General features: G+C 33.3%; 3 protein-coding genes and 1 long non-coding RNA gene across 8 annotated transcripts; 2 read left to right on the plus strand and 2 right to left on the minus strand.

The window, feature by feature from the left end:
- Positions 1-15,101: 15,101 nt before the first annotated feature.
- On the minus strand, positions 15,102-16,494 carry LOC132800221 (uncharacterized). The gene is made up of 3 exons (XR_009635108.1): positions 16,215-16,494; positions 15,732-15,861; positions 15,102-15,515 (listed from the first exon to the last, which is right to left on the minus strand). It is a non-coding gene; the product is annotated as an uncharacterized LOC132800221 (long non-coding RNA).
- Positions 16,495-16,838: 344 nt separating this feature from the next.
- LOC125418142 (uncharacterized) lies at positions 16,839-19,946 on the plus strand. Of its 2 annotated transcripts, none has more exons than XM_048468779.2 (6): positions 16,839-17,003; positions 17,683-17,788; positions 18,136-18,209; positions 18,306-18,409; positions 18,532-18,597; positions 19,532-19,946. In XM_048468779.2, exons 2-6 carry the CDS (start codon positions 17,724-17,726, stop codon positions 19,793-19,795), a joined length of 573 nt encoding a protein of 190 aa, XP_048324736.1. In that variant the 5' UTR covers positions 16,839-17,003; positions 17,683-17,723; the 3' UTR covers positions 19,796-19,946. The 2 variants fall into 2 exon arrangements, with proteins under 2 accessions (XP_048324736.1, XP_048324730.1); XM_048468773.2 differs by having other exon boundaries at positions 16,841-17,003; positions 17,686-17,788.
- Positions 19,947-21,114: 1,168 nt separating this feature from the next.
- Positions 21,115-25,140, plus strand: LOC107426116 (pentatricopeptide repeat-containing protein At4g30825, chloroplastic). The gene is made up of 2 exons (XM_016036219.4): positions 21,115-24,241; positions 24,636-25,140. Exon 1 carries the CDS (start codon positions 21,378-21,380, stop codon positions 24,096-24,098), a length of 2,721 nt encoding a protein of 906 aa, XP_015891705.3. The 5' UTR covers positions 21,115-21,377; the 3' UTR covers positions 24,099-24,241; positions 24,636-25,140.
- A 167-nt stretch (positions 25,141-25,307) lies between these two features.
- Positions 25,308-36,894, minus strand: LOC107426138 (DNA-directed RNA polymerase 3, chloroplastic). Of its 4 annotated transcripts, none has more exons than XM_048467570.2 (19): positions 35,949-36,893; positions 35,285-35,488; positions 35,027-35,160; positions 34,589-34,658; positions 34,015-34,073; positions 33,700-33,817; positions 33,293-33,406; positions 32,910-33,041; positions 32,178-32,594; positions 31,372-31,422; positions 30,051-30,121; positions 29,160-29,244; positions 28,840-28,992; positions 28,274-28,348; positions 28,078-28,167; positions 27,249-27,311; positions 27,043-27,157; positions 26,351-26,454; positions 25,308-26,140 (listed from the first exon to the last, which is right to left on the minus strand). In XM_048467570.2, the coding sequence occupies exons 1-19, from the start codon at positions 36,735-36,737 to the stop codon at positions 26,030-26,032; spliced, it is 2,955 nt and encodes a 984-aa protein (XP_048323527.2). In that variant the 5' UTR covers positions 36,738-36,893; the 3' UTR covers positions 25,308-26,029. The 4 variants fall into 4 exon arrangements, 3 of the variants coding, with proteins under 3 accessions (XP_048323527.2, XP_048323528.2, XP_048323529.2); XM_048467571.2 differs by having other exon boundaries at positions 27,264-27,311; positions 35,949-36,891; XR_007238940.2 differs by lacking the exons at positions 25,308-26,140; positions 26,351-26,454; positions 27,043-27,157 and having other exon boundaries at positions 27,264-27,311; positions 28,818-28,992; positions 35,949-36,894.
- Positions 36,895-72,089: the final 35,195 nt, after the last annotated feature.

Consider the following 72,089-nt stretch of genomic DNA (forward strand, 5'->3'; position numbering starts at 1 on the left):
AAATTGATCTCTTTATCAAAAATTTAAAAGTGATAGTGCATTTTTTTTCAATATTTTTCAAAACGTACTCAAAATGCACTTTTATACACATATATACATATATGTACACATATGACAAGATTTAACTAATATGAAGCAATATAAAATCAATTTTATCTAAAATGTGGATTTCGTATTTAAAACTATAACTGAATGCTTACAATATAATGAAAATTGTACAAGACTAATGACCATTAATTTGATTTGTGATTATGACTGAGTTAATTTTTATGATCTTATTTAATCTCGAATCTTAATTGTTATCCCGTGTTGATTTTACTTTATTAACAAGAATGATAATATTATTAAATAATTATTCTACTATTTAATTATTTTTTATATCTTAAATATAAAAAATGGATAAATTCGATCTGGAATGATAATTATTAAATTTAAATTTAAATTGAAAAATTAATAATTAATATTCAATATTAAATTATCTAATATCTAATATTTAATATAAAATAAAATTGAAGATTTTTCAAAAATATGCTAAGGTATGATTTTTATTAACAATAAATATATATATTTGTACAGGATTTGACTAATATTTACATGATAAAATATTTTATATTTGGTATAAATAATTGTAAATAGAAACAATGAGTTATAAAATTTAATGAAAATAATTATCTTATCAAAAATATTTTAAAATATATATATAAAAGGAAAGATCCCTAAAATTAATGTGTATATATATATATTAAATAATGGAAAAGATATAGAGGATGCTATTATTTTATTTAAATTGAATTATTTATCTAATTAATAGGAAAATTAATTATTTACAAAGAATAAAAAAATATATTTGAATTTTAATTTTAATTCCACAGATGAAAAATATTATATAAACATATTTGAATTTAAATTAAATCATATAAATACATTTGGATGGAATTTGAATTTGAATTCTATAAATAGAAAAACTTAAATAGATAAACATTAGATAAAAATATATTTATAGGATAAATAATAATAATGATAAATAATTACATTACATTATGAGTATTTAATATATATAAATTAATTATTTGTAAAGAACCAAAAAATATATTTGAATTGAAATTTAAATTTTATAGATGAAAAATATTATTTAAATACATTTAAATTAAATTATATAAATGCATTTGAATTTGAATTTAAATTCCATAGATGGAAAAATTATATAGGAAAATTTAATAGATAGAAAAAAAATTATGCAAATAATTTATATAGATAATTTTTGGATATGAATTCCATAATTGAATAGTATTATATATAGCAGTTAATTTTATAATTCTGAACAAACTTTTATAATATAAATTGAAAAAAAAATTCAAATATATTTATTTTAAATAAATTTTCAAATATAATTAGTTATTATAGATTATATTTAATATTATCTATTATAGTTATACATATTATACATTTCACAGAAATGAATGCTAGTTAAAATACAAAGTATATAGACCAAATAAATAGATTTTTAATAATTGGAAAAAAGAAAAAACAGGGTTCCTATTTGAGAATTTTACTTGCACAACTAATAATACTATATTCAATTCCATTATTTTGAAATACCAAATATACCTAGGCCCTGATTCCCATCTTTTTCTTTATCAATCCAATCATTCACCTACGTTCACCATTGCCAATTGCCAGCCAAAATCCACGTTCCCTTTTTTGTTTGTTTTTTTTCCTATCTGATACTACAAATAAATTAGCTTACTATTGTTTATGGTTTTTGCGAAGAATTAAGATTGTTGGCCTTGTAAGGGTCCGTTTGGCAGAGCTTTTTTTTGGTTTAAAAGCTCTACTTGAGAGACAAAAATTCTTTTATCAAAAAATAAAGATGTTTGACAAAAATCAATAAGTACTTATTGATAAAAAAAAAATGAGTTTTTTTAAACTGTTTTAGAGAAGCCTAAATTTTGAGTTTCTCTAAAAAAACTCTTTTTTTTTTACTTTATATAGAAATTTAATAAGCATTTAATACAGCTGAATGAGCACTTAATGCAACTTTTTTACTTACAACCAAACACTTATTAGCTTTTTAATAAAAACTTTTTTTCAAAACGATCTCTTATACAAAGCTCTACAAACTAAAACTTTACTTTCATCAGCTATTCCAAACGGATCCTAAATTCCATTTATAAAGTAAAAGTTATTTTAGATCCTAATCTCGATATTAAAATGGTATTTAAAATTTTTTCCTTTAAATCCTTGAATGAGGAGAATAGTTTTAATGCAACTGTTAGAGGAGAAGCTGTTTGTTATCTTCATAATTGTCTGGTTTGATGGTCTGCACAATGTACGCAATGTTCAAAGGATAGGAATAAGATCTAACATTAAAAAAGAAGAAGAAGGTATTTTTGACATTTCACACTGAATGGGATTGTGAAGAGATAAAGTGAGAGTTTAAAAAGAATTACTCTTTTCATTTACATGGACATTTTCTGTTTGGGTTTTTTCGAAAAATAACCACTGTACAAACCAATTCTTGAAAAATAGCAATTTTTTTTTTTTTTTAAACTAGCCCACTTTTGTCTCATCGTAACGAAAATACCCTTTATTAAGTTTTTTTTCCTTTTCTTTTATTTTTTTGTTTTTTTCTCTATCAAAACACGTTTTTCTCTTTTGTTGTTTTTGGTTTTTTGTCTTCACTTTTGCTTCCACTCGCCCTTTTGAAAAGCTTGGTTTTTCCCTTTTTCTCTAGGGTTTTTTTTTTCTCTACTTTCACTCTCCCTTTTGAAAAGCTTGGTTTTTTCCTTTTTCTCTAGGGTTTTTTTTCTTTACTTTCACTCTCCCTTTCGAAAAGCTTGATAGCTGTCGCCACCCAGAGGCATAGGAGAGACACACCATCATCGTCGTCGCCGCAACCGCAAGTCGCGTCCGTGCTAGCCACCAATTTTGTAGCCCCTTGTTCCTTGGATACAATTCAATCCTTCTACGGCCAAATATAAATTTGTGGAAAGCCTTTGATGTCTTCCTTATGAAAACATGAATGTCCGGAGCTGAGCATCTTCTATTCGCTGGGATAAGTTTTTCCTCTACAGGGGCCTTGTACAGTGAACCCCCTACGGGCAATCGTTCGTTGTCGTAAAGCAGCCCCGCGAAGTAGGAATAAATTATCAACCTCTTTGTCTTCCATTCCCTTTTCTATCTCTTTCGGTAATTTCTCAATTCTAGTTTTTTTTTTTTTTTTGAGATTTCGATCGAAGGGCCTTTTTTTTATTTTTTTATTTTTATGTTATATTACTTTGGAAGTGCTTCATTAGAGATTATGATTTACATTTCAAGATGAAAAAAAAAAGAGTAAATTCTTTTGCTTTCGAAGAACAAAATGGTTAATTAACGCTCTATTTTTTTTTTCCTCATAAAAATAAAAAGCAAAGAAAGTTTCTTTTAGGTAGTTACAATAGTACATATAACTTCCTATGTATTTTTGAGTAATGAGAAAGCATCATATTGATATAAATGTAACGCTTTATTCGTATATTGACTTGGTTGGTTTGCATTTAATTGCTTATTTGCGAAGAACAGACACAGGAATTTTGGCAATTTTGACAGTGGAAGGGTTAGTGAGGTACGGCATATTTAGAACTGATGATGGACTTGCCAACGATAATGGGTTTAGGCTAAGGACTATTGTTCTGCAGTATAGTAAATCATAAAAAATGGTATAATATATATTTTTTCATTCAAGTGAGAAGAACAAGAACAATGTTAGGAAATTTTGATCGCAATTAGCAAAACTAGATTATAGTAGGTTACAATTTTCTTTCGCTGCTTGTTGCATTCTACCGGGGTGTGTAATTGTTTTGCTTTGAAATTGTCATTGTAAATTGTGATACTGATTCAAAGTGTGCTTTTAGTCTGTTATATTGCTTCCTTGAATTAAGGGTGGTGGTTGGATTTTATACCTTCAATGTTTGATAATGTTATTGGTTGTGAAAATGAAAAAAATTTAATTATTAACTCCCTGTCCAGTCAGAGCATTTCATTGGATAAAATAACAACTCAAATAGTTAAAATTTGTATGTTACAATTTTTGTGAGTCCATGAGCTGGTGTGGTTGAAATTCTTATGTAGAAAAAGAATGGAGTTAGGAAAAGTTGCTGGATGATTTGCTTAACAAAAGACAAAAGGCAACAAAGCTTGAACTTAAAGCTTATGCCTCTCCATATTCTTATTGATTTTATTTATTTAAATTTTTTTAGTGTATTGACTTGTATATACAGTAAATTTGAACCTGTATGCTTAAACAATAAGTTTTTTTTAGATTGCATTGACTTGTATATACTTCTTAACATTGAGAATATGCATTCTAGATATTGGACTTGGTACTGGGACATAATGAAGAATTATTTAGGAGAGCTCAGTTGAAAGCCCTTGTCTCCATCCATAGCCAGGAGGTAAAGTGAAGTTCTTCAGAATTTATTTGCATATTTGATAAAACCATCCAGCTACATCTATAAGTTGAAGTATAACCATAATCTATGTTGGTTAGTACTTATTATAACATCCTTTTGTTCTTGTATATAGGTTGGCAAGGGAGGTGAACTTACACATGATAAGACAACAATTATAAGTGGTGCACTTGACTTAACTGAAAAGGTAGGCATGCTTATGCCAATTAATATTTTTTCTGATGCTTATCTCTTGTAGTTTTATTGCTTTTGGATCAGAAGTGGAAGTGGAGCAACTAGTAATATGCTGTTCTAAAATTTGCAAAAATAAAAGGAAAACCTGTTGAATTATTAATTTAAACGTCTGATTCCTACTGCAGAGAATGTTTGTGTATATGTGTTGGCCTTCCAAATGGTTGAGCTTGGCCAAGTTATATTGGATATTTGTATTTGAGTTTCTATCAGTATTTTCTTTCTTCCTTTCTCCTTTTTTTGTTTTTTTGTTTTTTTGTTTTTTAAAAAGATTGTTTTAGTACTTGTTTGTTTGCCATCATATGCATTTCTTAAGAAATTATGTTAGTTTAGGAATTTTTTTTTTTTGAGGGATGCGAGGTTATTAATAAATTATGTTTTTAACAAAGAAACATTTTCGAATAACCTGATATATAATTTGGATCAAGCAACATTGTCTATGATGGTAGTTGTCTGAGTTTACTTTTAACTCATCAACATTTTCAGCATGTTTATTGTTCTTTGAAAGGACTTTGATGCTAAAGACACTTATAGTAGGAGTCATGTTCTTAAGTTTTATGATTAATTAGTATAGTGCTCTGAAACATATCTCTTCTTTTAAGCTTGAATACTTCTATTGATGTTACAATGTTATAACTGAATTAATTAAACTTCCTAGTTAAGCCTTAGTTATTTAGACCAGAAAGAAGACCATGAAAATGGTAAAGCATACTTGATTGGCATTTGAATAATGTTAAGTGATTGTCTTAACCATAACTTATTTGTTCTTGCGGTTTATGACTTGATAAATTGCTATATGTACGGTTTCTGCATAAGATGCAGCTTTAGCATGTATTTCTGATTGTGCCAACATTTACTAAGCTTGTTGTAGCATGATATGCCGTATAGATAGATTGTTAGATGTATGTGACATTTACTTTGTTTTTTCTCTGCATTTTGCTTAAACATATGTTACCTTTAAGTTGTTTACATTTTGGTATAAGCAATTTGTTCCATCTACATGTGTGCATGGGGCTTTTTCTTTCTTCATTTTGTTATTATTTGTATTGGAGGATTTCATAAATGGACATTACTGAAATTAAAACAATATACTCATTGTTATTATTAATTTTGAAACATTGTCAATCTCTTTTTTGTTACTAATATTGATTTTCTATATTATTCAGCATTGGAGGAGCAAGTGATGGACTGAGCAGAAAATTATGAGCAGCGGACGAATCTTGTAGACTCCGTGGATGAGTTTACATGTGAATTGGCATAAAATCTCCTTCAGTAAAGTAATGGGTAAAGCCCTTTAACACTTACATATTTGTTGAATAGATATTAACTATTGAATATGGTTCTAATAATGTTATTGTCTCGTTATAATAATTGTTTTTTTTGTAGTGGTGACTGTGCAATGTTTACACTTAAGATCATGGAGTTTTTACATGCTAGATTATCAGTGACATTCACACAAGATGACATAGAGTTCTTTAGAAGCAAGTATGCATATTAGGCTTACAACAAAGAACTAAGCATATGAGCTAGGTGGTGATGCATTTTTCTTTCATTTTGTCATGTTTATAGATGCATATTATTTATTATATTAGACTTTTAATTGTAAAGATAATGGTGGCTTATAATGTTCATTTAACGAAGATAATGATGTGTTATTGATGTAAGGATAACTAATTGACCTTATAGAAAATGTGCCATGTTTATTTATTAGAATTCCATTATGCACAAACATTTTACGAGCTCAATTGCAGATTCTGAAAAATTTTCCGCTTGTCGAAAAATATTTCCTCCAGGCAGAAAACTTTTCCTCCTGGATGAAAATTGCGGAAATCCCATATGGAGACCAATTGAAGCCTCTGGATAATTTTTTGCTAGGCGAAAAATTTTTCCTTCGGTTGGAAAATTTTTCCTCCAAGCGAAAATCGTTCCTCCTGTTGGAAAAATTTTCCTCCAAGCGGAAATTGTTGAATTATATTTACTCCTATCGGAAACTAATTTCTTCCACTTGGAAAATTAATGTCTAATAGATTATTTAAGTTAATAGTGGGGTAAAAAAATTGAGAGTGAAGACACATATTATATAAGATGAAGATGGATTTAACAAAAAATGTATTTACGTTTAAAATCAATAACCATTTTAAAGAAAAGGAAAAAATGATATATATTTGTTTTTCTTTTCAAAATCATTTGGATATTTCATAAAATGAGATGTAAACTAAAGATTTAAAATCAACTCTAGAAAGCACCTTTTCATTTGGGATTAAATTCTTAAAAAAAAAAAATTGCTAATAAATCTTCCATTGTTAAGTAGAAAATATAATATCCAAGATATGAAATAATTATCAAAATATATTAAACCATAACACTAAATTAAAACTTCATAATTCGAAGCATAAGACAATGGATTTGTACATCTCTGTCTATAATGTCCAACACCACCGCATCAGCTACATCTACGTCCAATAACATCTTCACCTTCGGATGGTATGCGTTGCATCCTCGGCCTACCGACTCACCTACGTGTTCATCTCGGTGGAAGAACAATACGACTTGCCATGTCATCCAGAGCATGCCACTCTTTTTCATCTAACACAGGGTAAATGGACTCATCATAAGCTGCACGATATGCATCCGCGGTGTAGTAATGAGAACACATGCCATAAGGAGCAATTTTACGTTCTCTGCAAGCGGCAATACAATGATCACAAGGATATTGATCAAGATCAAAGACTTTGCACGAGCATGTTTTTGATTGGAGATTAACTATACCCTTAAAACTCTCACCTTCCATAAGAAATTCATGCATATTAACGGCCTTCACACGTAGTCCGACAGCCTCCAAATTTCATAGTTTTAATTGCTCTTCCATATGGTCAGTCACAGGCTCCACCAATTTTGCACCTGCAGTACATCGCTCATAAAACCATCTTTGCAGTAAATCCCATATGTACTCAATTAATGCTACTATTGGCATCTCTCTAGTATCTAGTAAAATACCATTCAAGCTTTCTACAATATTGGTGGTCATGATAATGTACCTTCTACATGGAGAAAGAGAATGTGCCCACCTTGTAAGGTCACATGATCGAATGTATTGGGCAGCCCTGTTGTTTTTGCCTCAATTTGCCCCATATAAAACTCAAAATCTTCAACCAAATATGCACTAGCTGCAAGCATGAAACATTGTATTATTGTTTCATCTTTCGCATGTCTATTTGCTTTAATATTTCTGCTAATATGGTACATGCACAGCGCATGGTATGCATTGAGAAAAACTTTGCATAATACCTTTTCAATAGCGGGGTGTCTATCACTCACATTCAACCAAATCCAGGAAATCTCCAATAGAATCCTTGAGGTTTTGGAAAAACCATGTATATGCTTGCTCGTTCTCTCCATCTCCAATGCCGAAAGCCAAAGGATATATTTGCTTATTGCCATCCATGCCCGATGCAATATACATATACACTTTGTATTTCCCTTTCAATCTAGTCGCATCAACAACCAACATGGGTCTTATGTGGGATATAAATCCCTTAATGCTTGCTCCAATCGCCATAAAGAAATACACAAAATTGTTATTATCATCTGTTTTGATACGTGTAAGAGTCCCAGGGTTCTTCGACACTAACTCATAACAATAGACAGGCAATTTAGCAAAATTCTCCTCTAGAGTTCCCCTAACACTGTTAAGTGCATACTCTTTACCTTTCCATGCTTTGTTGTAGCTTATATTCACCCTATCTTTCTGCAAAAAATCATGTTGAATTTCTTTGGGTTTGTAAACACGTGCAATCCCTTCATATTTAGATTTGATACATTGTCCGATAACCCGGCTACTGGCCTGCTTATGTTCTCAATGCACGATATCTAACGAGCAACTGTGTACATTATCAAAAATTCTCACAACAAATATTTCTCTATTTTTAAATGTGGTTGCACGTAGTTGCCATTTACAAGTATTTTCCAAGCATACAATCTCATACCGTCGTGTAGTTGATCGTGTCACCTTGAACTCCTTATTTTCACACATGCAATAGATACTCAGTTTATTCTGTAAGTCACGTTTGTTGTGAAATAATTATCCAAACTACAATGCTCTCATAGCCAGTGAACTTTGATGAAAATATGGCAATAGAACCACTTCTGTTGCTCGATGATATGTGGTCACTTGTGGCATGATGAACCCTAACATCATCAACTCCTTCATTGTTCATTTCAAGATGTATATCATTATCATTGTCCGGTACTTCATGATTAAAATCTACATCATTATGATCAACATCATCCCCTGCTGCATTGTAATTCTCATCATGATCAATATTATGCAACTGCTCATACTCCTCATCGTTAGGAAACCGTTCAGCATAGTCACCTTGAATATCAACTCCTTCGTGGATGTTAAATGATGTCCAGGCCCCACGAACATCAACTTGATCTCTAAACTGAGTTTCTTGAACCATAATTTCTTGAGATGTAACCTGAACAGGTTCAGTACCAGAAACTTATGGTAGACGAACGCTAATTGGAGGACAAGCAAAAGAATGAAGATTACTCCCACTATCCGAAGCAAATGCTGTTTGATGAACATTTCTAGATACATGTTCAACTTTCAAAATCACCTCAACATACAATGGAGGCTGCATCATTGTCATCCCTCCATTCCTCACTTCTTGAAGAAAACATTTCATATCCCTATCACAGCGTATTTCTGTAGGATCCAACTTTTTTGCACATCGTTTATATATCCATTTTAGCTTTAGCAAATATTCATTTCGATCTATCTCAATAGAATTGAAAATTTCATCCTTTAACTCTGATTTTGTGCATCTCTTACTAACGGAAACCATTATATTTTTACCATTTCGATATTCCCAATTACCACCATCATTTTGTACCAATATTCCATTGTATAAAACCGCAATTACAATATCATCATCTTCCATTTTACTACAAAATTAAATGAAGAACATTAAACCAAATCATAAAAATATATATATATATATATATAAATAATACTAAACAAACATATTAACTGTATTAAAAAAATCGATTTTGTTTTTTTTCGGCCAAATATAGCATTTTTCTACTGGCGGAAAATTGGCGGAAAACTAGCAGAAAACTGATTGAAAATTAGCGAAAAACTTGCGAAGACTGACAAACTGGAGGAAAATGATAGAAGTTCATCTTTTTCGTCAAATTTCCTCCATTTTTACTTTTTTTCATGATTTTTCACTTTTACACAAAATTTTCCCCATTTTCAAACCATATGTCACCTAAGTATCATTAAACTCACATATAACAGCTGATAAATTAATTTCTTACACACCCATATTAAATAAAAATCTTAAAAATTCCAAAATTAACAAAAAATACAAGAAAAAAGAGAAAAAAAAAATACATACCCATATTTCTTCAGTTTTATCTAATAAGAAAAAAGATAAAAATTTTACGTGAGTTTAGTTTCAGAAATAAGAAAATGCAAAAAAATGAGAGTGAGAGTAGATGAGATGCAAAGAGTGTTTATGGCCTGTTAGAGAAACCCTTGCACAAAACATGAATGGGTGTGTAGAGGAAGAAGGAAAGGGTAAGAAAAAACATATTGCGTAATTTTCAATTTGGTCAAGGGTATTTTTATCCCAAGATGGCTAGTTTTAAAAAAAAAAATTTTTTTGCTATTCTTCAAAATACGTATTACGGGGTGACTAGTTTTCGAAAAAATCCTTTTCTATTTACCCAATTACTTCATAATTGAAGGAAGATATTGGGCAAGGGGTTTTTTCGAAAACTAGCCACCGAAAAAATGCAAACTTGAAAAATAGCAAAAATTTTTTTTATAAAATCTAACCAACTGTGGACCGAAATGCCCTTAGATAAACCAAAAATTACAAAATAGTTTTTCTCTTACCTTTTTTCTTTTTCCTCCTTTGTCAAAAAACCCATGCACCCTAAAAAAAAAAATTTTTCTTGCATCTCATCTTCTCTTACTCTTTTTCCTTGTATTTTCTGGAATCTTCTTCCCCAATAGAGCCCAAATAGTCACAGTTGAGAAGACTTCAATACGACAGCAGCTTGCTTGCACTAGCCTATGGACTAAAGGTCTCTCACAAAATTTTGATTTGACCAAAAATTCATTGGGACTGGACATTGTGTACACTAAACTCAGGTAAAAAGTTTCTCTTTTTTGTTATTAGATGAAATATCGATGCTAAATGATGTAAAATAGTGTGAAAATGGGAGAAAAATGATGTAGAAATGAAAAATCGTGAAAACCAGTAAAATGGAGGAAAATTGGCGAAAAAGATGAACTTCCGCCATATTTTGCCAATTTATCAGTTTTCTGCTAATTTTCCGCCAGTAGGAAAATATTATATTTGGTGGAAAAAAAAACAGAAGCGATTTTTTGGGACAAATAATATATATATTAAGTGTTATCCATATTTTTATATATTTATTAATTTATTTTAACGTTATTAATTTAATTTTGTAGTAAAATGGAAGACGACGATATTGTAATGGCCATTTTATACAACGGAACATTAGTATAAAGAGATGGTGGCCATTGGGAGTATCAAAATGGTAAAACTATAATAGTTTTTGTCGACAAAAGATGCACAAAATTAGAGTTAAAAGGATGAGATTTTCAATTTTATTGAGATAGACCGAAACAAATATTTGCTAAAACTAAAATAGATATATGGACGATATGTAGAAAAGTTGGATTCTATAGAAATACGCAAGGATAGGGTTGTGAAATGCTTTCTTCAAGAAGTGAGGAATAGAGGGATGACAATGATGCGACCTCCATTGTATATTGAGGTAATGTCGAAAGTTGAACATGTATCTAGAAATATTAATCAAATAGCCTTTGCTTCAGATAATGAGAGTAATCAGCATTCTTTTGCTCGTCCTCCTATTGCTGTTTGTCTACCATAAGTTCCTGATCTTGAACCCATTAAGGCTACATTTCATGACATTGTAGTTCATGAAACTCAAGTTAGAGATCAAGATCAAGTTAATGTCCGTGGATCCTGGACATTATTTAACATCCATGAAGGAATTGATGTTGGAGATAACTGCGCAGAACGGTTTCCTAACCAAGAGGAATATGAGCAGTTGAATAATATTAATCAATATGAGAATTACAATGCAGTAGGGGATAATTTTAGCATTCAGTTGGATGATGTTGATCATAATGATGTAGATTTCGAACATGAGTTGCCTGACAATAATAATGATATGCATCCGGAAATGAACAATGAATGAGTTGATGATATTAGGGTTTAGTGACCACTTATCATCGAGCAACAAAAGTGGTTTTATGGCCATATGTTCATCAAAGTTCACTAGTTGTGAGAGCATTGTAGTTGGACAGATATTTCGCAGCAAATGTGACTTACAGAATAAAATGTCCAAATGATTTTGAAAAGAAAAACAAATATATATCATTTTTTCTTTTCTTTTAATTGGTTATTGATTTTAAAAGGCAATACACTTTTTGTTAAATCCATCTTTACCGTATATAATATGTTGTCTCCACTCTCAATTGATTATTATGAGAATTACAATGCAGTAGGGGATGATGTCAGTATACAATCCGATTATGTTGATCATAATGATGTAGATTTTCAATATGAATTGTTGGACAATAATAATGATATGCATCCTGAAATGAACAATGAAGGAGTTGATGATGTTAGGGTTCATCATGCTACAAGTGACTACATATCATCGAGTAATAGAAGTGGTTCTATAGCCATATTTTCATCAAAGTTCATTGGCTGTGAGAGCATAGTAGTTGGACAATTATTTCCCAACAAACGTGACTTATAGAATAAACTGAGTATCTATTGCATGCATGAAAATAAAGAGTTTAAGATGACACGGTCAACTATATAACGGTATGAGGTTGTATGCTTGGAAAATACTCGTAAATGACGACTACGTGCAACCAAATTTAAAAATAGAGAAATATTTGTTGTGAGAATTTTTGATAATGTACACAGTTACTCGTTAGATATGGTGCATCAAGAACATAAACAGGCGAGTAGCCGGGTTATTGGACAATATATCAAATCTAAATATGAAGGGATTGCACGTGTTTACAAACCCAAAGAAATTCAACATGATTTTCTGCAAAAATATGAAGTGAATATAAGCTACAACAAAGCATGGAAAGGAAAAGAGTATACACTTAACAGTGTTAGGGGACTTATATCTCACATAGAACCTGTGTTGGTTGTTGATGCGACTACATTGCAAGGGAAATACAAAGGGTACATGTATATTGCATCTGGTATGGATGATAATAAGCAAATCTATCTTTTGGCTTTTGGCATTGGAGATGGAAAGAATGAGCAAGCATATACATGGTTTTTCCAAAACCTTAAGGATGCCATTGGAGATTTTCCGGATTCAATGTTTATGAGTAATAGATACCCCGCTATTGAAAAAGTATTATGCAAAGTTTTTCCCAATGCATATCATGCGCAGTACATGTACCATATAAGCAAAAATATTAAAGCAAATGGACATGCGAAAGATTAAACAATAATACAATATTTCATGCTTGCAGCTAATGCATATTTGGTTGAAATTTTAAGTTTTACGTGGGACAAATTAAGGCAAAAAATAGTAGGTCTGCCCAGTATATTCGATCATGTGACCGTACAAGGTGGGCACGTTCTCTTTTTCCATGTAGAAGGTACATTATCATGACCATGAATATTGCAGAAAGCTTGAATAGTATTTTGCGAGATACTAGAGAGATGCCAATAGTAGCATTAATTGAGCACATACGGGATTTACTGCAAAGGTAGTTTTATGAGCGACGTACTGCAGGTGCAAAATTGATGAAGCCTGTGACTGACCATATGGAAGAGCAACTCAAATTCTGAAATTTGGAGTCTATCGGACTATATGTGAAGGCCGTTAATATGCATGAATTTCTTATGGAATGTGGGAGTTTAAGGGGTATAGTTAACCTCCAATCAAAAACATGCTCATGCAAAGTCTTCGATCTTGATCAATATCCTTGTGATCATTGTATTGCCGCTTGCAGAGAACTCATAATTGCTCCTTATGACATGTGTTCTCGTTACTACACCACAGATGCATATTGTGCAGCTTATGCTGAGTCCATTTACCCTGTGTTAGATAAAAAACAATGCCATGTTCCGGATGACGTGTCAAGTTTTATTGTTCTTCCACCGAGATGGACACGTAGGTGAGCTGGTAGGCCGAGGATACAACGCATACCATCCCAAGGTGAAAATGTTATTGGACGTAGATGTAGCCGATGCGGTGGTGTTGGACATTATAGACAGAGATATATAAATCCATTGTCTTATGCTTCGAATTAGGAAGTTTTAATTTAGTGTTATGGTTTAATATCTTTTGATAATTATTTCATATCTTGTGTATTATATCTTCTACTCGACGGTAATGATTTATTAGCAAGTTTTTTTTTTAAAGAATTTAATCCCAAATGAAAAGAGGCTTTCTGGAGTTGATTTTAAATCTTTAGTTTACATCTCATTTTATGAAATGTTCAAATGATTTTGAAAAGAAAAACAAATATATATCACTTTCTCTTTTCTTTTAACTGGTTATTGATTTTAAAAGTTAATACATTTTTTGTTAAATTCATCTTCATCTTGTATAATATTTGTCTCCACTCTCAATTTTTTTACCCCAATATTAATTTAAATAATCTATTAGAAATTGATTTTCCAAGTGGAGGAAATTAGTTTTCAATAAGAGTAAATATTTTTCGACAATTTCCGTTTGGAGGAAATTTTTTCCAACAGGATAAAAAACATTTTCTCTTGGAGGAAATTTTTTTCGACAGGCTGAAAATTATCCAGAAAATTCAATTGACCTCTATATAAGGTATTTCCAACTGGAGGAAAATGTTTCCGACATGAGGAAAATTTTTTCTCTTGGAGGAAAATTTTTCTGATAAGCAGAAAAATTTACAAAAGCTGCAATTGAGCTATATGTAAGATGTTTATGCATAATGGAATTCTAATACATAAATATAGCACATTTTCTATAAGGTAAATTAGTTATTCTTACAGCAATAACACATCGTGCACCCTAAAAAAAGAAAAAATTTCTTGCATCTCATCATCTCTTACTCTTTTTTCTTGTATTTTCTGGAATCTTACTGCCCAATAAAACCTAAGCAATCATCATGATAAGTCACAAAATATGATACATGTTAGAATTGTGTTTAAGCAAATATCATTTTGAAATTAAGTTTCCGAATTGCCATATTATAAGCGTGGTTAGAGAGGGAGAAGAAGAAGCAGAAATAAAAGCAATAAATATAATTTGACATTTGCCCGATTCTTTTGGGAACTATTGCTAGACTTTCTATCCTACAACTCTTTTTGAAACCAAGGCTGGGGGAAAAAAAAATAGCAATTAAATCTGATTCAATTGGTAAATGAGCTTTAATATTGTTTATGAAAAATATAAATCAAAAGATTTATATAAATCCAGAAAAAAAAAAGTTCACTTCTTGCAATATAGCACCTAATTGCTTACATAAAAATAAAAAAATAAATTGCATTTAGTCGAGCCAATAATCTAAGCTTATATCAGTACTCAATAATTTAAGTATTTATGTAAATCATCCATCTTGTACTGAAATCCCATCTAGACTTTACAGCCAAAACCACCTCACAGAAGAAATGATGCTGGTTTTCATCATTTGGGATCTTGGAAGTAACTTCCTTGTCCTGATGCAGTCAATGCACCAACTAAAGTCCACTCCTTGTATAATTTCTTCAACGTACCTTCTTTTGCCATGAAAACTATGGTGAATACAACCTAAAAAGCATATAAAGGGATGCAGATTCAATCATCAAGAATTAGAAGCAGAAAATTAAACATATTGAAACGCAATAAAAGATTTATTTTCAATCAAGTTTCTAGTTTTTTTTCCCTTTTATAGTTTCCACTTGTCATTTTCAATCAACATAAAAGAAAAAAAAAAACTTATTTTGATTTCTCCATAAAAGGAGAATGAAGAAAATAGTGACTTACCATACAAAGGGAGAGAAAGCAGGGCATTGCACAATCATGTACTGTCCACTTTTGTACTTAAACTGAGGTGGCTTAGACATATGCAATGTGAGAACATTTTCAGGATAAATAGCAACCTAAGATTATAGAACTAAACGGGGTAAAAAAATGTTAGAATTCAAACTATGATAGTACCAAAATTTTAGGAATAGAATATTCACCCAAAAAAACAAAAAATTTCGGAATAGAATATGCATCCCACGTGTAAGGAATTGCTGCATCCTATATGAATTCCATAGCACTCCATACAAGTTCTGCAATTATAGCTCAAGAAATCTTTTCAAAATTAGGAGAGAAATATTCATTGTTCATCCATTGGTCAGAAATTTTTTCAACATCTTAACCTATTGTAGTTAGAAATTCTAAAGATCTTGCAAGTTTGCTTATCCAACAGTGAAGCCACTTAAAAGAAACTGAAAATTATCAAAAAGAAAAAAGAACAACCTATGGCTGCGGCGACGAGTAGCTCCTAGTGGGATGACGGTGGTGCGAGGACAATGACGACGAATGGGAGGTCGGAATAGGGTCACCGATGGTATGAGAAGGCTTTGCCTTTGAGTGTCCCTCCTTTGCCTCTGGATGGCTCTCAATCGAATGATTCTTGATGGGACAACGATGGGCGAGGACAAGCCGGTGAATGAGAAGAGAATTTTGGTCACAATGGAGCCGATGATGGTGTTTTTTTGAAAGAGAAAATAAAAAGCAAACCCTAATTGCCTGGTGGAAGGGAAAGTAGAGGGAAAAAAAAAAACAAAAAAAAAAAAACCAAAAGCAATAAAAAAAAACAAGAAAACAAAAGTGTTTTGGTAGACATAAAAGCAAAAATAAAAAAGGAAAAGAAAAAAAAATAATAAGAGAAAGATATATTGGTCTGAACGTGTAAAAAGTTGATTAGATTTAAAAAAAAATAAAAATTTTATCATTTTTCAAATTTTGACTTGTACGGTGGTTACTTTTCCAAAAAAACCCATGGGCAAGACCCGTTGGACTTGGATTGGACCTTCACTTTTATTTGTTATTGGCCTGGTCCAGGCCTGCCATTTCTTTCATCTCAAGCTATTGAATATAATTCTAAGGTCCAATCTAAGCCACCCTTCAGTAATCAGTGGACGCCGTACCAGTGTCTGAAAAGCAGCGAGTTAACGCAAACTCGCTCCGGCGAGCCCCATTTCTTCGCTTCTTCACAGCTCGTCATGCAAATCCAACGGTAGCTTCCTGTTCATGACCGTTTAGGTATGAAGTTTTTCTTTCGTCTGATAAAAGTTGGGCAGCTCATGCTTGATCTGGGTTTTGATCAAGCTTGCTTGTATATGTTTGTTAATGGGTTTGAACAACATGATTATTTAGCATAAACCCAGCTTTTGATTCGGTTAAAATTGAAATGTTTTGCATGTTTTAGAAAGTTTTTATTTTTTATTGAATGGGTTGGATTTATTAGTTTGATAGAGCTATTCTGTGCAATTTTTTGCAATGCCTTTTAACTGTTTGATTATTTATGTGAATGAAATATTTTTCACGTCCAACTGCCGCTATATAGGAGAAATTCTATCTCTTTTTTTTTTTTTTTAACAGGGGCTTGTGTTTTAGCCAGTGTTATTGTTTCTCTTTCCAGATAGAGGGCTATGAAAAAGATTGTTTATGGGGTTAAGGGTTCACAAGATTGGGACTGTTTTTTGTTAATTTACATTTATACTAGTTAACAATTCTGCGACGTGATGGAATATAGTAATCTTGGAAGAGAATTGATTTAGCACTTCAGCGTGCAGACATCTTAAGCTTATATTCCTGTGCCAAGTGTGTCATTTTAAACATACAAATAAATGTTTTACGAAAATTTGTTCTTGTGTAGGTTACTTTCTTTATTGTCATTATGTTTGACTGCATAGATCTTATATATGCATGAAATGCATAGCAGGAGGGAAAGGACGAAAGAGAGCTTGAGGAACTATAAAAATGGTGGTTTCGAGTTCGAATCCTCATAACAAGGAGATTGCCATCAGAAGGAGGATTGCCAGCATGTAACCTCGGTCTCCTTGTATCTTTTTCTCCCTGTACGCCTATATGTGATACTGCAAGTCCTTTAATTTTATGATTTTTATATTTGTAATTTGGGACCCCAGTAGCAGCATCTTAATGCCTTCCAGCCCTGCAGAAAAGAAAACAAGGTCTCATCATTCTAAAGATTGAGAGATTTCAAGTTGATTTTAGTCATATACTAAGGGTTCAAAACTTCCTATATATTATATAGAATGGCTAATTTATTTTGTTATATCATCATGTATGTAACAAGAAGAATATTTTCAAATAGATTTTGGAAAGAGAATGATTTACTGGGAAGATAACTTATTGTTGTATTGTTTTATAGTTTCAATAAACGAGAGGACGATTTTCCATCACTGAGAGAATACAATGACTACTTGGAGGAGGTGGAGGACATGAGTAGGTTCTGTGTTTTTCATTGGTTTTGTTAATGTAGAGTTATTGTTATAATTATAATTTATTATTTATTTTTTAAGAAAATTTGTTCTGTTGCAGCATTTAATCTGATTGAAGGTATAGACGTCCCTGCTATTGAAGCAAAAATTGCCAAATACCAGGAAGAAAATGCTGAACAAATAATGATTAATCGAGCCCGGAAGGTACTTGTGAAGTAATTCTTTTATTTACTTAGTTTCTAAAGTCTGTCATTTTATTCCCAGTTTAGAAGGCTTGCTCACATCACGACAAACTAAATGGGATATGAGTTCCTAATATCGAACAGGCCGAAGAGTTAGCCGCGGCTCTAGCAGCATGCAAGGGACATACTGCACAATCTGATAATGATGGGGTGAGAATGAAATTATGAATTATCATTTCTGTCTTGAATTGGTGATTTTGGTTCAATTTCTATTTGACTTAAAAGATTGATATCAGTTGGTAGTCTTTCCTTCTTTTTCTTGTTTAACCTTAGCTGGCAGAATCTCATACTCATTAGTTGTGTAAAATCATTTGGAATCACGGATGTCAAATCCAAATTGTTTCACTAATCAAATTATAGTTTCTCTTAATTGTGTATTGTGAGGTATGCAAATATCTAAAAGTCAACTGAGTATAAAAGATTTGTGCATTCAATATGCTAATAATAAGTTGATGAGAGAGTGACAAGCAAAGCAACATAAAAATCAACAAAACAACTATTTGTCCTGCCTAGAAAGATTTATGCAAATAACAAATTGCATCAAACTCATTTTTGTACAGAAATGTTATAGGAAAGTTAAAATTAAATTTAAGTTCTCTGCAAGAATAATTGGCAACCCAGCGAGTAAAGCATGACCTGAAAAAGATGCGAATTCGACATTTCATAGAATAGTGTTGCATATCTTTTCTCATTACTGAATAAATATACAAAGAAACATGTTATAGATATGTGCCTTTTTAGGTCACTAAAACCTGATATGATCCATTAGTTGACAAAGATGGGCACCCAAAGCACAAGTTATTTTTCTGTATGGAAATTTCAGAAATATCGTTGTGCGAACATTTTCAGTCTTTTGCCCATGATCTGAATTGAAGGAACATCAGTAGTATAAAGTATCATACTGAGGTTTCTTTCATCCATCCTAGCTGTTGCATGATGTTTTTGAAGTCATTTGTTAGTTTGCTCTTATTTATACTTCTAGCTATTTTTTTGGGACTTATCTTGTAATGGGTGTATTTTTATGGAATACCCAGAAGGGGATCGAACTCTTTTCTGACTAGTATCCGATTCCTATTTGAGACAGGTACTGGGCCAAAGTTCTCAAGCTGGATTTAGTATGGGTGTGCAAGGCCAATATGCTCCTACAGTTGCAGGAGGACAACCACGACCGACTGGCATGGCCCCACAACCAATACCCCTTGGAGGGGGACCTGATATGCAAGGTTATGATGAAGAGGAAATGATGAAGCTCCGAGCAGAGAGAGGTGGAAGAGCAGGAGGTTGGAGTGTAGAATTAAGCAGGAAGAGGGCTATTGAAGAAGCCTTCAGTAGCATTTGGATATATTAGCACGCCATTTTTCAGGATCTTTCTTATTAGACACATGGTTTCTCATGAAAGGGAGAGCTGGAGAGAACACAATGTTTTCTATTTTACCTAAATTATTACAAATGTGTAGAGATTATAGTATGTATGAGAAATGATTTATTTCTTGTTGTCATATCTCAATTGTTTTTGGGTTAATTTTTGTTTTCATATATATATCGGAGAATTCTACGGTGTGGACAGTTCGCATGCAGATTCCATCCGAAGCTGATGCTTTCATCCAAAAAGCGTCAGCTTTGGTTGCGTCCGCATGTGGACCGTCCGCACCGTGGAAAGACTGTATATATATATATATATATATTTGTTTGGACATCAAGAAATTGTACATTGCATATTACATTTCATTTTATTTTTTGGTAAATTACATTGGACATTTAGAAGCATTTTACATTGTATATGTTTTAGCTTATCTACTATATAAATATGCATGCGAGCATGTGTGTGTGTGTGTGTTGGGGGGGTGTGGTGGGGGGCCCGGCTCGCGCGCGCGCATACAATGTCTATATATATACATGTCTCTTTTTAAATGTTCATGCTTTTGGTAATTCCGTATGGGTAAAGGCCAGAGTTGTCTCATCCATGTCTCTTTTTAAATGTTCATGCTTTTGGTAATTCCTCTTGTTGAAGCTCCATTTAACATTAGAATAATAGCGAGACATGTATAAAGCTAACCATTTAACATTAAGAAAATATATAAAACAATAAATATCCAATTAAAAATACCATATTCCATTGGAACTTAAAAACCTTGATTTCTTGTAAGATGCCGAGTTATAAAGTAACATCTATATATACGTGGTCAACATCGTTTATGGATGAGATTAGGATGATCGTTTTTGAGTTTTCAATTTTTGTTTTTGATTAATAAAAACATATTTGTCAAATGTTATTGTAGTTGTTCATCTTGTATAAATTCAAAAATTTCACTTTTTACTATAAAATATGAATATCTACGACTATATTTGTTAATCATTACTCTGATCTTGAAAGGCAACAGAATAAGATTGAAATTCCGTGATGATATCCATACTAATGTATTCAAAAATAAAAAGGAAGATAACTAATAGGATGATGAAATGGTCAAAAACAGGGGATGGCACAATCTTTTAATTCCCAAGATAAATTTGATATGGGAATAAAAATCTGAGGTCCCATTTGCATATAATTGAATATTTTATCGTTATTCTTTCTAGACGCTCACAGTATCTAAGCTGAAAGGGAAGTTATAATTTACCAATAAATAAATAAATAAATTATAAATAAACAAATAAAGAGGAACATATAATAAAAGAATCAAAAGCAGGAATCAAAAATATCAAATGATAGCGCTTACTTTCCTCCACTGCTTCTACTTCATTATCTTGAAGGAATGCCAACTCCTCCCAACACCCAGACCAAGAACACTCGCCCACACACTCCTCTCGTGGGTTTTGTATTTTCACTTCAACAGGATAGTTCCCAAGTTGAATTCCCACTTCATCTTCCTCTTACTTTTACAAATTCCAAAATCAGTTGATTACATACAGCAATATTGCTTCTGGGTTTTATGGCTTCTCTCAAAATTTCCATTTGTTTGGATGCATTTGATTCAAAAAGGTCCAGTTCCAAGGTAAGCTCTCGCTATCTTCATGTGACTAGAGCTTGTATAGTGAATTCTCTGAACAGGGTCAGTCACGCTTCACGGTTCCGTTCTGAATTGTCTGACATTTCGGAGCTGAATCTAATTAATGATGAGACCACTTTGTCTAGGAATAATGATTTAGTACATGAGAGTCTTGTTGAGCAAAACAGAAACTTTAGACGCCAAGAAGAGAACAGGTTTTGTAGTGTAAAGAAAGAGGCTAAAAGAGATGTGGGTTCGAAATTTAGTTTGAAAAGGAATAAGTGGGAAAGGGAATTAGAGGTTTTGTTTGTAAATGATGGTGAAATGGATGTTAATTACTCTGTTATTGGGTCTGACTTGAGCTTGGAGCATTGTAATGCTATCTTGAAGCGGCTTGAAAGGTTTAGTGATAGCAAAGCTCTCAAATTCTTTCAGTGGATGAGAAGTAGCGGAAAGTTACTGGGCAATGTGAGTGCTTATAATTTAGTTTTTCGAGTGCTGGGCCGACGAGAAGATTGGGATGAAGCTGAGAGGATGTTTAGGGAAGTGAGTACTGATTTGAGTTGCGAGCTGAATTATCAGATTTTTAACACCCTTATTTATGCATGTTGTAAATTTAGGCGTGTTGAGTTGGGAGCCAAGTGGTTTAGGATGATGCTGGAACATGGGGTTGAGCCAAATATTGCAACGTTTGGTATGCTTATGGGACTTTATCAGAAGGGTTGGAATGTTGAGGAAGCAGAGTTTACTTTTTCCCAAATGAGGAATTTTGGAATTGTTTGTCATTCTGCATACTCAGCGATGATAACCATTTATACCCGTTTGAATTTATATGAAAAAGCAGAAGAGGTTATAGACTTCATGAGAGAAGATAAAGTGATAATGAATTTGGATAATCAGTTGGTAATGCTCAATGCTTATTGCCAGCAGGGCAAATTAGATGAGGCTGAACTTGTATTGGTCTCAATGCAAAAAGATGGTTTTGCACCCAATATTGTTGCATACAACACATTGATAACTGGGTATGGGAAGGCATCCAAGATGGATGCTGCTCAACGGCTATTTGCATGCATTGAGAATGTTGGTTTGGAACCTGATGAAGCAACTTACCGCTCCATGGTTGAAGGTTGGGGTCGAGCCAACAATTATAAAGAGGCATTTGGGTTCTATCAGAAGCTCAAGCAGTTAGGATACAAGCCTAACTCATCCAACCTGTACACACTCATAAACTTGCAAGCCAAACATGAGGATGAGGAGGGTGCTATCAACACTCTTGATGATATGCGGATGATTGGATGCCAGTATTCCTCCATTCTTGGAACTCTTCTGCAAGCATACGAGAGGGCTGGAAGGATTGATAAAGTTCCTTTCCTTTTGAAGGGTTCTTTTTATCAGCACATTCTTGTCAACCAGAATTCTTGCTCCATTCTTGTCATGGCTTATGTGAAACACTGCTTGGTGGATGAAGCTATCAAAGTGATGAGGGACAAAGAATGGAAGGATCCACATTTTGAGGACAACTTATATCATTTATTAATTTGCTCATGTAAAGAGTTGGGTTATCTTGAAAATGCTGTAAAAGTATACTCTCATATGCCAAAATATACCGACAAGCCAAACATGCACATTACGTGCACAATGATTGACATTTATAGTGTCATGGGTCTATTCAAAGAAGCAGAGAAACTATATCTGGAGTTGAAATCTTCGGGAATTGCCTTGGACATGATTGGCTTTAGCATTGTTCTAAGAATGTATGTAAAAGCAGGATCTTTGAATGATGCTTGTGCAGTTCTAGATGCAATGGACAAACAAAAGGGTATTGCTCCAGACATTTATCTGTTCCGCGACATGCTCCGTATATATCAACGGTGTGCTATGCATGATAAGTTATCAGATCTGTACTATAAAATTTTGAAGAGTGGAGTGGATTGGGATCAGGAAATGTACAATTGTGTCATAAACTGCTGTGCTCATGCTTTGCCAATTGATGAGATTTCCAGGCTTTTTGATGCGATGATTCAACGTGGTTTTGTTCCTAATACAATTACCTTCAATGTCATGCTTGATCTTTATGGAAAATCCAAGCTTTTCAAGAAGGCTAGGAAGTTGTTCTGTATGGCGCAAAAATGGGGCTTGGATGATGTGATCTCTTACAATACTATGATAGCTGCGTATGGGCGAAATAAAGAGTTTGAACAGATGTCCTCAACAGTTCAAACAATGCAATTTAAAGGATTTTCAGTTTCCCTTGAGGCATACAATTCTATGTTGGATGCTTATGGGAAAGAGAACCAAATGGAGAATTTTAGAAATGTCTTGCGGAAAATGAAGGAGTCAAGTTGTACTTCTGACCATTACACGTACAATATTATGATCAATATTTATGGACAACAAGGATGGATTGATGAAGTTGCTGGCATTCTCACAGAATTGAAAGAAAGCGGACTCAAACCTGATCTTTTTAGCTATAACACCTTGATTAAAGCATATGGAGTTGCAGGAATGGTTGAAGATGCCGTATGTCTAGTCAAGGAAATGAGAGAAAATGGCATTGAACCTGATAGAATAACCTATGTTAATCTGATTAATGCATTGAGGAAGAATGATGAATTTCTAGAGGCAGTTAAGTGGTCCTTATGGATGAAGCAGATGGGAATGTAGACTTTGCAAGGCCGACACTCATTATTTCTGCCTTTTCACTTTCGAGCCTTGCCACATAAATTCAGCCTGACTTCAGATTTTTCACTTTCGAGCCTTGCCACATAAATTCAGCCTGACTTCAGATTTGTCTCCATCTCTTCATGGTAAACTTATATGATTATCTACTATCTTTCGCATCTTGTTAGGCATGTCAAACTGCCTTTGGTGGTTTAATTCATGGAGAAGTCAAATGGTAAACTATAATACCAGTTTTGTTCAATCAAAGGGTCACATAGTTGAGAGATCAACTTTGTAGACTTATTGAGGAAGGGCATTTTAGGAGTTTTAGAAGATGAAAATGCAAAAACATGTGAGCACGTGCTTTTAAATAGCAGAAACCATCTTTGTCCACACTTTCAAACAAATTACAGGAATACTTTCTTTTACTTTGATATATTGATGCACAAAGCTAAATCAGATTTTCCTTTAATCTTGAATTTGTATCTCTGTCCATTGTGAATATTATAGTGTATCCTATTTCACTTCTATACTGTACAGGCTGAATGGTTCTGCTATTTCTTTCAAAGATAGACCTCTCATTTTCCAATGCTGGTAAGTCTCTGAGTCCACATGTTCTGGACAATCAAGTAAACCCGCAGTTCTGGAAATTAGTTGGTAATTATTTAATGGTGGATAGAGGATCATGAAGGATTATCTGGTGAAATTCAAAGAGAAACACTGGAAGTTTTGCTTATTGAAGAGTGGTACCAAAGGTGAAGCTCTCGCGAGTCAATTTGCAGACACTAAAATGCCAAACCAAGGAGAGTCTTCCTGCAATTTCGTTTGCAAGTAAATAATATCGGGACACTTACCTTCTATGTTCATCACAACTCAATGTGTTGAAAAGATTCCAGTCCTGTTTGTGTTTTCCTGCTAAAGTGTGGTAACCTATTGTAGGAGCATTATTACATTTCCTTGTTGAGTTGGAATGTTGTTTATTTTTGTATGAATATTTATGCTTACAAAAGTAAAATTCGTTGCTCTTTTCACGTTCAGTAGAAAATATTGCTATGTTCTGCTTGACAATCAATAAATTACCGTGGTTTACAGTTTATAATGTTTTTCTGCCCGTCTTTTTATTTTTTCTCAAATCATATTCCACCTGAGGTTTTATCAAAAAGATTCAGCAAAGTTCATATGCAGTTAAAAGTCAAAGTAACAGATAGCAAATAATAATAATAATAACAATCATAATAAAAAAAAATACCAGTACCATGCTCTCACTCTCCATATCTGGTTTCATTTTGTTTGGTTTCTTTATGTAATATGCAAGAAGGAAAAAATCTCCTTCATCTTACCCATTTTGCCCAAAGATATGAGTACAGATTATTGTTTCAGCTTATATACACGTATCACAGTAATGATCTACTCTTCTTTCTGTTGTACAACATTCGAAGACATCGGGTTAACAGAATACAAAAATACATAAATAATTACCCCATCTTGTCTTTGTGTTGTAGTCTTTTAAATTAGCTCTCCCACAGCCCAAACGCGCCTCAAGGAGTTTGCATCTGCCCCTAATATCTGGCATCCAGAAAAGCACTCTTCATTAGAACTTTCTATTCCAAATTTCTGAAGGGAAAGTTCCTTTACTGTACATGGTCTAAGAAAGTGAGCTTGTAGTTATCCTCCAGTCTAGAATCATATAATAGACTACTGTGGATGATCTTCACAGCCCCACCAGGATCAAATTTGTGGGAAGAACCACGAGTATCCAAGTTTTCAGTCCTTCAAGCCTCCACGAGGTCAATCCGTGGTGTCTGTTTCCACTTCAACTTCTAGTCCATTTATCAAGATGAACTCTTCCTCACTTGTAATCTCGATTGTTTTAGGGAGTAAGAAATGGACGACAATATATCTAGCTACAGAGATTCTGGTCCCATTGTTAAGGATTAGTTGAAGAAGTACGGAGACTCGAGAACCTCATGCAAGTCAAAGTCACCTCTCTCAGGAAGGGGAGGAAACTTCAATGCTGGGTATGATGCCTCAAAACCTTCCAACAACTGGGATCAATCACAGTTATGATTATTAGAACGTTAGGTAAAAAACCCAAAAAGGAGATTAATGGAGACCACTTTTCTTTTGATGGAGTGGGAGAAAGTTCTACATTTTAACTTTATCTCTTAAAGTTTCATATAGAAATTTGGAGTTGGAAGCAATTTCACTATGAGACCTAATATTACTCTAGAGAAAATTAGCCATAACATACTCACGTTCTCAAGTATTGGCATGCTATACAGCTCCACAAATTTTTCTCGAAGTATCTGATTCATTTGGTCCACGTCACATGCATGTGTCCAGAATGAGTCATGCACTCCTGCAAGCATATTTCAAAAATATAAATTCATTAAAACAACCGGAGATAGAGTAAGTGATATGGATTGAAGAAGTGTCTAATCATAGCAAGAAATATAGCATGAAGGAACCAGGGCCTTGCAAGGCATTTTGAGTGCACATATAAAAAAAGATGCTAAGATTTTCAATAGGTTTTCCTTGCTTGATGAAAACAATCGGTGTAACTTGTATATTAATTAGTGTTACTGACAGAAAAAACATATGCAATGCTGTTAACTAGTATAATCATGAAACACAGTTTAATAATGCTTTAAAACAAGCAAACAGATAAAATTAGTTAGTCATTGTTTCACTTCATGTCAAAACTTAAAAAATAATAATAATAACAATAAATAAATAAAAATAAATAACAAATAGAAGATGTTTCCTTCTCTACTTCAGTAATATAGAGAAAAAGGAAAATAAATATAGTCTCAACTTTCGATTTTATTATACTTTTAGCATTGGTTTTGCTTTTAATCCATAAAAATTAAACCATGTCCATTCTCAGCTTGTTCCCATTGAAGTTCTTATTGAATATCTCAATCTCCATCTAGTAGCAGAGACAAACCTGCAAATCGTAAGCCAGCATCCCTACAGGCAAGAGCAGTCATCATCATGTGTGAACCGTCAAGTGAGTGAACAAAATTTGGAGGAAATGCAGTTCTCTGTCTTCTAACATCTACCTGTGATTAGAATTATGGAAAGTTCTATTGATTACATAAATTATATAAAGGGAAACAGATAATCCACCAAACTTAAATAACTTAGCCTCACATCAAGTAAACATACCGAATCACCCTCTCTTTGCAAGGCCAAAACCTGAAGAGTTGTTCTTATCTGCAGCCAAAAGGTGCAGTAATTCATTGTTAGTAAATTATAGAGAAGAAACATACTATACTAATACCAAAATAAAGTTTTAGCTCCATGCAAGGGGTTTGTAAATCCAGAAATCAGAAAAAGTCATTGGGCGATGACCATCATTACTATTATTGCTATTTTGTATTTCCAGAAATCTTTTTGATGGATCTTGGCAAAGCAGGGATGGCACAAGGAAGAGCAACATTTTTATCAATGGATAGCCTTAAAAACACAGAACCTCAAATAAATTGCTTGGATACATAATAAAAGATGAGTTGAATAGGAAACTTGTGGTGCTGTCATGTGCTCTACTTATATTAAATACAAATTTACCATAAATAATTCTTTGGTAGCAATAAAATTTTTTTGTTCAAAAGGCTTTAAAGACAAAGATGCACTTCCATCTGGAATAACAATGTTTGTTGGTTTCTTGAAGAAAATTTGTCTGAGTGAAGAAATCAAGGATTCCAATATGTTCCAATTCAATTAGTGACCTCTCAAAAACTGTACCCAAAGGAGTTTTATTTATTTATTTTTGGTTATTGTTATTATTATTATTTTTTTCCATTTCCTATTCCATATAATGAGATCATTAATTAGTAACATGACATAAATATTATTTTATGGTTCAAAAACAGTTTGCATATCATCTATCAGAATATCTAGTTGTAAACAGTTTAATCTCAAACTGAGTTATTCTTTTCATTATTAGAAAATTTAATCTTCAGCAAACTGCCAGACTTACAAGATGCCTCTCAGTTTTACAGTAGGGTTGCACAACAGGAAGACCCAGAGGAGTGATCCACCGGACGGGTCGGTTTTCTGATGCAATTACCTGCAAAACTTATAACATTCCAATCAAAATTGGAAAAAAAAATTCTCCCAGCTGTACCAATACTGTCCCTGTAATTCAATGTCCAAACAGTAGAAAAAAGGCATACCTTAGCACAATCACCAAGCCAGCTCATTATTGCACGTGCAGCTTCGAATATCTCTCCAAGGGCAGCCAATGTCACCTACGTATGGATTAGTAATTCAAATTTTAAAAAATAAATTCACAGAGACCTACTAATATCTGAGAGACATAACAGGAGGTAATGATGAAATTGAACAGAAACACATGTATCTATGCATTCATTTGTGCATCTACAAACAAAATTATAATCAAATTCACAACTAAAATCTAAGACAATGTACGCATGAAAGTGAGTTTTGGTGTGACTGCAAAGCATATCACTATGTGTAAGCAAATATTTTGAAATTTTGCAGTCTGCATATCAACAACATGATAACCAACTAAGTATAAATATAAGACAGTATATTATTGGACTGAATTGCATATCCAAAAAATTTGCCACATATTTTTATAAATGATGAAACTCTAAGAAAATCTCCGCTCTAAATGGTTGACCTCTTGACATAATAAAATTCGAACTTAAGGCATTTATTATGTTATTGATCTGCAATCCATCAAGCATTATGTACCACTAGGGAGGTAGTTGATTACTTTAGCAGCATAGCAGGATGCAGAGAACAGCACTCTATCATCAGTAATGACACCCTTTTCCTCTAATCTTCTTTTTATCTGTTCACGTGCACCAACATATGTAACACCATATACAGAAGTCATCACTGTCTGTTTCACCAATTTCCTATCAACCTGAAACTTCCAAAACCTTAAGTAGTCAGTGTTGTTTGCATATATGTAAGTAGCTTATGTATCGAAATATGAATATAAAACGTTTTCAGCAGAAACCACAGTAAAGTATTAAATTTCATCTTCTATCATGTTGCAACTGAATTCCAAAAGAACTGAGAAAGACTAACCTGATTGATTAAGACCTTTGCTAATAAAGCATTTGGGTTGGAATCTGGGTCCTTGTTACTGTCTCTTATCATAATATCGTGAACCCTGCCAATACAACATTATATCTGTTAAGCCAATGTAATTAAGTAAATAGCGAAGAGGAACTGATGAAACGCAAAGTAAAGGATCATGAAGTAAGTTGTTAAACTCTTAAGATGTTAAACGAAAGGCAGTATAGTGTTTCTTAAGCCACATTTAAGTGCGGAGAGAGGAAAGCAAAATATCTTAGGATTCATAAATTGAATATGAATACACCAGGCACATCACATATGGATCATAACTCAATAACCTAAATCTTTTAGTCAAAATTGCTCCTTTCTTACCATTCCTTTACATTGGCCTGTGACTAATGATCTTCTGCCTTGACTTATATCAGAATCCTCTTATGGAGATAATATAGATGCAGTTATAACCTTTAACATATCTAAAAAAGAATTCATGCTCTCATATAAGAGCAGCCACAAATTTGCGCTCCTGAGCCTGAGACCTTTCCCCAATATATACAGTCATTTATTTATTTTTACATTACAAATATTCTAAACATGCTACTTAGTTTTATTTCTTTTGAAGTGACATTTCCATGCACAATCTTCGTGTAACACTTGTCATGTATATGAATTTCTCGAACACACACCCAAGCTGTCAAAATTCCATTTACTTCATTCCAATTTCATGTCTCATAAAATTATGATTTCACACATAATTCTGGGCACAGATGAGATGACAAAAAGTTTTTATAGCTGTATCCATTCATACTCCAAAATTAGCATGTTGTACCTTTCGAAATATGAGGATTTAGTTACCAAACACAGATTAGACTAAAAATAATAATTCTGCTAATTCTTATATACCTCCTAGCAATTTCTGAGTAGACATCAGCAGGTTTATCTCCAGCAACTAAGTTGACTGCAGCTGCTTCCAGCTGAGAGAAGGCACATATCACAGATAAAAAGTAAGAAAATATATGCAATCCATGTCAATCAGAAAAGCAAATTGTTTTCCATGACTTTATATAAAAATAAACTTTATAATATTTAGTCCCTGAACTATATCCATAGTTGCACTTTGGTCTCTGAAATTTTTTTTAAATTTTTTTGGCACTTTGGTCTTTGAACTTCAGTTTTTGGTGCACTGCAGTCCTTAAACTATTTTTTGTCTACTTTTTAGCAGTCTACTTGATGCAACATGCAGGAGTCATGTGGGGTTGTCCGATATTGTAATTTTGTTTGTTTTCTCATTATAGTAAGTGTACAGCATGCCTCAAAACTACTAAAATTTATACTAAAAATAGTCTTAAGGACCAAAGTGCACTAAATAATGAAGTTTATGGACCAACATGCCAAAGAATAAAGTTCAAGGGCCAAACTGACTAGCCCTAATATAAATGAAGTCATTTAATAATTTGATGAGAAAAATGCACAGGAACAACTTTAGAACATCAATATATGACAAGTCCTAGTTATCCTATTTTTCCAATATATAACTTTATTCAATACAGATGAGGAGTTGATAAGGTTTTCAACATAAATTCTAGCCCATCTGCATTGGGCAGCACTTATGCATATAGCCTTGTTGGTTAAAAGAAAGAACACCAGCAATATGGCCAATAAATCACTGCTGAGAATAATGTAAACAGTATGGTTGCTATTGATTAGCAGTAAACAGTAAAAGTGAAGAAATTATGTACACACCAAGAAATAAAAGTCAATGTCAATAAATGTATAGTTCTAAGGCATCATTACTGAACAGTAATGTAGAGTGGACCAAGGCAACTTTTAGAGGCATCAAAAATACAAATGGTAAAATGTAAACAAATACAGTCTCAGAAAGCAATTCTACATCCTTTTTTTTTTTTTTTTTTTTTTTGATAATTATAATTTATACACATTGGAAGTGCAAAATTTGATTATTTTCAACTACAATTTATGATCATGTTGAAGCATCGAAAAGCGTATCTATAACGTAACATTGTTATAATTGAAAAGCAATTTACAAATAAAGTTTTCCCCAATCCAAGTCACAACCTTAAGGGAAAATTTTTCAAGGACATATTTAAAGGCCCATTCAACATTAAAAAAAAAAAAAAAATTAATCACATCCAGGGTACATATGAAGAAGAATACACCATCCAGGAAAGATTATACAATATCTATTAGGATAAAGAAAGCATACACTGTCTCTTCCCAAGGCTGCGTAGTGCTGCAAGCCATTGCATGAACCATCCTATAAATTTTGAAGCTTTGTTATTAAAAAAAAAAAAAAAAAGAGCTTCAAAAAACAAATTAAGATGAAGATGGCTTTAGATTCAGGATATACAAGAAAAATGATCAGGAATAGGCAGCAGAAATAAATGAATTCTCCCTCATGATCTACTAGCATCGTAGAGCTAATTCAAGGTTATCTCACCAAAGTGGTGCTCAAAATTGTAGTAACTCTTTTGATTCCAGTGACAAGCAAAAAAATAAAATGCATTAGTCCCATTCTACACGCTCATGTTTAACCCAAAAAAATAAAAAATAAAATAAAATTTTGCAGTGAAGTCTGACCATCCTCCAGTCACCAATATGGCAATGGAACATGCAATGACTAAAGTTGCCATAATTATCTGCTGTTCTCTAAAAGAAAAAAAAAAAAAAAATAGTAATAGAAACAGACTAGTAACGAAGGATCAAAATTTCAAAGCCTGTCATGTAATAAGAAAAATAAAAAACAGGACATGTACATCACAGCTCCCATTGTCAAATGAATGCAACTAACTTCCCTTAAGACCTGAAGCTCTCAACTGTAACAAGAACTAGCATAGAGGATATATATAAACCAAAGAAGAGTATCAAATGCAGCAGGAAAAAGACATATTCCATTTATCTTAGATTAGCCAAAAGATAAATGGGATAAATAATATATAAGGAAAAAAGAAAGTTGTCTCAGGAAACTTGCACAAACTCCCCTTCAACTAGTCAAAGACAGGATGCATTTACCTGATGAATTGGCAAGTGAGAAATGACAGTCAGTGGTGATGAGCTATTTAAAGCTTCTGAAAGACTCATACAAGCAGCTAAGCACTGAAAAGGATCTTCAGCTGTTAGCCACCAACGATTTCCATTAACAGGGTTGTTTGCTGAATCAAATATCTCATTTATATGGTTATCTACAAATGCTAGTCGGCCATCGTAAGAAAGCTTTTCAACTCCTCCTGCATACAAGTTTGCTAAATGTATTTTCAGCCAGTGTAACCCAGATTTCCCTAATGGGCGTCCTTCAGCAAATTCAAGGATTCCTCGACAGAGATCAGAACTCAAATGATTCAAATGCGGATGCATGGGATATGCTCTCCCTCGGAAATCAAGATTATGAGGATAATAAAAGCCTTCCTCATCTTTCATTTTTCGAGCCACCTGTTTCAGAATCATTTTCTCAATGTCTGAAGTCATAAGTGAATCTTAAAGATGACATGGCACCAATTTAACCTCCAAAGGTCACTGTTATTAGTTCCTGGACATCTTTATGCACTGTAGTTCACAATGTCATATTGAATTTTAAGTCACAAATTGACCCATGAGAGGACAATTGGCATAAAACATGAGGCAAGAATGTGAATTGACTAATATGGTGACAGAAAACATCCTAGTCTTACAGTGGGAGTTATTTGCACATATTTCTCAACACTGCAGGATGATGCCATATAATATCAAATAAGATGAAGATCTTACAGAGAGTTTAAGTTCAGTGTCGCATCTTTGAGAATGCCTCTCTTGGTTTAACTTCTTTGCTTTTCTCAGACTCCATCTCCATTTCTGAATTTCTGTTAAGTCCTCTGAAGTTGGTTTCTCTGGTAATGGAACCTAAAAGGGCATATATTTCATATAAGAAATATGTGAACATGAAAATGCTAAAAGAGGAAACATTAGGCTCCATGAGTTTTCTGATAATAGAGCCCCGTTCAACTGAATCAGACATTTCAGAGGCAAATTGTTCTTCGAACTTCCATAGATCATTCAATCAAGTCAGTTTTGATATTGAAAAGAATCACTAGAGTACCCAAAAAAAAAAAAAAAAAATGTTTCTCAAATATGAAAGATTAGTATGTGCTCACATCTTCACGATCAACTAGACCCGCAATGTTGCCACCTCTCGCCCAAATGCTTTCCACCACATTAAGTACTCTTCTATTTACCCTCCACTTGGTGTTTCCAAGCATATCTAGGGCCTGAGCATGTGTCATTTCAGAGAAACATCAGGGCAACTATTCCTAATGGATATGAACGAACTCAAACTTAAAGAAGCATTAGCAATTTCATCCAAACTATCATCTGAGCATTTGGACAACAATGTCAGGTCTAAATATTGATATTATGTGCTAGAGACAACATCCCAGAAAACACAAAATTGGAAGCATTAATATAAACCTAAAACCAGACAAGGTTGCCTAAATCTCCATCCACAACCTATTACTATAGGAAAATATGAGGATATTCACAGAAGGGCACTTCAATAATTCACCTCATATACTTTCTGCATCTGCTTCCCAGGAACTGTATGAATTGCATTTTGCTGCTTCCTAGATCCATGTGTACGCATGACATAAGAAGGTAGGAAGAGGTGCCCACCCCTGTCATATCTGGTAAGAGTTTCAACAAGATATCAAAACTGAGTTTCAATAACATTTAAAACGAAATTTAACCGAGATAACTTATATAATAACTTTTTCTTTTGGGGTGGGGGTGATAAAAATTGACAGCACAGCATGTTATTTTGCAAAACCTTGCCAAGTCCTTTGAAGAGAGAAATGAACATCAGTTTCTATCAAGATCATACCCTTTCCATTTTCTTGGAGGTACCAACATTGGCACATAAGGAATCAACATATGCTTAGCCTGCATATAAACAAGGACATCAATGATAATTATAGAGTTAGGGATTAAGTAGGCATATACTATACTTTTAGATGTCATATGCTAACAAATATGTGTGCAATGATTGATAATATTATTGTTAATGATAACAAATTAGTTTTGATGGTAGAAACAATTTTATCATATAGAAGATGAACTTTTCTACAAAGAATGCTCAATTGATTCCTTTGTATTCTTGGTAGGACAAGACCAAAAAAGGAAAAAAAAAAAAAAAAAAAAAAAAAAAAAAAAGGAAAACAAAAACAAAATTCAAAATCAACTTAGCTACATATATATGTTTGATGCAATATTTAACAAACTAAGAAAGCATAACATTTTCAGATATTTTATCATAACTCGGTCTGGTAGTCCAAATTTTAGGTGGATCCATTGGAATGCACTAACTTTAAATTACAAGGTGAGAATGCATTTGCCTTTTTATACTGCAAGTGCTGTAAAAAGATAATTCAAAAAGAAAAAAAGAAATATTAACTCACAGTTCCATCAAGTCCTGTAAGAAGTAGGGGATCACATTCTATAACTCCATAATTCTTCACAAGCTTCAGCCTACAAAGACCATAGAAGTTTAATAACTACAATGGAAAAATATCTTAGAATAGCATTTTTAGTTTTATCTAACAAGCTTCGCCCACATAGCGATGCATATAACTTAAATAATTCTAAAATCCAGATATTTCAATTAGTTGAATGTAGCATATACCAAAAGAAATGCCTAAACCAAACAGAAGCATCTGGCATAAATTAAGCTCATTACTCTACAACATTACCACCTAAAATATGCTCAACAATCAATAATCTAGAAGGTATTCTGGTAGAACATGTTATACAGGTAAAAAATCCAAACCAAATTATGCTGACGGAAATAAAACTGAAATTAGAGCAAATAATTATTATCTAAAAAGCCATGGCCTCACCCTGGATTCTTCATTATAGGTTTAAATCTATGCCTAAATGCAGGTCTAACATCAGGTGGACTGTCTGCTGACTGGTCAAGTGGAGGTTGTATATAAGCTGTTTCAGTTAATAATTCAATCAGTCGACTTCCCAGCTGCAAAATTACAGAAAATGATTTAAAGCTTTCACAATCCGGAACACAATAAAAAAGAAGACATTGTAAACGTTCTGATCCGTTGGCCATTTCAAAAGGAACAAAATGTTAATGAGTCACAAACCTTAGCTTGTGTATCTCGACCCCAAGGCTTAAACTCTTCTTTTCTCAATAGCTTTTGCACCTCACTCAGTCTCTTCCTTCTAACTAAGCCATTGATTCGTTTCCTTAGCATCTCCTTCTCCTTGCTCAGACCCTCGTCATTTTCGGCCAAAGTCTTCTTTCTCTGGTAATTTTTAGTTTTCTCCAAGAAACTATGAATTCTCACCTGATAGAGAGAAAGAAAATGAAAATGATATAAAGTCCTTCATCCTAAGTCAGCGATACTGATAGAAAGGAAAACCAAAAACTCTCCCTTGACATCACTGCATTGATCTAAGGAACCAAAAATTAAAAAAAGAAGAAGGAATGTATATACTAAAAGAGGCAATTGCATGAAAAGGACAAACAAATAGACTGAGCTTTCACTAACAAGGTTACTAGTGTATACAATCGATTCTGTCAAATCTCAACCGAGCAGAGACAGAAAGCATTTACCAACAAGCCAAAAGTTTCAAGCAACTTGTTTGACCAATAAAGTTATCTCATTGGTTAGTCCTAACAAGTTAAATCATTTAAAAGATCATAGGAGTCACAAACAGAAGATAAAGGCAGATTTCAAGGATTCATGGAATTAGAACAACTTCCAAGTTCCAAGAAAATTCCAACTTGAAAAGACCAACACTCACCTCCTGCTCTATAGCCATACCAATCTGAACAGCAGCCTGAACAACCTGAACGCAGCCGTCGTGATTGCCCACCATCACCAACCCCATCATCTTATGCATTACTATAAGTGCCATCTTCTCTGCAGGCAACAAATCAATGTGCGGCGCAAATGCAGCCTTCTGCTTCTTCGTCTGCTGAACCCTCTGCTCCTTCTCTATAGCCTCCCTTAACGGCTCAAACCAACCCAAAAACAGCAACTTTACATGTGGCAAGTTGGGAGCTAACTTTTTCTCGCGCATTTCCTTTTCCAACTCCTTGTACTCCTCCACCGTCCTCTCCCACGCCTCAGTCTCTGCTTTAATCTGCCTTCTCCTCAGCAGGTTATATTTTCTCCTCTCAATCTCCTTGAACTCCAATTTCAATTCTTGTTGGGTCCTTTTATATATTCCCTTCAAGAAAAGAGAAGCAATCCATGGTGGGTCTTGGATAAAGATCCTAGAAGGGGACTCCTGAGGCATAACGCGGCCAATTTCGTTAATGGGTATCTGGAAATTCACGGAATTCTCAAGGTTTTCGACGAGATTGTCTTGGATTGAGTCTGACAGAGGGTGGAAGTGAATTGGGTCGGAAGGGAGTTTAAGGGTGAGTGGGAAAGGAGTAGAAGAAGAAAGTGAAGGTTTGAAGAGGCTGTGAGAGGTTGAGCTGAAGAGAAAGTGAAGGTTGGCTTTAGGGGGATTGTTCTTCCTCCATGTGGAATTGGAGATTTGAGCTTGAGGAGGACTTGGATAGAAGGAGGCCGCGGAAGTCATTGGGTTGGAGAAAAAAGACGCTGAAGTGAACGAAGGAAGAAAAGGAAACAGACAAAGAAGCCGGGGATGGTGTGAGGACTGAGGAAGAGGATGGAAACCTCGCTTAAACCTCTTTTTTCTCTCTCTGCTTCTCGCCAATTTGAAGATATTTTTATTCCGAGGTGTTTTATATTTTCAAGAGGGAAAAGCTGTAAAATAGCTTTAAAATATTAAATATATATATTTTTTTTTATAGTATACGAAAAATGGAAGCGAACAAAAAGATTAAGATTAAAAAAAAAAAAAAAAAAAAAAAAAAAAAACAACAACAACAGCAGCAGCAAAAAATAAAAACAGTTTAAACTGAAAATCATTATAATAATAAGCGATCTTTACAAAATAAATCATAGTAAAGCTTAATTTTTTTTTTCCTACTAATTTATTTTAACGAGTAAACACTCGAAAGTTTTTTTTTTTCTTTCTAATTTTTTTTAATTTTTTGTTATTTTTTTGAGTCTTGTAATTTATTTTTTTGGATAAACTAAGTCTTGTAATTGAACGGTCTATTATTAATTTTTTTTTTCTTATACACTTTGAATACAATATTCTATCATAAATTTTTATAAGCTGTAGTTTGTTTTTTTTTCTTTTTTTTTTGGCCCTTTTTCCTTTTTATAAATAGAAACTTTGGTTTGTTTCTTTACATTGGTGTTGTTCATATTAATTTTATTTTTAATACAAACTAATAGTTATTTTATTATATAACAATTAAAAACAGGTAGGATAATTTGATGCAGTCGATAAATTGAAAAAAATCACCTAATGCTTTATTATGCCTATCTCAAGCGAGTTGAATTAGGATCTTCATACATATATATATATATATATATATTAATATTTATCGATATTTAATATTAAATTTTGGCCATTAATTGTCAAATCCAACAGATATGATCAAACTATTTTATCAACAACAATTTTAAAAAGGCGAAATATACATTCATTCAAATATATTTCGAGTGCTAGAAAAGCAAATAAATACTAATATTCAATGAAAGCAAATAGATGATCCACATTGGTAGGGATTTGCTAGTTGTCACATGTGGTAATGTTCATTTGACAAAACTTGACTTTGAAAGATCTTACTTGCATAACGTTTAACTACGCTAAAACCATTAAGCGGCAACATCACAATAAACTAAGTAAAACGTATCTCAATCAACAAATTCCAAACATAAAATTAACACCAAAACTCCATAAATACGAAAGTTTATAGATACAATCCAAAATCTAAAACCAAGCAATACTAGAATCCTAATAAGAAAGTACAATTGTATCCTATATAACAAGTACCAAAAAAAAAAAAAAAACAAACAAACACACACACACACACACAAAAACAAAACGAGTAAGAAGGAGCTAGCAAGCTGGTAATCTAAGCCTTAGCAACTACACTGTTACTTTAAGGAAACTCCCCATCAAACGTTAGCTAGCAGCTAAGATTACAAAAACTCAAAGTTCACCTGTAAGGAAAAATAGTAGTGAAGGTAAGTAATATAACCTAATAAGTGAGGCTTTTGTACCCAACAATTAAAAATAATATGATGAGTAAAATAGATAGTACTGAAAGCAATGCAAAACAAAAATATAATTGCATGCAGGGCACATAATCTAACCAATATGATCATCATATTAACTATTTCATTTCTACTACTAAGCAGAAAATATCAACGCCCAAGTAGGAGGTATAACCACACCAAAAAATCTCTAGGCCATGAATATCATCAGCGCCATATCATCAACATTAATAACATCTTCACTACTTAGTGGTTGTTTGGACCATAAAAAATAAGTATATATTTATTTTGTATTGAATAGCATGGCTGCTGTAAGTGGTTGGTTAATGGATGCTGAAAATTTGTTGCCTAGTGAGTTGATAGATGCTTGGCTAATTACTTTTAAATTTTTGTGGTTGATGGGTATCTTGGCCGATGCCTTAGCTAATGGCTTTTGGGAGTGCTTGGTTGATGTTTTGGTTAATGGATTTTTAGAAATTGCATGGTTGATGGATAGAGAAAAATGATGTTAGTTGAAGGAGTTGAGAAATGTCTTCACTAACGGATGATGGTGGGTTTACCATGATAAGTAGCTAATGCTTTTTTAACTCTATTAGCCATGCTTTTTGTCACTTTTCTAGTAGCCAAGCATTTTCTTTTTCTTTTTCTTTTTTATTATTATTTTTTATTTTTTTATTAACTAAACTATTTCTTGGTTGTCCATTGGCCAAGCTACTTTTTAGTTGTTGGCTAGCTAAATATTTTAGTTGTGAGCCAGCACACAGCTGAAAGTTATGGCTGATCCAGGTTAGGATTTTTTTTTTTAAATAAAAATAGTAAAGATGAGTTAAAATTGGTTGTGAATTTTGGACATCATTTGGTAAATTTTCTATTTTCGAGTTAATTAGTTAAATACTAAATAAATTGGAATTGTGTTTAGACAAAATTGATCAAACTGATTAAAATTTAGACTAGATTAGTGTAATTGGATATTAATAGGACCTATTGAAGGTTCAATTTTGAAAGATTGGCCTTTGGGTGAAAAACCTCAATTTTGGATATCGAGTCCAAAGGGTATGCTGTATAATTAAACCGGTTGATATCCAATTTATGTAATTTTGTAGTTATATAAATAATTTTGAGACATTTGGTACATACCAATGTCTTTGATTTAGATATTGGAGCCTGAAAAATATTTTATTATATTATAGGCACTTGAGTTGAGTTTTGAGGCAATTCTGCAGAGGAGCAGGAGGGAGCATTTGCAGTACTGTGAGTGATTATATCAATTTAAAATGTTTTGGGTATATAGTCCGTTACATATGTGGTTTGAATATTTTACGTATATATCATTTGATTGAAATGTTTGTTTATGCATATATTAATATCTGCTTTTACTGATACGAACATAAGACGACCTGCGCCTAAACCCGTATTATATTAGCCTAGATCTAATTGTATTCAAGTTCAAATGGTCACCTTGACCCCTAATCAACCTATAATTAGAAATATTGGTATAATAAAGATGCCACAATAGGTGATGGATTTCCTATTGATAAGTCGAACTAAAACACTCACTCACTAATGATGTTTTAGGTGTTCAAAAAGAACAAAGAGAACTCAATCTCACAAATAAGTTTCTGTATGTTATTAATAGTGTGTTCTTCCTAAAAAACAAGCGCTTAAATAGGTTAGAAAAGTTACAAAAAAAAAAAAAAAAAAAAACCTAGAAACTAAGTCAAAACTGGCCAGCATTAGGGAACTAAATTGTTGGCCAAAATTTGCAACAATTCCTAATCTTAATTTGATTAATTAATTCCTTTATTTGAATTAGGAACTAATTAATTTACAACCTAAACTAATAAATTATAACTTTCATAAAGTTATTTGTCTGATAGATAAATAAATAAAAACCAAAAGTAAAGGTAATTTCCTAAAACAAAAAGTAGAAATCCAATTAGGAAACTAAAATACTATCTTTGTGACTAAATTGACTTTAACCAATCTTTCACCAATTTAAGTTCAAAATCAGCTTCCATATGCCTTGTAGGATGCCAAATAGGATGATCATGAAGTCCCACACGTTGCCCTTGCTTGGATCAAAGAGAAAAAAGCCAACTCAGCAAAATCCAGTAAAGGCAGCAAGAAAATAGTAAAAACCGGCCAATTTCTCTCTCATGCGCACAAGCCTTAAATGACTAGCTTAGCTTTGGTCTTGAACAGTTCCCATGACTTCTTAATGATATCAAGTGAATTCAAGAAGATTTGACCCCATTTCCCATTGCCCGGAATCCATAAATGCACCAATACAGCTACACGGGTCCGTATCGGCTTTCACCACTTCTATGCTCAAAACAGGCCTTGTATCTGCAGGTATGGACAAGCCTTCTTGAGAATAAATTACTCCATGGATAAAGGCAGTAAGGTTTTCCCTAAACCTCTAAGCTTGAGGCCTAGTGATCGGCCTGGTCTTCATCCGTATCAGGTCAGCACCCCAGCGGGTTGTCGGTTGTACATGCACGGGCAAATTCTCATCATTCCCCTCCTCTTAAAAAGGATTTGCCCTCAAATCAAAGTCATCATTTGCAGAAAAAAGAGATAAATCAGCAACATTAAATGTAGCACTAACATTATACTCATCCGACAAATCAAGCTTGTAAGCATTGTCATTTATTCACTCCAAAATTTGAAAAGGTCTATCTCCATGCGGCATAAGCTTGGACTTCCTTTGCTCGAGAAACCTCTCATTTCTTAGGTACAACCAAACCCAATCTCAAGGTTCAAAGACAACTTGTTTACAGCCTTGATTAGCACTTTTGGCATATTGCTCAGTCCTCCTCTGAATATTTGCCTTAGTATTTTCATGAATTTGCTTCATAAAATCAGCTTTTTGTTTTCCATCTAGATTAGCACGCTCACTTAAAGGTAAAGGTGTTAAATTAATGGAGTCGAAGAATTAAACCCATAAACAATTTCAAAAGGAGTAAATTAAGGCGCTGAATGCAAAGACCTATTATAAGCAAATTCAATATGTGGTAAACATTCTTCTTAAGTTCTCAAATTTCTCCTAATTAATGCTCTCAATAATGCAGACAATATCCTATTCGCTACTTCGGTTTGCCCATCAGTTTGTGGATAACAAGTAGTTAAAAATAAAAGCTTACTACCTAACTTAACCCACAAAGTTTTCCAAAAATAACTTAAAAACTTAGAATCCTTATCTGAAACAATGGTCCTAGGCATTCCATGCAATCTCACAATTTCTTTGAAAAATAAATTAGCAGCATTAGATGCATTATTAGTTTTATTACATGCAATAAAATGTGTCATCTTAGAAAATCTATCCACAACAACAAATATTGAATCCTTACCTATCCTTGACCTAGGCAAACCAAGAATAAAATCCATAGAAAAATCTACCCAAGGATAGGAAAGAATCGGCAATGGATGGTACAACCCATGCGGTTTCAATGTGGACTTCGTCTTTCGGCATTTCAAGTATCTTTCACATATTCTCTCAACATCTCCCTTCATTTTAGGCCAATAAAAATTTTCTTGTAGCAAAGATAAAGTGTTAAAAACATTAAAATGACCCATTAAACTACCCCCATGACCCTCCCGAACTAGTAACTCTCTAATGCTACAATTAGGCACACAAAATTTGTTTTCTCTAAACAAATATCACTCAAATATGTAAAATTTATTAAATTCATGTTTCAAAAATGTTCTAAATATTTCTCCAAAGTAACTATCATGCTCATAAAGTTTCTTTAATTGTTTAAAACGAAGCAATCTAAGATTTAAAGTAGAAAATAGTACATACTTTTGGGATAATGAATCGACGACCACATTTTTCTTACCTTTTTTATAGTGAATGAAATAAGGAAATTTTTCAATAAATTCAGTCCACTTGGCATGCCTTCGGTTGAGCTTCCCTTGGCCTTTAATGTGCTTCAAAGATTCATGATCCATATGAATCACAAATTCTTTTGGAATTAGATAGTGCTGCCACGTTTCCAAAGCCCTCACCAAAGCATACATCTCCTTGTTATATGTCGGGTAGTTTAGTGCAGCTCCATTTAATTTCTCACTAAAGTAGGCTATAGGCCTTCCTTCTTGCATCAAAACAACTCCAATACCTACACCCGAAGCATCACACTCAATTTCAAAAGTCTTAGGAAAGTTTGGCAAAACTAATAAAGGTGCATTACATAATTTTTCTTTCAACAAATTAAAAGATTTTTCTTGTACTTTCCCCCATTTAAAGCCAATATTCTTCTTTATAACTACATTCAAAGGTGCTACGATGGTGCTAAATTCCTTGACAAATCTTCGATAGAAACTAGCTAAACCATGAAAGCAACCACTTGTGTGATAGATGTTGGTGTTAGCCAATCTTGGATGGTTTGAACTTTAGATTGATCAACTTTTATACCTGCAACACTTACTACAAATCCTAGCAAAACAAGTTCATCTTGCAAAAATCACACTTTTTCATGTTAGCGAATAATCTTTCCTTCCTAAGAATATTTAAAACTTGCCTTAAATGGTCCACATGTTAATCAAGATTTTGGTTATACACTCATCAAAATACACAACTACAAATTTATCAGTAAATGGATGCATAACATGATTCATAAGCCTCATGAAAGTACTAGGTACATTAGTTAAACCAAAAGGCATGACTAACCATTCATACAACCCATGTTTAGTCTTAAATGCGGTTTTCCATTCATCACCTTCTTTTATCCTAATTTGATGGTATCCACTCCTAAGATCAATTTTAAAAAACATACAAGCACCATGCAATTCATCAAGCATATCATCTAATCTAGGAATTGGATGTCTATATTTGATGTGATATTATTTATAGCCCTACAATCAACACACATTCTCTAAGAACTATCTTTTTTAGGCATTAACAAAACATAAACAACACATGGACTCATACTCTCATAAATGTACCCTTTTTCAAGTAACTCACTTACCTGCCTTTGTAACTCCTTTGTCTCCTCGGGATTATTTCTATATGCAGATCTATTTACTATGGCAGCCCCTAGAACAAAGTCAATTGATGTTCAATCCTCTAATAGGTGGTAATCCATTTGGAATTTCATTAGACATCTTCAAAATCTTGCAAAAGTAGAAAGAATTGAACTTGGCAATTCAAGTTCTTCAAAGTTAGCTTGATCATTAAAATATTTATCTTTATAAATCATGATCAGTAATGGTTTCTTACCCAAGATAGCCTTATTAACATCCCCAAAACTCAAATAAATTTTTTTACTTTTTCTCTCTTTTCTTTCTTTTCCTTTCTCTCTCTCGGCCACCACACATTCTTCCTCTCTCTCGGGTTTTTCATTAAGCTTCTTGGCTTTCTCTATTTTTTTCACTCCACTCTTAGCTTTCTCATGGTTTTTCCACTCAATTTGAGTCTTAGAATGCTTACCTTGAACAGCAAACTTGAACTTACCTTCTTGGATGGATGGTGAAGCTGTAGGTGCCATACTAGCTTTCTCCTCGAGTTTTTCTACCTCCTTCCTTTGTTATATTTGTAATTGGTCTCTATATACTTCCTTGGGAGTCAATGGCTCCAGCTTAATCTTTCTACCTTTAAATTTAAAAACAATACAATTCTCTCAACCATAATGAGTAGCATCTTTATCAAATTGCCATGGTTTACCTAATAGAATATGTCCGGCATACATAGGCACAACATCACACAAAACAGCAACCATATATTTATCTATGCTAAATTTTACTTTGGTTTATTTATTCACTTTCATCTCACCACTATCATTAAGCCATTGTAATCTATATGGTTCTGGATGTTTAATAGTTGTTAAGCCTCATTTATCAAACACAATGTTACTAATTACATTTGTACAACTTCTACTATCAATAATCATACTACAAATCTTACCTTGGATTTCACATCGGGTGTGGAAGATGTTTTCTCTTTGAACTTGATCCTTATCCTTGTATACAGCCAGCACTCTCCTAAGAACCAAGTTTAATTTGGCATTGGATGCATGCAAGGTTTCAGCTTCATCCTCAAAGTCTTCCTCCTCTTGCTCGGCTTCATCTCCACTTTCCTCACTTTCTGATTATAGCTCTCTATTACCCTTTAACACCATGATTCTTCTATTCGGTTATTGGCTAGCTATGCGTCCTCATCTCTGGCACTAAAAAAAAATAATTTCTCTAGATCTTGAAGGTTTAGGATCAGATTTTACCTCATTCTTTGATGCTTGGACAGATTCGGCTTTTACATCCTTCCTTGGCCAATTGGAGCTCTCTTCACCTAGCTTCAATTTTTGTCTTGCCTCAAAGGTGGGATTGCTTTTCCAAGCACTTGGATTTGATCTTCCACTGTTGGAAACACCCCCAAACCGTGAGCCTACACCCCTCCTCTTGAGTTGATGCTCTAATTTAATAGCCACATGCAACATCTCCTCCAATTCCACATATTGTTGCAATTCTAGTTGATTGACTATTTCACGATTCAAACCACCAAGAAACCTTGCCATGGTTGCTTTTCTATTCTTATTCATGCTTAAGCTCATCATAAGCATCTCCATCTCCTTGTAATAATCCTCCACGGACCTATTTCTTTAAGATAAAGATTGAAGTCTTTGATGCAACAACCTATGATAATGTGACGGTACGAATCACTTCCTCATGGCTCCTTGCATTTGTCGCCATGTAGTGATCAATTCATCACCTACTCTCCTTTGGGTGTTTTGCTTATTAGTCCACCATTGGAGTGCATAATGGCCAAATTCCATTGCTACCAATTTCACCTTCTTAGCCTTCAAATAGTTGTGGCAATCGAAGATCATATCCATACGCTCCTCCCATTCCAAGTAAACCTCAGGGTTACTGTTCCCCATGAAAGGTGGTATGTTTACCTTGATGTTGCCAAGATCATCATCTGTCTCCTCTCTCCTATGCCTCCCATAGCCTAGCCTTTCTTGGACAATGTATGTTTCATCCATTCCTTCCTCAAAGTCATCTCCAAAATTTCCCTCTTTGAACTCCTCTCTAGGTCGTTCATGGCCTCCTCGACCTCAACCTCGACCTCCATGGAACTCTTGTCTCAAATTCGGTCCACCATGATATGTTTCTAATATGTCTATCCTTTTATTTATGTGGTCAAATTGAGCATTCATCCGCTATAGTTGCTCCAAAATAGCCCTCATGTCTGTTTCGTCACCACTCCCTATAGCTCGGGAATCACCATGGAATCTAATGGTTTCTTTTTCATTAATTCTTAATAGTGGATCTCCTCTTCTCAACCTTCAATCTGCCATGTTAGTATAAACAATGCAAAATAAAATAAATTCTCACCAAAAATCACTCATTCACGTGTTTCATTCAATCAAGGTATCGACACTTGTGTTTCCACACTAGTTTCGGCTTTTATCCTCTTTTAAGCTCACACACTCTTGCCTTTTTCCACTCAAAGAATTATCTCAAAGTTCTAATTAAAAAATCCATAAAACAACAATTAGATCACAAGTATGTCTTAATTAAACTTATCAACAAAACAATAGCAATAAGCAAGCAATACTGATGAATTTAACAAAACCTAGTTTTCGGCTTTTCTAGGCAAAATAAGACAAACTAACAAGGAAAATTTCAGAATCAATAAGAACTGAACCAAATGGTAAGAAATTTAGGATTCAAGAATAAAAATTTAGAAAAAGAATTTCAAACACGAACAAGAAAAAATTCGAACAAATTTAAAGAATAGTGTTAGTTGTTGATCTTGTAATTTGAGTTTTTATATCAATTCCTTTAATTAATTTTAATCCAAATAAATTAAGCACCCAAAATTCAAATATCCAGCAGTAAAATAAGTTCCCAGACCCTCCAAATATTACAATTTTCCAGCAAACAAAATTCAAAACTCCAAATTCAACAACCGGCCTTTTTGTGCAGTTTTTTTAATTCGGCTTTTTTTTTTTTCACTCATTGATTAGCAAACACAACTCCAGTAGCAAGAGTCAACAATAAAATTGCAATTCCAACACCAAAAATTCAACAAACCCATGGCCTCCAACAATAAAAATACAAATTTGCAAAATTTGTAAATTTTTGTATTTGCTGCCGCAAACTCACTTTTTTTTTGTTTTTTGAATATATGAATGCAAATTTTAAGATCAAAAACAGCAAATAAAAATAAAAAATAATTAAATCAACAAGAACAATAATAAAAATCAACCAACAAACTAGGAAGCAAAAATACGGTAAAACTAGGAAATCCTAATTTAACTAGGAATGATTTTTTTTTTTTAAAAGATGTAAAACGTGTATGATGATAGAAGCAACCTTAACCTAATGCTAAAATTACAGATTAACACAAAATAAATAAAGCAAATAAAGATAGATCAAACCTGAACAAAACCTGGCTCTGATACCAAATGATACAAACTTAGGATGACCTACCCCTAAACCCGTATTATATTAGTCCGAATCTAATTATGTTCAAGTTCTAATAGTCACCTTGATCCCTAACCAACCTATGATTAGAAACCTTGGTATAATGAAGATGCCACAAGAGGTGATGGATTTTCTATTGATAAGTCAAACTAAAACACACATTCACTAATGGTGTTTTAGGTGTTCAAAGAGAACAAAGAGAATTCAATCTCATAAATAATTTTTTGTATATTATTAGTGGTGTGTTCTTCCTAAAAAGAAAGATCTTAAATAGGCTAGCAGAGTTACAAAAAAAAAAAGAAAAACAAAACTAGAAACTAAGTTAAAACTGGCCCGCATTAGGAAACTAAAGTGTTGGCCAAAATTTGCAACATTTCCTAATCTTAATTTGATTAATTAATTTCTTTATTTGAATTATGAATTAATTAATTTAAAACCCAGAATAATAAAATTCTAACTTTCCTAACGTTATTTGTTCAGCAAATAAACAAATAAAAACCAAAAGTAAAGGTAGTTTCCTAAAACAAAAAGTAGAAATCAAATTAGGAAACTAAAATACTATCTTTTTGACTAAGTCGACTTTGACCAATTTAAGTTCCAAATCATCTTCCTATGCCTTGTAGGATGCTAAATAGGATGATCATGAAGCCTCAAACATTGCCCTTGCTTGAATCAAAGAGAAAAAAGCCAACTCAGCAAAATACAGTAAAGCCAACAAGAAAAATAGTAAAAACTGGTCAATTTCTCTCTCATGCACACAAGCCTTAAAACCAGCTTAGCTTCAGTCTTGACCAATTCCCATGACTTTTTAATGATATCAAGTGAATTCAAGAAGATTTGACCCCATTTCCTGCTGCTCGGAATCCATAAATGCACTAATACCACTACCTGGGTCCATATCAGTTTTTACCACTTTTATGCTCAAAACAAGTCTTGTATCTTCAGGTATGGACAAGCCTTCTTGAAAATGAATTACTCCCTGGATAAAGGCAGCAAGGTTGTGCCTAAACCTCTTAGCTTGAGCCCTAGTGATCGATCCAGTCTTCATCCGTATCAGGTCAGCACCACAGCAAGTTGTCGGTTGTACGGGCACAGACGGATTCTCATCATTTACATATACATGTTATCATTTTATGTGACATTTGACAATATTTTAAATGTTTTCCAATTCTAATGAGTTCATAAATGGACTTGTGGTAGTTAAATATCTTGGTATTTGAATTGAGGTTTTAAATCATTTTGGAAATTAATTGATTTGAGAAAGCAGATTTAAAATTATATAATTTTAAACATGTTCAAGTATTTTATAATTTTATGTGCTTAATATTGGTTTATGGTGATATATATTTCATAATGATATTTTTGGTTTTAACTGAAGTGATGATTTGAAGTTTTTTGAAATATTTAAAAAAGAGGTTGAGTTTGAATATTAAATTATGATTTATGATACAATATTGTTTGTAAAAGTATGATTTTATAAGATTGTTTTACTAATACTGTCTTGTTTATTTTTAATTAATGTACCATATAATACCAATGTTTCGAATAAATATTATATTATATCGCATGGGTTTGCCACGGTGTCGTGAGGTTGGGTTCATCCCATAGTTTCCTATTGCCACGAGCCGTGAGGTTAGGTTTATTCCACATGTTTATTATTACCATGGGCTGTAAGGTTGGGTACATCCCAATGTGTACTATTTCCATAATACTTTTCGTATATTAAGGGTTGTGAGGTGGACATATCCCACAATTTATGGTTTGGTATATCATATAATACATTGTATATATTCTAAGTATATTGTTGGTTTTCCAATATTGTGGTTATTACTTTATAATATAAAATATTATATTATGAAATTGTGTTTATAATATTTTATGCTTAATATTTATATCTTGATTAAGACATTTTATGATATTATAATGATCGTTCACTTTATACCTTTTTGAGCATCGGTTTTATGGTATTGAATTGGGGTGTAAGTGTGGGTTTTATGAAATGAATTTTAAATAGGGAACCTTTCAAAAGAGTGAAACGAGAGGTTTTGAGAGAAAGTTTTATGGAAATAAAATATTACTTTACCATTACACTATGCCACTCACTGAAATTTCTTTATCTCACATTTTATTTGTTTTAAATTTGTTCCCCTAGGCCCAGGCAGTTAGTGGCAGTCTACCTCGCGCATCGTTTGTCACTTTGTTCTTTTCACAGCAGCAGCAATATCTATCTTTCTTTATTTATCCTTATCTTTTGAACTTATTTATTACTTATTTGTTTTTCTAAACTTTGTAAATACTCTTAGAATGCTCCGATCTAAATATTGGACACATTAGAGTCCATATTATATATATATATATATATATGTATAGTCATGGCCTCTAGTATGATAGGTTGGTTGTGAACCATAGTTGTGGACTTTTATGCTGTTCATTTATCCACGTTTTAAGTGAGGTTTTATTGGATATCCTTTAAGGATTGTCCAGTAAGACTTCACTAGGTGGGACTATCCGAGAGATCCTGAGAGGGTTCCCAGGGTGCGTCCTGTCACTATCTATGTTATCTTATGCAATACAAGAACTATTATGTTTCAGGAATAATTATGGATTTTGTCAAATTTGTTTTGGAAACTAGGGAACTTTCAAAAAATGAAAGTGAAGTATTGAGAGAAAGACTTTTAAAAGAGTAATGATTATTTTCCTAATATACTTTTTGTTCACTCACTGAGATTGTCTCATAGTTTTATTTTAAAACTTTTCATTTATGCCTTAACTGATAGATTATGTACATTATGTTTGCACATCTTCATTTTTCATATATTATTGTTGCTGCTGATATATTGCTCTTTTCTTTTAACTCTAATAATATTATGTATTTTGTTTCTTTCATTGATTTTGATGTATAAATTATATTGAACACTTTAACATTTTTTCATTTATTTATTTGTACTCCTTAGATTAGTTTGGTGGATTAACCTGATATGTATAACTCTTATATTATCTTTCTCTTTCCTAAATTTTAGCTTTAGAGCCCTTACTATTATGTTGATGATTTTGCAGGAATTCTATTAAAAGTGTTTATGATATTTTATCTGTACTATTGGATTATATCCAAATTATGAGGATGTTTTATTAGATTTTCAATAAAGAAATTGATAGGGCTTCCCTGGGCGAGACCACTTCGGGTGTTTGGTAAGGACGCTGGAGGCCATATTGTTATCTCATTTTTTGGGTCCTAAGCCTTTAAGATTCTAAGGTATATGGTTATCTCATTCTTTATTTCTTGAAGTTGTTCATAATGATTGACAGGAGTAGGTTTTAGGCCATTCTGTGTTCATGTTCATGATTATATTGAAAAATTTGTGAGCTATTCTTAAGGATTGGAACAAGTCTTGTTAAGTTAATATAATGATTAGATTACTCATGCTAAAATGAGGCTTGCAAAAGTGCAAAGTAAAATTGAGAAACTAGGCTTTTTTTATTCTTTATTTTAATAGAAAGTCTTGACACATGTTGAGTTGGATAAGTGCTTGGATTGTCAAGTTTGTTGTTTGAGTGAACAATGTTGTCTGAAATGGTTGAACGATGGGGATAGAAAAACAGATTTTTTTTTTTTTCCATTTAGTGTTGTTGGTTCGAAAATCTCAATTTTTTTTTTATCTACTTTGCATATTCATAGTAGATTTTCTTTGGATAAAAATAAGATTAATTCTCATGTTATTAATTATTTTGAAATTTTTTCATGAAGAGGAAGATGTTTCTGACTTGGATTTAGCAGTTGTGAAAGGGATAGCTCCAGTTTTGGTTGATGTTGAAGATAGTTACACTTGGACCAAGCTTCAAACTCATGACGAAATCAATGATGCATTTGTTTCTCTTGATCCTAACAGCATTCCAAGTCCAAAAAGCTATACAAAGAAATTCTTTCAAGATTGTTAGGAGATGATTGGAATCGGTTTGATTACTACCACTCTTTCCTTTTTTGGTTTAGGATTCATTGCTTCATATATGAATTCAAACTTTTTAGTTTTGGTTCCTAAGATGGCTAATGCTTCTTCAATTGATCAATACCATCCAGTTATATTGGGAAATTTTATTTATAAAGTGATTGTAAAGATTTTAGCTTATAGGTCAGGTTCAATTGCTGGTAAAATGTATGCTTCTAATCAATTCGGATTCATTAAAGGTCATAATATTGAGGATTGCAGTGTTGCAGCCACAAATTGCATTAATTTAATGAGTACTCATTGTTTTGGGAGGAAATATTGCAATGAAGATTGATATCAAAAAGGCTTTTAACATTCTTCCTTGATCTTATATTTTAGGAATGTTAAGGGCCTTTGAATTTTCTAGCCACTTTTGTGTATAAAATTAAGTATATTTTAGAATTTGCTCAAGTTTTTGTTCTTGTTAATGGATCCCTAGTTGATTACTTTCATTATTCTAAAAGGGTTTGTCAGGGAGATCCTAGGTCACCAATTCTGTTTGGTTTAGTCGAGGATTTTCTTAGCAAATGTTTAATTTTTCTTATTGATATGAACTGCCAAGTGCCGATATCTTTGCCAAGAAGAAGTCAAGCACTTACTCATCTTTTATATGCTAATGATGTACTTCTATTTTGTAATGGATCATTGCCTAATGTTAGATTGGTAATTCATCTTTATGATTTTTATCACAACCTTCTAGTCAAGTTGTTAATTGGCACAAATCTTTTATTTATTTTAGTAAGCATTTTACTAAGGCTCGGAAACAAGTTTTGCTTCAAGAGGTTGGTATGCGCTGTGGATGTTTTCCTTTTCTTTCTTCTTTTTTTTAAGAGTTCTTTTATTTATAGGAAAGTTAGAATCTTTGCACTCAATACTAGTGGCTGATAAGATTATTGCTTAGTTGACTGCTTGGAGGAGAAAGCTTCTATCAATTGTAGATGGGTATGTTTGGTCAATTCTGTTATGCTTTCTAAATTTTTTCATACTTTTATGATATACAAATGGCTTTTTGTGATTTGTTAAAATCCATGAATGTGGCTAGTTGGAACATCATTTTGATTGGTTTAATTTTTTAAAGAAAACATGTTTCCATGGCTTGGGAAATTATTGTCTAGCCATTAAAGAAGGAGGGATTGGAATTCAAGATTTGGTTCTTTTGAACAAGGCATTTATTTCCAAAGTTGCATGGAAATTATGACATATGATTTCTTTTGGGCTTGATACAAAAGATCGATTAACAGGAGTTATGCTAGTTATATTCCATTATCAATTGGATTCCTGTTAAAGAGGCTATTATTTTTTGAAGTCTAATAGTAAATGGATTATGGATGCTAACTTTACTTTGTCCTGTTGGGAAGATAATTGGCTTAAAGTTCCTTTAATTGATATTTTGAATTTCACCCGTGAAATTACAATCTTGAAAGCTCAGATTAAGGATTTGTTGGGGTCAAATGGTTCTTACAATCTTCCTGAAGTGTTCAAAGAAAAATTTCTGTTTGTTCATTTCGTGATTGAAGCACCAAAAATTTCTAGTTCTTTTTTTAATACCTTAGTCTACATGTAGGATACAAAAGTGAATTTCCATTTATAAGTGGTTACAAGCTCTTGGTTGGTTCTAGAATGGTTTCTCCATGGGTTAAGCATATTTGATTAAATTTTATGCCTTCAAGGTGTATCTTTTATTGGTATCGTCTGATGAATTGACTACATATTAATGAGGCTAAGTTCAAAGCACAGTTTCTTCTTCTTTCTAGATATCATTTATGTCTTTAGCCTAAGAAGTCTTTATCTCATCTTTTTCTTTCTTATGCTCATGTGAGGCGTATTTGGGATAATGTTTCTCCACAATTTCATCTTCCTTTGGATACTTCAGCTTTTGTTTAGGTATTCTTTCAAAAGGCAATGGCACTTTCCTTTTGCTCTTAGGTTTTTAACTTATTGAAGTTTGTTGTTATTTTAGGCTTGGGTATATTTAGTATACCAGAAATTATTTTGTTTTTCAAAATGCAAAGGTTCCTTTCACTTAGTCTCTTGGTTTTGTTTGGAAATTTGTAAAAGAAGCAAATATGGTTTAAAAAGGTTTGATGCATAGCACTACTGATGATTTTGAGAACTCTATGTGCTTTGGGGCTTTTGGGTAAGCCAACTAAGGCCTTAGGTTGGGTTCTAGCTTTGTATTCTCTGGACGGAACTATTATTTTTTTATCTTTTCTTTATCTTCTAATAAATTTTCTTAAATGGCATGAGAAGATGTCAACATCATTGGGATGTTCTCTTTTTTCTAGGTAACTCTTTATCATCATCATTATCATCATTATTATTATTATGTGAGCAGTTCTTAGTTGTTATTATTGTAAGTTTTTTATTTTTTATTTTTATTGAACTCATCATTGTTGCCAAATGTTAATTTTATGAATTCATTTTTGCATTGTAACAAGATTAAAATATCATTTATTGCATTTAATCCAAAGAATAATGTTACAAAAATACTCAAATGTACTTTTAGAAGTGAAAAAAATTCTTTACGGAAGAAAGAGCATGAAAAATTGTAAAAAAATGAAATGCAATGGAAGAAGAAGATGATGATGATGATGAAAATGAATATATATATATATATATCCAATTAATATGCACCATAATGAATGAGATTCATATAGAGTTACATTATATACATCTAAACAAGATAGATGGAAAAAAGAACAAAGGAGACATTTTTTTTTATCCTAAAGGTTAGAGATTAGAATCTTTTAGAGAAGGTGGTAGTCAACCACATTCTCAATTTTGTTGAACAAAAAGTGTAAAAGAGCCCACTCACAGACAACAATTCTAATACTTTCCTCCAGTTGCACCTTCATTATATAAGTCATTTAGTATAAAATAAAAAAATATAACAGATGTGTTAATAAAAGTTATGAAGATTATTAGCAAACTTCTTTATTTATGATAATGTTCTATTTGCAAAGGTAAAATCTCACTATTTTAAGAACATGATCATTGGTGCTTAATAAACAGTTATGGGAGTTGAAATTACATCTCCATATAAAATTAAAGATAAATATCTAGATATGAAGCATAAAGATATGCAAAAACATATTGAAAATTTCAAAGAAAAATAGAAAGCATATGCTTGTACAATTATGTGGGATGAATTAACAGGACCTACAAAATTATTCATATTGAATTTTATGGTTTATTACAAAGGGTTCTTAGTGTTTCTTAAGTCAGTTAATGCCTCATATAAAACCAAAGACTATAAGTATATATATAAGCTTTTGGAGAATGTCATCTATAAAGTGAGCAAGAACAATGTTGTGTAAATAGTCACGGACAATAATTTTGCATTTATAAAGGTTGGAAAGAACTTGGCAGAAAAGTACAACTTATACTAGATATCATGTGCTACATACTGCATTGATCTTATATTTGAAGATATAGGAAATAAGAGCGTATTGCAAAAGTCATTCGATATCAAAGAATGATAACTAATTATATTTATGATCATAACTGACTACTTTTGTTAATGCAAGATATATGTCAAGACATAGTGTGACATGAAAAACAAGATTCACAACAATTACAAAGCATTCTTAAAAATAAATCTTCTCTAAACAAGTTTTTACCAGTGATAGGCTGGGCATAAATTAAGTCGAATAAAAGCAGGTAAAGAAGTAGATAAACTTGTCTTTCACAATCACTTTTAGGATTTTATTGCTCATGTTGTTAATATATATAAGTCATTATATATGTTATGTGGATTGTTGATGCTAAGTTCATACATATGATCCCAATATTATATGATTGTTTTCAAAAAATGGATCATGCAATCATTAACCAAAGAGGAATGCAATGAGTAATAGATGTCATCAATGTTCAATGAGACCATACACTTTCTCTTCACTTCCATGTGGCTGGTAATTTTATGCCAATTACTTGATATTAATTTTTATTTTATCAAATAATTGATATATTATCTCTAATATTTAAAAATTTTTATGGCATATTTTATGATACGAATCTAGGTCGACTTGTTTCTAAACCCATATTAAGTTATACCATATTGAGATTAAGTTCAGATTCTAATGGTCATCTTGATCCCTAATCAATCTGTAACTAGAAACTTTGGTATATGTTGAAAACACCACAATAAGTTATGGATTGTCCTATTGATAAGTCAACCTAGAATACTTGTTTTTTGTTTGGTGTTTTAGGTGTTCAAAGAGGATGAAGAGAAATCTTTTCACTTGTATTTTTTTGATTGAATAATGATCTACCATTTATTAAGAAATAAGAATTTAAATAGGTTAAAGTTACCAAAAGTAAATCCTTAAAGCAATAGGTAAAATTCGGCCAATAATAGTGAACAAAGGAAATTGCCGAATTTTCTAGGTTTTTCCTAATCTAACTTGTATTAATTAATTCCTTAATTTTCGAAGAGGAATTAATTAATTTACAATTAGAAATATCAAAATTCAACCTTCCTAAATTAATTTATCCAGTAAATAATTAAATAAAAAAAAACAATGACTATTTTCTAATATAAAAGTCAAATTTCCATATTTGGAAAGTAGTTGACTAGCTTTCCATATAAGTTGTCCTTGTCCAATTTTGAGCTAATTTAAGCTCCAAATCTGATCCAATATGCCATGTAAGATGCCTAGTAGGCTTAGAACTGGTCCCCACACATTGTAGTTAATTGGAATAGTCAAAGTTTGATTGGAATGCAAGTAAGCCACTTCCTAGTGCCAAACATGCAAAACCAACCATAGTTGAAGCTTGTGCACCTTTGGAGGGCCTTAGGCATCCTTGCCTCGCCTTGACATGAATTTATGACTTCTTGGTGAGCTCAAGCACATTCACAGGCATACATACTCACCCCTAGTTGCCCGAAGTCCTCAAATGCTTCAAAACAGTTTTTCGGATCCATTTCTGCTTTCAAAACCTGAATGCTCAACACGGGTTTAGAATCTTCTGATATTAATATGCCTTTTTAAGATTTAATTACTTTTTGTATAAAGCTAACAAGATTGTCCTTAAACCTCTTAACTTATGCCCTAGTAATTGGCCCGGTTTTCAGTTGTATTGGATCAGCACCTTAGCAAGTAGTTGATTGTACAAGCGGATCCTCATCATTTTATGAACATATGATTCTAGTGTAGAGAAGGGATCAACACTGTTCCAAAGCTTACACAAGTTGTTCATAGTGCTTTTACAGTATTAGATCAAAATTCGGATTGTATGCCTCAATTTAGAAATGAAGTAAATATATATATATATATATTTTTTAAATCAAACTAACACATTAATAAAATTTATAATAGTTTTTTGTAATTATGTATAGATAATGTGCTTTAAAGATTCATAAAAAAAGGTTTAATGATCATGCAGTTGTTGCAACTTAGATTGAAACGGTACTTGGTATGTACATTTGAATACATTTATTAATAATTATAGAAAAATCATATGCTGAATATTTAAAGTTCTAAACTTTAATATATTATGATTAATAGTGTTGAAATATGCAGCTGAATGGTAGAATTTTTATGTTGAAAACTATCTTATATACTCAAACTCATTGCATCCAAAAATTTAGAAAGATAATTTTTCTTAAGTTGATTCATCATTGAAGTTCCAAAGTATCTTCTTAAATCAATGCCTGCTATTTGAGCCCCTTGATCAAAATCCTATATGACATTATATGCATTGATCTTCACCAATAAATGTGTTTAATATTTGTTGACTTGGTTCTTGAAATGTGCTCTAACCCCATCTTCATCTATATTATATCCTCCTCCATCGTTACCACAACCATTACCTCTATCATTATTGTTGTCGTCATCTTCATCATGTTCATCCTCATATTTATTTGGTTGAGCATAATTGCAATTAGATGTTTCTAAATTAGGATAAAATCACCTAGTTGAAGGTTTCGTCACTACTTCAAATGAATTATTATCTTTATTGTTACTATTCATAACTTTTTAAGCAATAACATTGTTGATATTTATCCCTAATTGTGAAGCATACTTTGCAATTCGAGGATTTGAATTACCTTCGTCACCATTTAAGTGTAATTTCTTAATCCACTAGATAATATAATTGTCTTTATCTTCACTAGGATTAGCTTCAATTTTCAAAGGATTCAAATAATATGAATCTAATTGTGGTTTATTTGCTAATTTCGTATCACAAATCTATAATTTCATATTGTAATAGCAAAAAAAATCAGCTTAAATCAATATCCAAACTAAGATTGCACCTGTGTAGGCTTTACTGGGAGCAATTTTTTTATTTTCTAGAGTTCTTTGATTTAATGCGAGAAAAGGAAAGAGAGATTTCTTTAGTTTCTTAATATTTATATAGATTTCCTTAAAAGTACTTTAAGAATAAAATATATATTTATATATTTTTTTTCTTTTTTCTTTTCTTTTTTTTTTTTTTTTTGGGAGAGAAATGTCAGAAAAATGTAAATTGTGCTAGGGTTTTGCCTGAAGGTCCTTGGGTTATAACTGGCCATTATCTCTCAGTCCAATGTTGAACGCTAGAATTCGATCATTTTAGAGACACAATCAGATGGATGATAGTTTGGGAAAGACTTTCTTATCTTATCTTTCCTTTAAGTATTGCAATGTTAATGTCCTACATAAGTGATGTAACAAACAGAGTAATTAGATAATCCTAGTTAGAAACTTTGAGAATTTTTAATGACTTAAGAGGAGAAAATAGTTGTCTTTCCACTACAGTAGCTTGAGCTTTAAGAACGAAATACAACGGCAAAAAAACAGAGATGTCCATCCAAAAGAGATGGCCAGTGAGTTTTAAAGAATGCTTAAAACATGGTCGTTTTGTTCTTCAATTATTATGACCTAAAAATGGAGTAAATAAATGAATAAACAGTGAGTTTTAAGGCTACTGATGTAGAAAACTAAAACTGCTGGTGAAAGGCTAAATGATAGCAGAAAACTAAACTTCTTTCTCCACTAGTTTTTTTTCCTACAGGAAGAAAGCTGGTCCTTGATATTACAGAGAGTTGTAGGTGCTTCATCAAGAGGATAATAAGGAGACAAATCACCAACATTAAAAGTTGAAAAAAACTTTAACTCTGGAGGAAGGTCAATGATGTAAGCATTGTCCCCAAGCTTTTAAGTACTTGAAAAGGACATAATTTCTTAGGCATCAGGTTATTGTAGGTTCCAGTAGGGAAACACTCTTTTGAAGAAAAATTGGTGAATAAAGAAGTTTAGTTTTCTGTTGTCATTTAGCCTTTCACTACTAGTTTTAGTTTTCTACACCAGCAGCCTTAAAACTCACCATTTTATTTATTTATTTACTGCATTTTTTGGTTATAATAATTGTAGAAAAAACAACCATGTTTTGGGCATTCTTTGCTTTGATGTTTAAATTTGGCCATCTCTTTTTTTAGCCACTGTATTCCATTCCTAAAGCTCAAGCTATTGTAATGGAAAGACAACACCTTTTTCTCCTCTTAGTTCTTTGAAAATTCTCAAAGTTTCTAACTAGAATTATCTAAGTACTTTGATTGCTGCATCAAATTGGTATTAGAGCCTCTGATCTAGCCAACCTTGATGGCTAACTTTGATGAAGAAAGTAGCTAAGCTGCTGAAAATGAGTGTTAAACCAAGCAATTTAGGCAGCAATCTAAGGTCTAGACTAGAAAATTGAAGCTTGCGCTCTTGAATTGTGCCAATCCTAACCTCACCTAGATTTACACATTCCGTTTCCACCTGATGTTGCTGGACAGAGGAACCAAGATGTTGCTTGGCCCCCATTGTCGTCACCCATCCTCAGTTCGCATAAAATTTCAATTTAGGAGCACTAGAACTCACAGACGACACTCCTTATCACCCACTAGTCAAAGATAATTGATGATGATGAGATTGAGGCTGCAATTAGCCCGAGATGCAAAGGCAAATTCATCCCATTATGGAGAAACATATGTGAGGCACCATTTTAGGGTGCCAAACAAGTATGGACAGAACCATGAGACCTCTATATACAAGATGAAAATTGATATACCTATTTTTGATGGACATTTGAATATTGAAAACTTCCTGGATTGGTTGGAAAATGTTGAAAAATTCTTGGATTATATGAGTGTTCCTGAGCAACAACAAGTGAAGTTAGTTGCCTATAAGTTGAGAGATAGAGCCTCAACTTGACAGGATCAGGTTTTGTTAAACTGAAGGAGGGAAGGAAAGGATACTGTTAGAACATGGCATTGGATGAAATAGTTGTTAGAGGTTAGATTTCTCCCTCATGACTACGACCAAATTTTATACTACTAGTTCCACCACTGTCAGCAAGGAGCTGGAACTGTAGATGAGTATGTGAATGAATTTTTTAGGCTTGTAGGCATAAGTTGAATTAAACTGAGAGACAACAAATCACTAGATTTGTTTATAGTTTGAATGGGTCCATTTACAATAAAGTAGAATGTAGTCCTGTGAATATACTTAATGAAGCAGTGAATATGGCTAACATTATATAAAAAAGAAGCAAACCACTCAGGGCAAACAACCTAAAAAATGGAAGTCTTTATCTTCATTCTACCCTGAAAAGACAAAACCGCATAAATTCTCCAACCACAATTCCTTTCCTAATTAAGTCTCCAACAATGACCCCAAAACCAACCTTGACCATTATAACAAACCAGCTGGGAAGTTACCAAATAACAACCTGAAACCATCCAATCCAAATGCAAAACCAGTGCCCTACAAGTATTTTAAGTGTAACCAAGTTGGCCATAGGTCAAGTAATTGTCCATTAAGAAAAATCTTGAATATTTAATAGGAAGTAGATGCATTTGAAGAGACTCAACTCACTCTCGATGATGAAAAGGAAAAGGTATTTATGTTTCTAGATGGAGATCTCGGTGAATCACTTGTTTGTATCCTCTAAAGGGTCTTAATGTCTGCTAAGCAGCCATTTCAAACCCAAAGGAATGCTATCTTTAAAACTCGGTGCACCATTAAAGGGAATATTTGTGAAGTGATTATTCATAGTGACAGGTATTAGAATGTGGTCTCCAAAGCCTTAGTCAAAGCTCTACAACTTCCTATGATAGCCCATCCTCAACCTTACAAGATTGGATGGATTAAAAAGGGAAGTGAAATTTTCATCAATGAAGTTTGCACAGTAACTTTTTCTATTCGATAACACTATAACGATGAAGTTACATGTGATGTGGTGGACATGGATGTGTGCCATGTCCTTTTAATAAAGCCATGGCAATTTGACTGACATGTCCAACATGGAGGCAAGGCAAACACCTATGCATTTTAGTGGCATCATAAAAAGATAGTCATGATGCAAATCCGTCTGTGCCCGCACAACCGATAACCTACTAGGTTGCTGACTCGATACGGATGAAGACCAGCCTGATCACTAGGGCTCAAGTTAAGAGGTTTAGGGACAAATTTGTTGCCTTTATCCAGGAAGTAATTCATTCTCAAGAGCACTTTTCCATACCTAAATATTCAAGACCTGTTTTGGGCATACAAGTGGTGGAAGCCGACACAGACCCAGGTAGCGGTTTTGGTGTATTTATGGAGTCCAAGTAGCAAGAAATGGTTCCAACTCTTTATGGATTCAATAAATATCACTAAGAGGTCATGGAAACAAGTCAAGGCAGAAGTAAAACCAACTTGTAAGGACAGCTTCAAAATTCGGTTGAAAATTGCTGTATTGCTTGCTGGCTTTATTGTATTTTGTTGAGTTGACTTTTTCTTTTTCTTCCAAGCAAGGGCAACGTGTGGGACTCTATAATAAGCTTATTGGGCATCCTAAAAATCATATTGAAGCTGATTTGGAGCTAAAATTGGTCAAAATCAACTTTGTCAAAAACTAGTATTTTAGTTTCATAATTTGATTCTACTTTTTGTTTTAGGAAATTACCATTTTTTTGTTTTTTAATTTGCTGGACAAATAAGTTTAGGAAATTTATTATTTTATTATTTTCATTGTAAATTAATTAATTCCTAATTCAAAATAAAGGAATTAATTAATCTAAATTAGATTAGGAAAGGAGGAGACTTTCGACCATATTAGGATTCTTCATTGCATGGCCGGTTTTTCCTTTTTCTTTTAAGGTTTTATTTTGTTTTCTCTTAGCCTATAAAAGGGCTTATTTTTTAGGAAGAACACACTATTAATAATATCCAGAATTTATTTTGTGAGATTGAATTTCTCTTAGTTCTTTTGAACATCTAAAACACCATTAGTGATTGAGTGTTTTAGTTTGACTTATCAATAGGAAATCCATCACATATTGTGGCAGCTTTGATATAACAAGGTTTCTAATCACAGGTTGGTTATGGGTCAAAGTGGCCATTAGAACTTGAACATAATTAAATCCGGACTAATATAATATGGGTCTAGGCGCAAGTCATCCTAGGTTCATATTAAGTCCTCTTGCCATTCACTCCTAAACTTCCTCACAGTGAACTCTTACACATTCATCCAAAACTGAACACAGCTAACTCCTTTGTTTCCAGCATCTAAATAGAAACCAAGTCATTCCACAACTGCATCACCCAATTATTTCACGGCCCTCATTATCTCCAACCTCAAACCTGATGACTTAGCTGTCCTTAAGTCCCTATAGCCACTTCTTAAAGAGTACCAAGACCTTGCCCCTTTTGAATTACTAGTAGAGCTTCCACCAGGAGAGATATACAACATAACATTGATCTCCAACCTGGTGCTAGTATTCCAAACTTACCTCATTACCAAATGAGTCCCAAAGAACATGAAATACTCAAAGGAATTGTGGATGATCTATTGGAGAAGAAGTTAATAAGGGAAAGCCTTGGTCTATGTGTTGTCCAAGCTTTGTTCATACCCAAAAAGGATAAAACTTAGTGCAAGTGCGTTGACAGTAGGGCAATTAACAAAATTACAGTCAAATAAAAACTTCCCATTCCTCGACTAGAAGAAATGTTGGACAAATTGGAAGGTACTCAGATAGTTTCAAATCTGGATCTCAAGAGTGGTTACCACCAGATTTGAATAAGGCAGAGACAAGTGGAAAACAACTTTTAAAACTAGAAAGGGATTGTACGAATGGTTTGTAATGTTGTTTGGTCTATGTAATGCGCTTAGTACGTTCATGAGCTCATGAATTAGGTGCTCAAATGATTTCCCTTTGTTGTGGTTTACTTTGAAGACATACTAATTTTCAGTATGAACGAACAGCAACATGTGACGCATTTAAAACAGGTTTTCCAAGCCCTTAAGGACCACAAATTTTACTTGAACACTAAAAAGTGTGAATTCATGACTGATTAACTACTATTTTTAGGGTTTATAATCAGTAAGGAGGGTATTCACCTCAACCCTAAGGAGGTACAAGCTATTTGTAAATGGAAGTCCCCCACCACAATCACTGAACCGAGAAGTTTTCATGGTTTAATGACTTTCTATTGAAGGTTCATTAAGAATTTTAGTACTCTAGCAGCTCCCTTGACTGAATGTTTGAAAAAAGGAAAATTTAATTGGCAGCCAAAGCAAGAACAAAGGTTCCAACTTTTCAAACAAAGGCTAACTCAAGCCACTCTGTTAGCTCTACTTAATTTTGACAAGGTTTTTGAAATAGAGACTAATGCTTAAACAATTACCATAGGAGCTCTCTTATCACAGGAAAGTAGAGCAATATAATGTTTTAACGAGAAACTTTGTGAAGCTCGGTAGAAATGGAGCACTTATGAACAAGGTTTATGCTGTAGTTCGAACTTTTAACCATTGGGAACATTATTTGATTCAAAAGGAGTTTATCTTGCATAGTGACCATCAACCTTTGAAGTATCTCAACTTACAAAAGAAGCTTTCAGATCTCCATGCTCATTGGTTACAATTTCTACATAAGTTTCATTACTACTTTCAATTCAAGGCCAATAGGCACAACAAAGTCACAGATGCTCTCAACCGAAATCCTATTCTTTTCACAACTTTGCACATCAAGCTCTCGGAATTTGATCATTGCGAGATCTTTATCCTAAAGATGCTGATTTTGGTGCAATTTGGCAAAAATGCCAAAATAGAGAATATGCTGAAGATTTCCACATCACTAAAAGCTTGATTTTCAAAGCGAACCAGTTTTGTATACCATAAACATCCCTTAGACAGTATTTAATTGTAGATTTACATGCTGGAGGCCTTACTATACATGTTGGCCAAGACAAGACTATCACTCTCCTCACTAACTGATTCTTTTGGCTTCATCTTAAGTGCAATACTGCAAAATTTGTTCGCTACGATCCAATCTATCAAACAGCAAAAGGGATCTCATAAAACACAGGACTTTACACCCCACTATCGATTCCCACCACAATTTGGGAGGATCTTTCCATGGACTTTGTCCTTAGTTTACCAATGACATAAAGAAGGTTTTGATGCTATATATGTTGTGGTTGATAGTTTCTCAAAAATGGCTCATTTTGATCATTATAAGAAGGCTACAAATGTTATCTATGTAGCACAGCTTTTCTTCAACGAAATTGTCAAACTTCATGGTACACCTAAGACCATTACCTATGATTGTGATGTTAAGTTCGTCAGCCATTTTTGAAAAATGCTTTGGTTGAAATTTGGAACTAAACTCTAGTATAGCAGTGCCATCACCCTCAAATTGATAGGCAAACAGAGGTAGTAAATAAAACTTTGGACAATATGCTTCGTACCCTGGAAATTGATAATCCAAAACAATGGGATACTTTCCTTCCTCAAGTTGAATTCGCTTACAATAGTATGGTGAATAGAACTATAGGTCTCTTTCCCTTTGCTATTGTATACACTAAACCGCCAAATCACACAACAGATTTACTTCTTTTAAAGGACTTCCATAAAGAGGTGTAACTTTGCTAAACATTATGTGAACTTCCATAAAGAAGTGTAGCTTCACATTCACATGGCTAACGAGATATACAAAGCTGCTCCTGAAAGACATTGGTGTTACAAGACTTTTGCAAAAGGAAATTTGGTCATGATTTTTCTTTGAAAGGATCGTTTCCCTACTGGAACATACAATAAACTAATGCTTAAGAAATTGGGTCCTTTTCAAGTACTTAAAAAGCTTGGAGATTATGCTTACATCATTAACCTTCCTTCAAAGTTAAAGATTTCTTCAGCTTTTAATGTTGTTGATCTATCTCCTTATTATCCTTTTGATGAAGCACCTACAGTTGTCTATAACTCTCGAGGACAAGCTTTCTTCTAGTGGAAAAGAACTTGTGGAGAAAGAAGTTTAGTTTTCTACTGTCATTTAGTAGTTTTAGTTTTCTACACCAACAGCCTTAAAACTCATCGTTTTATTCATTTATTCACTACATTTTCAGGTCATAATAATTGTAGAACAAAATAACCATGTTTTGGGCATTCTTTGTTTTGATATTTAAATCTGGCCATCTCTTTTGGATGGGCATCTCTATTTTTTTACCGTTGTATTCCATCCTTAAAGCTCAAGCTACTCTAATGGAAAGACACCAACATTTTCTCCTCTTAGTTCTTTGAAAGTTCTCAAAGTTTATAACTGGAATGATCTAGTTACTCTATTTGCTGCATCAATAAGATTGGTAATTTGTTAGGAAAGACTCTGAAATTTGATAGAATTACTAAGATGGCTAATGCTTTAGTGAGGAACAAGAGTAAGGTATGGTGGTTATTCACTATTCCTTATGCTAGTTCTGTTAATAGTATCAGAATGAGGTTGTGGGATGCTCTTAAGGAAGTACATCACGTTAACAATTTCATCACTGGTGATTTCGATGAGGTTAACAATGTGAATTAAAAATATGATTGAATTAGTCATAGGATTCCTCTAAATAGAGGAGTAAATATTTTAATTAGCGATTTTTTCTTATTGTTCTAGGTGGTTCTAAATTTACATGGTGTAATGGTAGATTTGCTAATCAACTTATAAGAGAAAGGATGGACCAGGCTTTGCATTTTCTATTAGAGGAATTGATTTTCTAGGGTTGTGATTCAAAATCTTTCAAGAATTATGTCTTCTCAGCATCCCTTGCTGATTTCTACTCATAAGAAAGAAAAGATTATGCTTGATTAAAGCCTTTTCGATTTGAAATGGCTTGGTTTCAACATGCTGACTTTGATAAATTCATGAAGACAATGTTATAAGATTGGTTCAAATCTAGTTAAAAGGGTTGCTGATCTTCAAGGAAAATTAAGGTTGTGGAATAGAAATGTGTTAAGGAATGTCTTCTTGGGAAAAAAAAATTCTAGTTGTTCAGTTAAATGGGATTCAACAGCACTTTGTAGGGGGTGGAACCCATTTTTAGTGCATTTAAAAAAATAAAAAGAAAGGATGGGGAAATATAATTTGATTTTAAAGTTAGATGAGTGATTGTGGCTTCAAAAGTCTCAATGTAATTGGCTTCTTGGGGGTCATTGGAATACAATGTCCTGTCACCTATCTATTATCATCAGGAGGAAGAATAAATAAAGTAGAGATGTTGAAGAACAATGAAAACGAATGGATTTCTGATCAATTTCAATTAAAATAGATGGCAGTGAATTTTCATGCAGATTTATATACTAATGAGAGCACTGCTTTTAATAAAAATGCTATGGTTTTAAATAAGAGAGTCGAAAATTGGGAAATTAAAAAAGCCTTCTTTGATATTGGGGCATGGAATGCCATTGGTTTAGATGGCATTCAAGCTGCTATTACAAAGGTATTGGGATTTTTTTGGAGAGAGTATCTGCAATATGGTTAAGAATGCTATTAGTTCAACACATCTTCTTAAAAGTATGAATGATACTATTATTTCAATCATTCCTAATGTGATGATGCTTAGGCTATGGCTAGTTTTAGGCCACTATGCTTTTCTAATATCCTTTATAAAATAATTAGTAAATTGGTTGTGCAAAGGCTTAGGCCTTCAATGAAGAAACACATTTGCCCAAATAAAGCCAGTCTTATAACTAAAAAGTGAATACTGGATAATATAGTGGTGCTTCAAGAGATGCTCAATCATCTTAAAAATTCTAAATTTAAGAGAGGGTTGGTTATGTGGAAGATAGATTTTGAAAAAGCTTATAATAGATCAAATTGGGTTTTATGGAGGCAGTTCTTGAAGAAATTACTCTTTCTTTTTAATGGAGGAAACTCATTATGGAATGTGTGAGAGTGAAGATGATACAATTGATTTGGAATGGAGAACTCATGCCAAGTAATGGCATAAGACAAGAATGTTGTGATCCTTTGATAACGATAAACACACAAAACCAACACAAAAAGAAAAAAGAGACAAAAAAGGCACAAAAATTGAGAAGAAAAAAGATGTATTATTTACTAGAAATTTATACACAAAAAAACTTCTCTAAAACTCTCTCTTGGAGTCTCAAAAACCTGCGTTGTCTCTAATGTGTGTGTTGTAATACAAGACTGAAACTAAGCATCTATTTATAATGCTCTATAGGATTGAAACCCTAATGGGTTGGGCTTTAGGAAAAAAGGCTGGACTCCCACAATTCTCCCTCTCCCACCTCATTTCAAATACGTGATGGTCACCCACCATCTAAACTAGTTATATCTTTATACAGCTTCAACTTCTCTAACATGACAACCTAATGGGTTGGGCTTTAGGAAAAAAGGCTGGATTCCCCTTGTGTGTATATTCACCAATGTGAACAATTTATACTCCATTATGTCATGTATCCAATGATAGTGGATATTAGTATGCTTTGTCCGAGAATAATGCATTGAATTCTTACTCAAATTCATAGCATTCTAGCTATCACAATGTATCTTATAGTCATTCTACTTGATGCCCAATTCATGGAGCTACACACTTTTGTAATCTTGACTACCATGACATAGCTTTTCCTGCAAAAGTGTAAAGATAACTTGAAGTAAATTTCTTGCTATCAAGATCTCTGGCCATATCTGCATCTACATAGCCTTTTAGAGCTGGATCACCTCCCCCGTAACACAAGCATACTTTTGATGTACCCTTAAGATGCCTAAGAATCTACTTGATTGTTTCCTAGTGTTCTTTTCCAGGATTTGAAAGAAATCTACTCACGGTACCAACTGCATCAGCAATGTCTGGTCTAGTACACATCATTGCATACATTAAACTTCCTACCACTGAAGAATAAGGCTCTGAAGCCATCTCCTCTATCCCTAGTTTGGATGAGGGGCACGATCTCTTACTCAACTTGAAATGGTTAGCTAATGGAATGCTGATAGGTTTGGTCTTATCCATGCCGAATATCTTTGTTACTTGTTCAACATACTTCTCTTGAGATTGCCATAACTTATGATTCTTCTTATCTCGAACTATCTGCCTTCCTAAAATCTGTTGATGTAGTCCCAAGTCCTTCACATGAAATGACTTGGAAAGTTCCTTCTTGAGTTGATAATTTTCATTGCATCTTGTCCAAAGATCAACATGTCGTCAACATATAGTAAAAGTGCAATACATTTTCCATCTGGAAATCTCTTAATATAAACACAGTGGTCTGCATCTATTTTTTTATATCTTTGAATCACCATAAAAGAGTCAAACTTCTTATACCACTGTTTAGGTGTTTGCTTAAGGCCATACAAGCTCTTTTTTAGCTTGCAAACGAGGTTCTCCTTCCCTGAAACCTAAAAAACTTTTGGTTGCTCCATGTAATTCTTCTCATGTAGATCACAATAAAGGAATGTTGTTTTCACATCCATCTGCTCAAGTTCTAGGTCTAACCATTCTACTGAACTGAGAATAACTTGTATCGAAGTCTTCTTTACCATTGGTGAGAAAATCTCATTAAAATCAATTCCTTTCTTCTGAAAGAAACCTTTAATGACCAATCGGGCTTTGATCACCAGTTTGTTGCCATTTTTCTTGAGTTTGAATACCCACTTATTCTTTAGTGCCTTCTTTTCTTTTGGGCTTAACCAACTTGTAAGTATGGTTCTTCTGCAAAGATTCCATCTCTTGTTGCATTTCATGTAGCCATTTTTCTTTGTCTTGATGAGAATTAGCTTCCTAAAAATTCTCTAGCTCCCTCTCTTCAGTAAGCAGAATATATTGAGATTCTGGATATCTTCTTGATGGAATACAGCTTTGTTCAAATCTTTGGAGAGGTGTACCATTATTTGACTGCTGTGATGGTCCTACAACTTCTGGTGCTTGAGTATTCCCTACTCAACATCGTCTTCTCTCTCCTGTTCTACTTCTAGTAATTCTTTATGCATCTCATCATCATCTGTGGTTGGTTGTGTTGGTGCTGGATCAGGAACTAAATTATAGGCACTAGCACTGGAAGACATAATGGGTTTTTCAATGTCTTCTATAGTCTGATTTTCATGGAATACTATATACCTGCTTCTAATAATCTTTTTTGCCTTTCGATCCCATAATATGTATCCTACTTTTTCATCTCCATATTGATAAAAATGCATGGAGTAGTCCTTGCATCGAGCTTCTGTCTAAGCTTCTTAGATACATGTGCAAAAGCTAAACATCTAAACATTCTTAAATGAGAGTATGAGGGATTCTTAACAGACGACACTTTCTCCGAAATTTCAAAATTCAATGGTACTGATGGCAATTTGTTAATCAAATAGTAGGTGGCACGAACAGCTTCTCCCCAAAATGGCTTTAATAGCTTAGCTATATTGATCATACTTCTAACCTTCTCTATAATTATTCGATTCATTCTCCCGGCTATACCATTATGTTGTGAGGTGCGGGGAACTGTCTTTTCATACCGAATACTATGTCCTTTACATTAGACATCAAACTCTCGATAAGTATACTTATCTCCATTGTCTGAGCAAAGACACTTCAAGTTCTTTCCTATTTCATGCTCTACCGTGGCATGGAACTCTTTGAAGTGATCTAAAACTCGATCCTTTATCTTCAAGAAATAAACCCACACCTTCCGAGAACCATAATCTATAAAGGTCAGAAAATATTTATTGTCACCAAGAGATTCCTCTTCCAAAGGACCACAAACATCAGAGTGCACCAAACTAAGCAACTTTAATCTTCTCGTTGAAGAGGACTTAAATGAGATTCTGTGTTACTTATCATACAAAAAATGATTACAAAGATCTAGCACAACATCCTTGGAAATAGTGATAAGCTTTTTTTCGTCAAGGTAGACATTCCTTTCTCACTCATGTGACCGAGTCTCTGGTGCCACAGATTTTGAGATGCCTCTCCTTCTATAATGTTGAGCTGTCTGTTTAAATCTTCACATGAATATTGTAAAATGTTCCACAAATATGTCGTCGACCGACAACCTTAGCACCTTTTGTCATTTTCCATGTGCCGTTGTAAAAGTGGTTGCCAAAGCCTTCCTTGTCAAAAGCTATTCCTGAGAGCAAATTGAGTCGAAGGTCTGGAACATGCCGGACATCCTTCAAAGTAAATATGTGTCTAATGTTAGTCTTTATCTAAACATCTCTAGTTCCAACAATCTTGGCAAAACTATTATTTTCCATCTTCACTATGCCAAAGTCCTCTACTTTGTATATGTTTTGAAAAACTCTATGTGTGGAGTAACGTAGTAGGATGCTATTGTATCAAGTACCCACTTGACTTCTTGGTTTGAAGTGTGAACGCATGATTCTTCATGTGTGGAACAATATACCACTTCTCCTGTTATAGTGATCAAAGTTTCACCATCCTTCTTCGGTTGATTGCTTTTTTGCCCATGCTTTCACAACATCTTCTTGCAGTACTTCTTCAAGTGACCTTCTTTGCCACAATAATGACACTTATATATTGGCGTCCTTCCATTTGTGGATTTGCCTCTACTTTGTCTCCTGCCTCTCCCCCTGTCATGACTACCTTCTTACTGTCTCTCCCATTTCTATGACAAAGGTATGTGATTGATCATTACCAATGTCCTTTCTGTTGACTTTCTCATTAAATAGAGCATTCATCATCATAGTTATGGTATGTTTTCCGTTAAGGGCCGAATTACTAAGAGAGACTAATAGTATCTCCCAGCTCTCTGAAAGAGAGCTAAGAAGTAAAAATGCTTGTTCCTCATCTCCTAGCTGTAACTTCACCGCATATAATTGATTTACCAAGTTCGGAAACATACTGCTGTGCTTGGCTACAGAAGTTACATTCTTTAACTTCAAATTCACCAAATGCCTCATCAACAGGGCTTTATTCCAAGCAGTCTTGGCTTGGTACATGTCCTCCAACTTCTTCTAGAGGGTGTATGCGTCCGTCTCCTATGCAACATGATAAAAGACAATGTTCGATCCATTGTAGGATTTGACCGACTATTTTCCTCTTCATCTTCTTCCATTCTGCTTCTTTGATGGATCGGGATTCCTTCCTTTGGCATCCAAGGGATCAAATAAGTCCTTACAATTTAGAAGATCTTCCATCCGAAGTCTCTAAAGTGCATAGTTGGTGGCAGTAAGTTTGATCATGGCTCCCGAATATCACTTGTCCATTAACATCTTGCCCTGCAATAAATTTATAGAAAAATAAGAATTGAAATCAGCAAAATAGAGTCCACCAATGTGTCCGAAATGGTAAAACACATTGGATTTGACTTTTCTCAGGTCAAAATCTAAATCTCCAAAATTTAAGCTCAGAGTGCAATTTCCAAAAATTTTAGATCAAACTGCAAATATCAAAACTTCTAGGAAAACTTACAAATACAAAAAATATAGGGGTATTTATGCAATTTCAAAAAATTATGGGACATGTGATGACATGGCTGATGATGTGGTAGACCGGATGATGTGTTGCCACGTGATCATGTGAGCTGGCGGATGACGTGTGTCAAGACATGTGTCACGGCTCGCCTTGGCTTGAAGGTGCAGGCTCAACTCGGCTTGAGGGGAGCGTGGATGGCGCATGTGAGTTGACTGGCACATGAAAAAACCTGCACAAAAGTTTGGTTGGCTCGTGGAGGTGCATGCGACGGTGGATGGAGGTCCGGTTGGGTTCACGCTTTTTGTCTCGATGAGATGTACCTCCTGCTATGCTCAAATCTTTTGTTTGAGCTTCTGGGCAGGGAACTCTATTTCTGAATCTTGGCTCTAATACCATTTATTGTGATCCTTTAATCACGATAAACACACAAAACCAACATAAAAACAAAAAGAGACAAAAAGGCATGAAAATTGAGAAGAAAAAATAGGTATTATTTACTATGAAATTTATACACAAAAAAATTTCTCTAAAACTCTCCCTTGGAGTCTCAAATCCTGTGTTGTCTCTAATGTGTGTGTTGTAATACAAGATTGAAATTAAATATCTATTTATAATGTTCTCTAGGGTTGAAACCCTAATAGGTTGGGCTTTAGGAGAAAAGGCTGGAACCCTACAAAGGAGACCCATTATCTCCTTATCTATTTTTCTTATGAAATGAGAAACATACACATGCTATTTTAAAGCAGACAATGTGGGGAAAATTGAAGCTTGTAAAGGTCTCTAGGAAGTATTACTCATCTTATGTTAGCAGACGTTCTTTTGATCTTTTCTAATTTAAGTTATGATAAAATGGAGCTAGTTTTAAAATGTCTTAAAAGCTAGTTTTAAAGTGTCATAGTAATTTCTATGCTGTTTCTAGGTAAAGAATTAATTCTAGCAAATCTCTTTTTTTTTTTTTGTTTTTTTTTTTTTTTTTTCTCTTGAAGCATACTGATGCTGTTGCTTCGAATGGTGTAAGGAATGTGACCAATATTCCTAGTGCAAAACATCCAGGAAAGTACTTGGATGTTAATTTTTTTTATGGATGGCAAAGGCAGTATCAATTATAGGAATATCTTGGATAAAATGAAAAGCAAAAGTTTTATCTTGTGCTAGAAAAGTTACCTTAATACAGTCTGTTTTAAATTCTGTTCCTGTTGATCAAATGCAAGTCGTGTGTATCTCTTAAGTGTGCTTGTGAAGATATAGATAGGATTAGCAGAGATTTTTTATGGCAAGGTTTTGAATTCCATCAAAAAGTTCATCTTCTAGATTGGAGTGCTGTTTGTAAACCTCAAAAAATGGGAGATCTTGGTATTATAAATACTAATGCTATGAATAAAGCATTGCTTATGAATATGGTTTGGAAGTTGATTCATGATAATTGTAGCATATGGGGCTCAAATGCTAGGGGCCAAATATAAATCTAATCATTTTTTTTTATCAGTTTTGATGTTAATCGTGGATCAAATCCTTGCCAATGGGCTGGTATTAATATGGAATTGGAGCAACTAAGGAGAGGTTCCGGTGGGAGAATTGATAATTGGAGTATGATGAACTTTTGGGATGATATTTGGTGCAATGAGAAGGTTTTGAAGGGCCTTGCGCTATAAATAATCATGACCCTTAAATTTTTTCTAAATATTACGGTAAAATTTTTGTTCTTTTTAAAGTTCTTAAAATTCTTATACTCGTATC

This window comes from Ziziphus jujuba, chromosome 1 (genome assembly GCF_031755915.1).
Source record: "Ziziphus jujuba cultivar Dongzao chromosome 1, ASM3175591v1".
Classification (NCBI taxonomy): Eukaryota; Viridiplantae; Streptophyta; class Magnoliopsida; order Rosales; family Rhamnaceae; genus Ziziphus; species Ziziphus jujuba.

What these genes read in the sequence shown, in the direction of transcription:
- LOC107426116 (XM_016036219.4), top strand. Translation starts at nt 21,378, where the DNA reads ATGGCTTCTCTCAAAATTTCCATTTGTTTGGATGCATTTGATTCAAAA.
- LOC125418142 (XM_048468779.2), top strand. Translation starts at nt 17,724, where the DNA reads ATGGTGGTTTCGAGTTCGAATCCTCATAACAAGGAGATTGCCATCAGA. An exon ending in GGAGGAGGTGGAGGACATGA is followed by an intron (nt 18,210 to 18,305) that starts GTAGGTTCTGTG and finishes GTTCTGTTGCAG; the next exon opens with CATTTAATCTGATTGAAGGT. An exon ending in CACAATCTGATAATGATGGG is followed by an intron (nt 18,598 to 19,531) that starts GTGAGAATGAAA and finishes TATTTGAGACAG; the next exon opens with GTACTGGGCCAAAGTTCTCA.
- LOC107426138 (XM_048467570.2), bottom strand. Translation starts at nt 36,737, where the DNA reads ATGACTTCCGCGGCCTCCTTCTATCCAAGTCCTCCTCAAGCTCAAATC. An exon ending in TTACAGGACTTGATGGAACT is followed by an intron (nt 34,074 to 34,588) that starts GTGAGTTAATAT and finishes GTTTATATGCAG; the next exon opens with GCTAAGCATATGTTGATTCC. An exon ending in GGCTTGGTGATTGTGCTAAG is followed by an intron (nt 28,168 to 28,273) that starts GTATGCCTTTTT and finishes TAAGTTTTGCAG; the next exon opens with GTAATTGCATCAGAAAACCG.